Here is a 72089-nt window from a genome sequence, read left to right as displayed (position 1 = left end):
CCTTAAATTTCAATGGTGGCATGCCTTTGGTCAAAGGATCATCAATCATCAATTCAGTACTAATGTATTCGATAAGTAACTTCTTATCTTTAACACGTTCTTGTATGGCTAAATATTTAATGTCGATGTACTTGCTTCGATTACCACTTTTGGTATTTTTATCCATAAAAATAGCAGCTGAATTGTCACAATATATTCTTAATGGCCTAGATATAGAATCCATAATTCTAATCCTCGAAATGAAACTCTTCAACTATACACCCCGTGAGGTTGCCTCAAAACAAGCTACGAACTCAGCTTCCATAGTGAAAGTGACAGTCAATGTCTGCTTTGTACTTCTCCAAGATACAGCTCCACCAGCTAGCATAAAATATATCCTGGAGTGGATTTTCTTGAATCAATGCAGCTAGCGTAGTCTGAATCAGAGTAGCTAATTACTTTCAAATTCTCAGTTCGTCTGAACATAAGCATATAATCTTTGGTCCCTTGAAGGTACCTCATTACTTTATTTGCAGCTTTCCAGTGATCTAAACCTGGATTACTCTGATATCTTTCCAACATCCCAACAACAAATGCAATGTCAGGTCTAGTTCAAACCTAAGCATACATTAAGCTTCCGACAACAGAAGCATAAGGAATGTTTTTCATTTGTTCCCGCTCTAGACCATTCTTTGGGCATTGGCTCAAATTGAATTTATCGCTCACAACGGGAGCTATACTTAGTAAACAATCTTTCATCCGATATCTCTCTAAAACTTTGTTGATATATGTTTCTTGAGACAGACCTAGAATATCTCTGATTCAGTCTCTATGTATCTTAATGCCAATGACATTAGATGCATCGCCCATATCCTTCATATCAAAGTTTTTAGAGAGAAATTGTTTCACCTCATATAACAAACCCTTGTCATTGGTTGCAAGTAATATATCATCCACATATAGAATAACGAAACAAATCTTACTCCCACTGACTTTCTGGTATATACATTGATACATGGGGTTCTCAACAAATCCAAATGAAGAGATAACATAATTAAATTTTAAGTACCATTGACGGAAAGCTTGTTTCAATCCATATATAGATTTCTTAAGCTTACAAATCAATTGCTCACCATCACTAGAGAAGAATCCTTCGGGTTGTTTCATATGAACATCTTCCTCTATTTCTCTGTTGACAAAAGCTGTTCACATCCATTTGTTGCAAATCTAAGTCAAAATGTGCAACCAATGCTTGAATGATACGAAGAGAATCTTTTTTAGATACACGAGAAAAAGTCTCCTTATAATCGATTCCTTCCTGCTGAGTAAATCCTTTAGCAACAAGTCTTTTTTTATACTTCTCAATATTGCCTAATGAGTCTTTCTTTGTTTTGAAGACCCATTTACATCTAATGGCTTTTCAACCATCAGGCAACTGAACAAGATCTCAGACTCCATTAACTGCCATAGAATTCATCTCTTCTTTCATAGCATTAAACCATATTTTTGACTCATTACAACTCATGGCTTGTGAAAACGTTTTAGGATCATTTTCGGCTACAATGTTAAAATCTGATTCTTGTAAATACACAACATAATCACTAGATATTGTTGATCTTCTTATTCTAGTAGATCTCCTAAGGTTGTTTGGTTGATCAACAATTTCTTGTTGTTCTTCATTAACAACTTGATCTACTGGATTTTCATCAGCGATTTGTGGAACTTCAGTAATCAGTTGCCTAACACCCATTTGGTCTTGAGGGGTGTGAATAACGATCAATCTATCATTTGAATAAGAGGGTTGTGCATTAATGTGATCATTCTCAGAAAATATGTCATAATCACTCCCACTAATCAAGTCATTTTCAAGAAATTTTGCGTTTCTTGATTCCACAATTCTAGTGTTGTGAGATGGACAATAGAATCTATAAATTTTGGATTTTTCGGCATAGCCAATGAAATATCTACTTATAGTTCTTGGGTCCAGTTTCTTTTCATGTGGGTTGTAAACTCTTATTTCAGAAGGACAACCCCAAACGCGTATATGTTGCAGACTCGGTTTCCAACCTTTTAATAACTCAAATGGTGTCTTTCAGACAGCCTTTGTTGGAACTCGGTTTAATATATACACAGCTGTCTTAAGAGCTTCAGTCCACAAGGATTTAGGAAGTTTGGAGCTACTTAACATGCTCCACACCGTGTCCAATAATGTTCGATTTCTCCTTTCAGCTACGCCATTTTGGTCTGGAGAACCAAGCATAGTATATTGGGCAATAATCTCATGTTCCTGAAGAAACTTCGCAAACGGACCAGGTGCCTGTCCATTCTCAATGTATCTAGCATAATATTCTCCACTTCTATCAGTTCTCACAATCTTAATATGTTTTCCACATTGCTTCTCCACTTCTGCCCTAAAAACCTTAAGGCTTCAAGTGCTTCGTTTTTATTATGAAGCATGTAGATATATGCATATATCGTGAACAATCATCAATGAAATAATGAGGTATTTCGGACTTTTCATGTCCATATCTAGACAACCAATATATGAATGTAAGATTTCTAATATTTCTGTACTTTTCTTGGCACCTTTTTTAGACTTATTGGTCTACTTTCCCTTAATGCAGTCCACACAAGTCTCAAAATCAGTAAAATCTAAAGTACTGAGTACTCCATCATTTACTAATCTTTTAATTCTCTCTATGAATATGTGTCCCAATCTCCCGTGCCACAATATAGAGGAATCTTCATTTATAACACATCTTTTAATACCTTTCTGAACATACATAGTGGTGTTATTATTTTGTAAAGAAATAGAGAAAAGACCATTAATCATTGAATCATTTCCAATAAGATTTGATTTATAAAACAAATTTATTTATTTATCCAAAAACTGAAATGAATAATAAAGGGGTACAAGTTTTGAAACTGAAATTAAATTCCCAGAAAAACTAGGAACATAAAATGTCTTTTCCAATTTTAAAATCAAATCACTATCAAATATAAAGCAGCAAGTCCCAATAGCCTCCATATGCGAAGACATCTTGTTTCCTGAATAGATGTTCCGCTCATTTTCTATTGGTTTCCTTAGATTTTATATACCCTGCAAGGTATTTGTAATATGGATTGTAGAACCGGAATCAATCCACCATATGTTATAAATTATATCAACTATATTAGATTCATAACAGGCAAATGAAGTAGGAATATATTTCCTTTCAAGACAGTCCTTAAATTTAATGCAATACTACTTCATGTGTCCCGTCTTTTTACAGAAGAAACGCTTGGATTCTTTCTTGATGTGAGGTTGGGGTGGAATTATTTCTTTCCCTTTTCCCTTGACTTTGGCCTGCTTCTTATACTTTTCTTGTGTAGTCATAAAAACATTATCACTTGTTTCCATTAACAACATTCCTTCCTCTTGAACACACATGGTCATTAATTCATTGATTGACCATTTATCTTTATGTGTGTTGTAGAAAATTTTGAAGCATCAATATTGCTATAGAAGAGTGCATAAAATGTAGTACACAAGAAAAGTCTCAGACATTTCCACTTCAAGTGTCTTTAGACGAGCCGCTATGTCCCGCATCTTCATGATGTGCTCTCGCACACCTCTCACACTGGTGAGCCTTAATGAAGAGAATTCCATAATTAGGGTGCTTGCAAGTGCCTTATCTGAAGACTGAAATTGTTCATCAATAGCCTTCAGTAATTTTTGACATTATTATGCTGATTGACAGAAGCACGCATGCGAGCAGAGATTTTGGTCTTTATGAACATTACGCAGAGTCAATTAGATCGCTCTCATTTTTAATAAAGATCAACATCATCCAGAATGCTGTTTTCAGTAATAACAAATGGTTCGTCTTTCCGTATAGCATAATCAATATCCATCCAGCCCAACTGAAGAAGAATTCTTTCTTTCCATATATTATAGTTATCGCCCTTTAGATCAAGAATGTCACATTTCATATCAGAAAAACTCGCAGGTTGCATAACTGCATAAAATATCATATGCTTAAAATTTTGAGACAATATCATGTTTTATCAATGTAATTCATGTTTTAAAAATCTAGTGACATAAAATTTTCCCGTGGGCTAAAATTTTAATTCAATAAAAAATTTCTGTAAATTTATGACAAAACTATCAAAATGTATTTTCTTTAACTCCTGTGGGTAAATTAAGAAAAATATAATTTGATATTTTAACCTAATTAGTTACATAAATATAATAAAAATCCATGTGGGATAAAATTTATTATATTTATATAATTAATTACAATTGATGTCCATTATGTGATCCAAATCCACTTAATGCATAATTTTGATAATTAAGGATGTTGCGGCTATTCCTCAATTATTTAAAATTATACGGTTCACGGACAAAATTTTGGCTTTACTTTAATACTTTTTATAATAATTATTTGATAACATAATCAACATTTTCCAAGAGTGCTCCTAGGAAAGATAGGTAGTGCTAAGGCCTTTTAAATACCTAACTCCTAGTCAGAACAACATTCCTCAGGGAGACCAGTGACATGTCAAGACAGTTTATACCGATCTTATGAAGAACTCTCTCAGATCATGTTTTCTTACGTCACCTTATAATTATTATTCAACTTAATTATCCACATTTATGTGAATCTTTATAAGCCAAATTTTTTCATTAAATAACTTTATATTCACATTTTTACTTAATATGAAAAAATACGTTCCCCTCAGTTTTTCTATTCAATCAGAGTAGTGATAAAGTGATTATCACATTTAGGTGAAAATGTGAACTCCTCGTCAGTTTTTCTCTTTTATCAGAGTAGTGATAAAGTGAGGATTATTTGTTCATTTGTGAATATCTGAAATATTTTATTTTATAATATTATATTCACATCTTACTTGATATGTTCATTTCAAATTATAAACAACGCAATACAATTAATATGAACATATTGTGAATATTGATTTACCAAAATATTTTTCAATACAATTTGCGTTTAAAAACTTCAAAAATAAAAGCAAACATAATATTAAATTTTCTTATACACATCAAACATTTTTTCATAATATTTGACATTATATCTAACATGCAAAAATAATTTCTAAACATGTATTAGAAATTACGTCGAACTTGAAATTATTTTAATATGTACAAATTATTTAACCAAATGTTATATGTATACCGAATTATACATATAACTAAATGACACATTAAATACATTATTATTATAAAATTTATTATTAATATTATTATTTTTAAAAAATAAAATAATAATAATAAATTTGAACCGACACAATTATTTATTTGAAGAAAATTGCATTGCAATTGATTGAATTGCATGCGTAGGCTCCATACATACACGTTATTCATTTTAATGTGTAGACTCCATATAATTAATTTTATAAACATTATTGCACATTGATTGAATTAGAATGAATTGCAAGCACTTCATCTTCAAACCATTCTCTCGCAATTTGTGGGGACCCGGACGCTGATCTTTTTCTTAATCTTTTTTTGGGATTTAATTATCAATTAAGATAAAACAGGGTCTAAAAATTTTTCTTTTTAAAATGTAAATGCGGAAGGTAATGGAATCTAAATAATATACATCTCAGTATAAAATACATTTCAGTATAAAAGTACAATACTGTACAATCAAAGTCTAAGGTTCGGTTACTAAGTTCAAGTAATAAACCAAATCTACAGTAAGTCCGGAATCACCACGCTAAACTCGTATTCTCTCGTCATCTTCTCGACCCCGTTCATGCCCCACCTGTTGTCATGCACACATACAAAACAAGACAACATCCGGATAACTCCGGTGAGAATAAATCCCAGTATAAAACATGGTAAGCATGTATAGAAACAATCTAAATCTTAAAACATGCTATCATGATCATATTCAAAAGTAATAGATTTCATAATCTATGAAATCAAATCAAAATAAGCATGCAACTCCATTCAGATAAACATGCAATTTAAATCAAATCATATAAACATGCTGTCATAACTGAAAGCCATACACATTTCATAGTCTATGAAACCATATCCATAAACACATGAAGTTCTAGTCAAATCATGTCTAGACTCGACTCAACTATAACTCTAGGGATCCCGGTGTGAATAAGACGTCAATGGCTATCACCTACCATCCCAATCGGGGTGACTGTACGTCTTATTCCTAGACTTCGGTCTGAGCTGTATCGAGTAATCTACAATAGGAGGGTGTCTGCTCCTACGTAACGATACACCGAACGTCTAGAAGTCTGACTATCTGTCAAACTTTCCTATCTCAAATGCAATGTATAAAAATCTGTAAACAAAGCATGCTCATTTCCAAAAGATTTGAATATAAAGTCTATAAACAAATCATAATCATATCAGAAGATAAACAATAATCAAGTATGTGATTTTATTGGGAAACTCAAATGGGATCTGATTTGAGTTGTATCTTCCCAGATATCACATGAATTATACCTTTGTCGTCCCGGTCTGACGAAGACGAAGTCTCGAAGTCCAATCTGTCCATATCAATCTGATAATAACAAATTACACAAATACAATATCAGTATATTTCTCAGTTCAGAATCTGTTCTGATCAATACTCAACTCGGTATACAATCTGATCCAAGTCAACAATATAACAATGAATCTCAATCAATATCATATCTGATCAATCTAAATCAATACTGATGTTTCGACGGCATAACAATACAATCTGAATAACCCCGTCAATCTGAACGTTCCAGATATAATACCAAAACTCATAATCTCAATATCAGTATATTCAAAATCAATAATATACAATTCTGATATCAAGATCTCAGTCAATATCTTTCGAAAATCATAACAATTGCATAAACAGTCTGTTCTTCGATCTGATTTCAATTATACGATATCTACTGTATCAGAAACACCATATATGATTCTTATTCAATTCTGAAGATATCATAATTTCAAATCTTATCTAAACGTAACAAAACTTACTTCAAGTTGTAGCTGTCGTTGCTAGAAACACGGTACCGAAGTCAGATTCAAACTCTGACGAACGGATTTCTCGTACTTAATTTCCAAAACTCAAGAACGAAGCCTTTCCCCAACTTCTCGATTTCCTTCTGAATATTCTAAAGGATTTGCATGTGTGTATATATATATATATATATATATATATACATCCATGACATGCATGAAAGTAAGTGACGCACTTCATGATTTCCAGGTGGCGCTCGGGCGGTCAAGAATTACCGCTCGGGCGCCGAACCTTCTGCCCGGTTACTTATCTTACAATTCCCTGGCGTTCGAGCGGTCAATTTCTACCGCTCGGGCGCCACACGTTCTGTCCAAAGATCAATTTGCGATGCATTGGCGCTCGGGCGGTCCTTTTCTACCGCTTGAGCGCCGAAGGTTCTGTCCAAATTCTTGGCTAACCATGCCACGACGCCCGGCCTCGTTATTTGAGTTCTTATAACCTCAATCATGTCAATAATCAACGTGTGATTATAATGATTAAATTTCGGGCATTACATTTCTCACCCTCTTAGATCTGAGTTCGTCCTCGAACTCGCAAGTAATCAGTTCAAATATACTAGAAGAAATGTATCGTAAAGTTTAACTCAAAACTCAAATCTCTGATTCCAATTTGGAATAAGAATTTACTAAATATAACATCATAATACTTCTCCAAATTCTTTTGACAGAATCAATCTCGCAATACTGGCTATACAACATCCGTATATGTCCATCTACAGTTCATAGTAAATCAATACTATTGACGATTATTAATTCTGTTTATCCCGATCAAGGATATATTCAATCTTCCACTCTCAATACCAAGCATCATCATCCGATGTTGGTTTATCAAATCTGTCATTTCTGAGCTATCTTTATTCCTTTCTAAATCTTCTTTATAAGGACTCTGTAGTACTCACTGTACAATATGTCGTCTGTAACTATCTCAGTATTCTTTTGATAGCTATCACCACACAATTACCCATAAAGTAACAATACCTCATGTCAACTAGTGCTAGCATCCAGCACTACCGCTCTCTGGATATCTTCCATATCTGGATAGTACACTCTGGCTATCCGTCAATCGGTGAAAAATTTGCGAAATAACGTATGGTATACTCTTCCATATGTGCAAAATGAATCACAATCTGATACATTTTATTGCCACATTCTGTGTAATCTGATCATTTCTTTGACATCAATCTGTGTCATTTGCTCATGTTTGTACATCATCTTTCATTACGAAAGCCATAGAAATGCACTCCCCTTTCTATTCATAAACATACACATCTGTAATAATCTTCTGATTTTTGTCTTCATTTGTTGACAATTCGTACAATTCAGTACAATTTCTGCCCAAAATTTCAGTACAAATATGTCACAACCGACTTAATCTGTCTATATCAAAACTGTTTGTTCGAATATCATACATTCTCAGTCACAAACATGACAACTGAAGTCCCTACAGCGCATTTCTCACACTATCTGTGATTTCAACTTCGAACTATTCGGCATAACAATCAGTTAATAATAAAAATTAAAGAAGAAATACCTACCTGGTATTCGGTTCTGACTATCAATATCAATTCTGTTATACAATACTGAAACATTCTGATATCACAAGCTAGTCAAGTCATACAGAACACAAAATCATATATCTGTTATTCTGATCGATCCTCTATTCTGATTATCAATCAAGCTCTGAACATTCTGATCGCATTTTTGAATAGCTGTACCTCTCGAAAACAACTCTGATACAATTGAACTGTATAAATTCTCAACGGTTCACAACAATCTGTATGATATACGGATTCAAAACAATAGTAATATCAAATCAGATACAAAATATCAGTAACCTATACAGATCTAGTGAGTTCAGTGAACTCATAAAACAATTATTTCTGGTAAATATCTTCATGTCATTCTGATCAACTGCTATATCTTATCTGCAAATAAAATGTGCTCCCACATAATATAAGATATCACGAATACTGATTTAGAACAATGACAATACTCAGCAGATATAAAGCAACAATCGAATAAGATAATCTGTCAAATCAGACATAATAATTTCTGACATTTCTGATATTTCTGATCTCCATATCTTTCAGTCACTGATCATAACCGCAACTGTGTCAAACTCAATCTGTATACTAATTCCAGATATCACCTACTCTGAATACAATCTGTTTCAAGCGGAATTCTTATCTGAATAGTTTCTGTATACAATAATTCTAATTCTCAGAATATTCACTACCATCTCCAGATATTCAACTCTTTCAATTCGGTGTTTATTATTCTGTATATTCAATATCATTCTGTACTGAATCTAATATACCAACCATACCTAATCTCCCTTCAATTCAGAAGTCTATCTTTTTGAGATCACATAAATCTGAAATCTTATCTAGGCAAACATCAGCCAACTCATATATCACTGGCAAATCTGCCAATGCTAGGCTCGATTTCAGTAGATCTACTGAATACATAGGGATGCAATATGCTCCTTTCTGTATTAATCGAGTCATATACAATACAGATATCAAAGGAATTCTAAATCTAGAATCCTTATCGTGGTATCTCCACTGATCAGTCATCTCTGGTCTGACTCTTACCATTTATGGAAAAGTTCTACAATATGTCTGTACTTGTTCAGCATATACATATCAATAATGTGTTCAAATCAGAAAACACAAGTACATCATAATCTATCTCTATTTCATTCTCATCTTACTGTAGTATACAATATATGCAGAAATCTCTGATATCAATATTTCCTCCACAAGTAAGGACATCAATACTACAGTACATACAAACCCAACAGATACAACATATCTCCATGCAACTCAGTCAAAGATATTCTTAACAAATGCATTAGTATATATCAATACATATGCAATAGAATCATAAAGAATAGTACATGTTGTGAATTCTGGATCTGTGTTTTCAATTGAACTCTGTTCCCTACAATCTTCGGGAACGCTTCTGGGGACAGACTTTAGCAAAATGTCCCGGCTGTCCACAAATATTGCATCTACCAGTCACTCCCTGGCATTGCTCGGTGGGATGTCTCCCTCCGCAACTTCTGCAATACACTCCAATATGGCTTGGACCAGAAACGCTGGAGCTAGATGAACCGCTTTCTGGCTTCTTGAATGACTTCTTCCGAGCTTTCAGCAAATCTTGCTTCCCACTCGTACTGCCGTGATCATATCGGAGAGGGGATTGCTGTGTCTGGGTTGCTTCACACACAACCTCCCTAGCTGTCTAATCAGACTCGCCTCCGCTCTCTTCGCTCTACTCAGGATGTCAGCAAAATGGTAAGGTCGCTGCAGATTCATAAATGCAACTACCTCTGAATTCAACCCTCTGATGAACTGATTTACTATAGCTTCATCATTTCTAGCTATCTGAGGAGCAAAATGCAGTAGAGTAGAGAATTTGGTGGTATATTCATCAATATTCAACCGACCTTGGCTCAAATTCTCAAACTCTGCTTTCTTGTCCTCTCGGTACGAGACTGAGAAAAATCGTCGATAAAATTCAGTTCTGAATATTTCCCACGAAATCATTGTACGTCTCTGTTCCCACATTCTTCTACTGGTAATCCACCAACTCCTGACGGCTTCTCGTAACTGATAAGGTACCATTTTAACTCTCTGTTCATATGTACAATCAAGTAAATTGAACAGTATTTCTATATAATCAAACCAGTTCTGACAATCTTCTGATGTCTCGGAACCACTCAGAATCGGCGGCTGCAATAACTGAAATTCTTTCATCTTTATTTCTAGCTGAATTTCGGATGCATCTATCTGTTCAGACGAAGTACTGCCCTTTTCTGAAATTCTTAGAGGCGGTATATCTGATAATCAAACAGATTAGTACATAATCTATACAATTTGTCTCAGCCCTCCTCTGATCATATACCTCTGATCCAAACTCGGTTCTGATTCAGGCTTAACAATTACATGCTGCAATCAACTCAGATAACAAACAACATGTAATAGGGAAAGCAATAAATCATGCTAGCACACATCATGCCAGTCAACATTGACATAAATTTCATGCTAGCAATCACATGCAAGGAAGACAATTCAATCTACCCCGCTCATTCTCTACTATCCCATTCTAAAAGATCTATCAATTCTGACTATCTCAATCTAAAGGATCTATCGCTCTGATATCACCTGTTGTGGAGACCCGAACGCTGATCTTTTTTTTAATCTTCTTTTGGGATTTAATTATCAATTAAGATAAAACATGGTCTAAAAATTTTTCTTTTTAAAATGTAAATGCGGAAGGTAATGGAATCTAAATAATATACATCTCAGTATAAAATACATTTCAGTATAAAAGTACAATACTGTACAATCTAAGTCTAAGGTTCGGTTACTAAGTTCAAGTAATAAACCAAATCTACAGTAAGTCTGGAATCACCACGCTAAACTCGTCTTCTCTCGTCATCTTCTCGACCCCGTTCATGTCCCACCTGTTGTCATGCACACATACAAAACAAGACAACAGCCGGATAACTCCGGTGAGAATAAATCCCAGTATAAAACATGGTAAGCATGTATAGAAACAATCTAAATCTTAAAACATCCTATCATGATCATATTCAAAAGTAATAGATTTCATAACCTATGAAATCAAATCAAAATAAGCATGCAACTCCATTCAGATAAACATGCAATTTAAATCAAATCATATAAACATGTTGTCATAACTGAAAGCCATACACATGGGTTTCATAGTCTATGAAACCATATCCATAAACACATGAAGTTCTAGTCAAATCATGTCTAGACTCGACTCAACTATAACTCTAGGGATCCCGGTGTGAATAAGACGTCAATGGTTGTCACCTACCCTCCCAATCGAGGTGACTGTACGTCTTATTCCTAGACTTCGGTCTGAGCTGTATCGAGTAATCTACAATAGGAGGGTGTCTGCTCCTACGTAACTATACACCGAACGTCTAGAAGTCTGATTATCTGTCAAACTTTCCTATCTCAAATGCAATGTATAACAATCTGTAAACAAAGCATGCTCATTTCCAAAAGATTTGAATATAAAGTCTATAAACAAATCATAATCATATAAGAAGATAAACAATAATCAAGTATGTGATTTTATTGGGAAGCTCAAATGGGATCTGATTTGAGTTGTATCTTCCCAGATATCACATGAATTATACCTTTGTCGTCCCGGTCTGACGAAGACGAAGTCTCGAAGTCCAATCTGTCCATATCAATCTGATAATAACAAATCACACAAATACAATATCAGTATATTTCTCAGTTCAGAATCTGTTCTGATCAATACTCAACTCGGTATACAATCTGATCCAAGTCAACAATATAACAATGAATCTCAATCAATATCATATCTGATCAATCTAAATCAATACTGATGTTTCGACGGCATAACAATACAATCTGAATAACCCCGTCAATCTGAACGTTCCAGATATAATACCAAAACTCATAATCTCAATATCAGTATATTCAAAATCAATAATATACAATTCCGATATCAAGAACTCAGTCAATATCTTTCGAAAATCATAACAATTGCATAAACAGTCTGTTCTTCGATCTGATTTCAATTATACGATATCTACTGTATCAGAAACACCATATATGATTCCTATTCAATTCTGACGATATCATAATTTCAAATCTTATCTAAACGTAACAAAACTTACGTCCAGTTGTAGCTGTCGTTGCTAGAAACACGGTACCGAAGTCAGATTCAAAATCTGACGAACGGATTTCTCGTACTTAATTTCCAAAACTCAAGAACAAAGCCTTTCCCCAACTTCTCGATTTCCTTCTGAATATTCTGAAGGATTTGCATGTGTGTGTGTATATATATATATATACATCCATGACATGCATGAAAGCAAGTGGCGCACTTCATGATTTCCAGGTGGCGCTCGGGCGGTCAAGAATTACCGCCCGGGCGCCGAACCTTCTGCCCGGTTACTTATCTTACAATTCCCTGGCGCTCGAGCGGTCAATTTCTACCGCTCGGGCGCCACACGTTCTGTCCAAAGATCAATTTGCGATGCATTGGCGCTCGGGCGGTCCTTTTCTACCGCTCGAGCGCCGAAGGTTCTGTCCAAATTCTTGGCTAACCATGCCACGACGCCCGGCCTCGTCATTTGAGTTCTTATAACCTCAATCATGTCAATAATCAACTTCTGATTATAATGATTAAATTTCGGGCATTACACAATTTCTCCTGTATTATTTGTTCATCTCCTCCGAAAATTTCAGAAAACAAAATCTCCAATTTTTATTTAACATTTCCAGGATGAAGTTTAAGGTGCAATCGAGAACAAAAGTCTCAGGTAAGTTTCTTAATATCATTTTATCTGATTTTAAATTCAATTTTTTTACACAAAACTTTCCCGATATCCAATTTTCAGATAATGAAAACAATATTTTCAAGGCAGAGGTATCATGACTCTGATACCAAATGTTAGAATTTTTTCTAAAAATCATGTTTCTGCACGTATATAAACATGATATTCAATATGCGGAAATAAATCAAGTGTTACCTCCGGCCATTGAAAATTTTTAATTTCTCTGTTTTCCTTTCAGTTGAAGTCTTCTAAGCACTTCATGCTCTCTATAGATGGTGTATATTTCTTATGAGGTATGTGCTTAGGGACCTCGATCATTGCTATTTATAGGCATCTCATACCATTGATTAGTTATTGTCGGAGCCTTATTGTCAAAAGAAGAGGTGAGTGCACATCTCAATTTTCTAAAGTTGAGGTGGTGGTGTACGCATCTTTTGTCAAAAGTTATAGGCAATGGTCGTCGTTATTTCCTACATGTTTTTTTTCTTTCTGATATGAGCCATTTTTTCTTACACTTTGTCCCTTGGTATAGTTTGGGTCTTCACATCAATAATCTTCATATCTTGTTGGAATCTTTACAAATATAGTCGAGGTATAAATAAGTATAATATATACCTTGTTGCGTGAATGTACAACCCTGCTTCAACTCCTTCGCCTTGGGGAGGGGTTCTAATCTCACAATAAAATTCAATCGTTCATATCTTTTATTAAGCAATTGTATACTTAAATTTATTCTTATTGATATATGTCAAAGACTAAAAGGCTTCTAATTTCATGAAGAAGTTACTTATCAGAGATATACATACAAACTATTTAAATTTTTTACAAACAAAACCTATATACAAATGAAGTTTCATCTGGACGGCTGGATGAGAAGCAACTTCATCTGGACAGATAGACGAGAAGCGGAGAAGGATAAGGTTCTGACTTTAAAGTTTCACCTGGATGCCTGAGTGAAAAGCGGACAAAGGTATGTCTGGATGAGCTGAGAAACCGAGAAGGGTTATGACTTACGTTGTTATGCACATATTGTGAGAACGACTTAAGGGAATTTGATGCGTAAGAGAATTATTTGGTATTTGGGTTAGGCTTTAATTTAGTTTAGAAAGTAGAAACCCTATTGTGTAAAATATTTTAAAAAAAACAAGATGGATCGGGTAAGTTTGGGTTATTGGGTGACCTGATATTTTTTTCAGGTCAACCCAAACATTATTATTTTATATTGTTTTATGAATAATATTTATTTAAAATTAAAATTTTATTATAAATTTGAAATGAAGGAGTATACATATAAAAATAAATCATATTTACACAAAAATTTTAGAAAAAACATATAAATTAAATATAAAATGAAGCTGTAAAATATTAATTCAAGGATTGTTGTTGTATTTTGACAAAATATGTTCAACTAAGTCGGCACGAAGTTTGAGATGCACATGACTATCATGTATTTTGGAATTTGCCCGGAGATAATCATGAAATCCTCGATTTGAGTCGTGGAGTTGTGCTGGTTCATCACCTTCATCGTTGTACCAATTTGTCACTTGACTCCCCCCTCTCATCTTCAACAATCATGTGGTGCAAAATAATGCATGTTAACATAATATGTTTTTAACTTTTTTCTGTACCGAGAAAGATCTGGACCTCTGACAATTTCCCATCAAGCTTGGAGCACTCCAAATACTCGTTCAACATCTTTTCTTGCAGCCTCTTGTCTTTTATTAAACAACCTCCTCTTTGGATTCTCCGAGCAAGAAAAATCATTCACGAAAGTTTCCCATTTCGGATATATTTCATATGGTAGATAACACCCTTCGTATATTGAGTCTCGTTTACCGTGAAATTAATCTTTGTGGCATTTCTTTGCAAGATGTTATTGAATACAGGAGATTCGTACAACGCGTTAATATCATTACGTGAACCCGTGACACCAAAAAATGCATGTCATATTCACAAGTCTTGAGACTAGACTGTTTCAAGCACGATTTTTGGTGACCCATGGCCTCTTGTAAACTTGCCTTCCAAGCAACTGGGCAATTTTTTCATTCCCAGTGCATGCAATCAAGGCTGCCCAACATTCCAGAGAAGTCGTGCCTCTCATCATGCATTTGAAGAAGACTTTGAGCCTCATCAGCATTTGGCCTTCTCAATATCGATCACCAATTAGTTCAACCACATATCCACAGAACTTGGAAAGATAGTTTATGGCAGTTGATTAACTCATGCGCAGGTACTCATCAAGATGGTTAGCTGTGACTCCATAAGTGAATTGACGAATTGCAGTTGTGCATTTTGTAGTGTTGACAAGCCTTTTCTTCTCGCAGTATCGTCCCGCTGCTGAAAATACGATGAATGACTCTCAAGTGCATTTACCATGCGATAGAATAACTCTCTTTGCATGCCCAATCGTCTTCGAAATATCTAATCTGGATACACCGGGTTTGTGGAGAAATAATCATTGAAGAGTCTTGCATGCCCGAATTCACGGTTTCTTTGGATAAACCTTTTTTTCATCGTATCACGTTATTACTTTTATATGCTTCAACTATTTGTTGGCTTTGTTGAAGTATCAATGACATTAGCTCTTTTCGTGGATCATAATCTTCGTCATCATCTTCAACTCGGACTTCGTTTTTACATGTCAAGCTAAAGTTGTTGCTACTGCAATATTGAGACATTATGAAGGAAACAAATTCAAGTTTACGTGTTTGTCAAATGGTATGTTCTTATAATGAAGAATTTTATAGCACAAAGAGTATATATTTTTTTCCTCGCAATAGCTATATTCCACAGCTACTTTGCAACGACTATATTTGAAATGACTACTTTGCAACATCTATATTCTAACAACTACTTTGCAATGACTATATTAATTGACCGGATAGTTACATTAATTTAAATGAAAATTATATTAATTGGAAATTAAGTTAATTGAAAATTATAATAATTTAAAATTACATATTCCATCTCTTGACATAGACGTTCGTGGATGATAAATTGTTCATATGTCATTTGTGAAGTGTCTTTTGGAAGGATTGTGTATTCCTTAGTTGAACTTTGGCTATGACAGCTTTTTCTTTCATCTCCTCTACTTCGAGTTGTTTTTGTTTCATTTCAACTTCAACTTTTTTTCATTCTTGTATATTCAACTTTGCAAACAAATTGTCCAAGTTTATTATCATACACTCCATGTTCGATTTTGTTTTGCTTTTTTATTTTCTTTTTGCTGCCTTCGGACCTAATGGACGAGTTTCTTCTTCGTTTAGGTCTACAAATAGACTCGCATCTTGGTTCTATGAGGTGATGCTTGCTCCAGACTCCGCAATACTTGCCTTTTTCTTGCCAACAAAGTAAGGTGATCAACGGAATGTGGAATAAATATTGGACGGTTTTTTACGATTCTCTAAACATGCTCGAGATTAAATGTGATGTCGTTACTTTCCTCGCGATATTTTTCATACGCAAGCCACAGTATAACCTCATTAGTGTGGCGCTACGATACGCACTATAAATGCTATTGTAATTTGCATTGAAGCAATATATTAAAGGAACGAGTGTGCTAGTGCCTTTGAAGGCATTTTCAAACACTATAATCTCCAGTATGCTAATGTTAACGCCGATGAATTAAATCGAGTTTGGTTTAAACCCAAGTAGAAGAAACTAAAAGTAATTATTCATTTTAATTCATGTAAACTGAATAACCGAAAAAGGGTAAATTAATTTTTGCCTTCATCAGTTCAGGTATGGTGACAAATGAACTGACGGATACTCTAACTGATCCAAAAAGTTTGAAAACATCAGTTAAATACACAAGATATGTTTATAGTGAAAGGGATCGAATAAGGTGACCGAAAAACACAACGGAAGCTACAAAATTTTCGAAAATCACATTTTCTTGCAAGGAAATTTTCGGCCACCATGTGTACTAGTGTAGCATATACAAAAACTCAACTTTCAAGCATAGGGTGTTGAGAAAATTACCTATCAATCACAAGGATTGATTTTATGGCTCCAACTAAAGTATAAACACTTTAGCTCTTGATGGATGAAGATCTACAAGCTCCTCCTTTCTTTTGGACTCCTTTCTTCCAATCAAGCCCACCACCAACTTAAAAGATCCACCTTACACTTGCACTAGAAAATGTAGGGCATTTTTCTTTGAGAAGTGAGTTGTTGCTTCAACAAATTGAAGAACAAAATTGGAGGAGAAAGGGGGAAGAAATTTCGGCCATGGTGAGGGGAGGAGAGAGGGAAGAGCATTTTCTTGGTTGAGGAAAAAGTGTGTTCTAGCATGTGCAAGACATGCCTAGTTTCTTGCAAAAGTTGTCTCCCAACCTTTCACCTCCCCATGAATATAATATATGGTTTTAACAAATTAAAAACCATGGACTAAATTTAATTATCTCAAACATATTTGAGACTAATTAAACATTACTTGAATTTACCCAAGTCACACTAGTTAAATAATTATTTTAATTGAGCTCTACAAGACTCAATATAATTTAATTAATCCAACACTTGAATTAATTTAATTATTTGGACTCTACTAGGTCCCCTAGTGTTTAATTAATTCAACACTTGAATTAATTTAATTTAGTCCACAATAATGTTTATGAAAATCACAATTTTCAAATACAATATTTACTTGGCCAAATTTTAATTTAGGAACACTTCCATAAATTAAAATTTACATTTCTCTCATAGAAGTCATACTTCTATTTCATTTACACTTATAAACTTATTTATAAGTCGTTCAACACATTGAACTAATTTCTCCTTTATAGAAGTCTTACTTCTAATTTTCCTCACACTTATAAACTCCTTTATAAGCCGTTCAACACATTGAACTATTTTTACTTCTCAACGGGATCTAGAAAGCTAGTACTTGTGTGGCCCTCAATGGTTCATTGATACAACTAGCCGTGGGTTCACATCTCTATGTGATTCGGACTAAACATGTCCTTATATGAGCATACCCCAATTGCTCCAATCTTATTTATCAACACCTTGATAATAAGAACGTCAGAACTCAAGTCTGATAGTACCCAACCAATCACGTTAAACGCCTAGCAGCATCGCTTACGTGATTCCCTAGGTATCACATGATAGTGCCTGCAAGAACCATTCAATTATGGTTAGCGTACAGTACGGTCCCTTCAACTCATATATCCCGATCGATTCGACAAGCATTGGTTTATCGAGAGTTGTCAATGAATCGATACTATGTGTCATGTCGTAGTTGCATCGATGGTGTAATCTATGAAACCCTTTCATAATTACCACCATACTCTGGCCAGAGATTTCGATCTACATACACATGATAACACATAGGATATCCATACCCGAAGGTAAGCGGTGAATCCCCGACTACAATGCATCGACTCCTATGTGTTTCGACAGAACACCCAACCTTGCCACCTAATGACCCCATGAGAGTCGGTAAACAAGTCAAAGTGTAATTCTAGCACATAGAGTCTCAATGTTGTCCCGGGTCATAAGGACTAATTCTGTACAACCATAAACTAGGACATTTCCACTCGATAAGTGAGAACCACTTGGAAAGTCCTTTTATGGAGGGTTGTTCAGTGCACTCTACAAGGAGCACCTATCTGCATGCTCGGACATCACAATGTCCCCTACCAATGAAACATGGTACTCACATCGCAGATACTAGTCTCTAACTCGAGCGGCCTATATCCTTCTTAGTGGCGGCTGAATCGACTAGGAACCGTTTAGAATATACAGTATTACAAATATGAGTTTCATGATACTCATTATATGAGCATCTCATATTCTTTCTACTATTTGTATATTCAAGGGCTTTATCTATGCAACTAGCATGGGTATACAGATAAAGATGTGCCAAAGTAATAATTTCAAATATTATTAAAATAAAGATTGCTTATACATAGAGTTTCATTGTGAACACTCGGCCAACACTTGGCTCGACGGGCACCTACTCTAACAATCTCCCACTTGCACTAGAGCCAACTACCCATATGCTTTAAACCCATTGATTCGCGATGCTTGTCGAATAATGGTCTAGGTAAAGGCTTAGCTAGTGGATCAATCAACATTATCGGCGGAGCCGACTGTGTCAAAAGACACTTCTCCTCTTTCCACAATCTCTCCGAGGATGTGGTACTTTCTCAATACTAGTTTGGATTTCTGATGAGACCTAGGCTCCTTTGCTTGAGCTATAGCTCCCGTGTTGTCACACAACACCGGGATAGGAGCAACTCCATTAGGAATGACGCCCAACTCTTGGACGAAATTCCTTATCCAAACAGCCTCCCTTGCTGCATCTGATGCAGCAATGTATTCGGCCTCTGTGCTGGAATCCGTAATATTGTCTTGCTTGGAACTCTTCCAAGAGACTGCAGCACCATTGAGCATGAATACAAAACCAGAGGTTGACTTCGAGTCATCGATATCGCTTTGGAAGCTAGAGTCGGTATAGCCTTCCAATTTTAGTTCTCCACCCCATAGACCAAGAACACATTATTGATCCTTCTCAACTACTTGAGGATGTCTTCCACAGCTTTCCAGTGTGGAAGACCAGGGTTCGATTGATATCTACTCACTACACTTAGTGCGAAAGCCACGTCAAGACGTGTAGATATCATCACATACATGATGCTACCAATTGCCGAAGCATACGGAATGCGTGTCATCGCCACTATCTCTGCATCAGTCTTGGGAGACAGACTTGGATAGGGACACGCCATGACACATTGGTAGGTGTCCTCCCTTGGACTCATCCATCGAGAACGGCTTCACGACGGTATCAATGTATGTGGACTGGGTGAGACCAAGCAATCTTCTCGATCTATCTCTATAGATCTGTATTTCCAATACAAAAGATGCTTCACCCAAGTCCTGCATCGAGAACTTACTCGCTAACCATATCTTAGTTGATTGCAACATTCCTACATCATTCCCAATGAGTAGAATGTCATCAACATATAACACCAGGAATGTCACAACACTCCCACTGACCTTCTTATACACATAGGGTTCCTCAGGACTCTTAGTAAATCAAACTATTTGATTGTACTGTCGAATCTGAAGTTCCAACTCCTAGATGCCTGCTTTAGATCATAAATAGATCTCTGAAGTTTGCATACCATATGCTCACTTCCGATAGATGTTAAACCTTCAGGTTAAGACATGTAAATAACTTTCTTAAAATCTCCATTAAGAAAGTCTGTCTTGACATCCATCTGCCATATCTCATAGTCATACCATGCAGCTATGGCTAGCAAAATCCTTATGGACTTGAACATTGCGACTGGGGAAAAAGGTTTCCTCAAAGTCAACTCCTTGTCTTTGAGTATATCCTTTTGCCACCAATCGCACCTTGAAGGTCAATACCTTCCCATCCGTCCCAAGTCCCTATGGGAACAATTCCCTCAGGTGGATCCACAAGATCCTACACTTGGTTTGAATGCATGGAATTCAACTCAGATTCCATTACTTCAAGTCACTTGGATGAATCGGCATCAGATAACGCTTCCTTGAAGGTCCTTGGATCACATCCATGGTTAGGCTCATCATGGCCCTCTTCAAGAAGCAGACCATACCTCATAGGTGGTCTCGAGACTCTCTCGGATCTTCTAGGAGCTTGTATCTCCTCTCTTGGCTCTTCGGGTGTGGGTTCTACAATTGTGGGTGTCTCTCGAACCTCTTCGAGTTCTATCATCTCCCTTTTTCTATCCAATAGAAATTCCCTTTCAAAAAGGTCGCATTCCTAGAAACAAACACTTTTGTTTCTTGGAGATGATAGAAGTAGTATCCAATCGAATTCATTGGATATCCCACAAATTAGCATAAAATGGATCAACTATCCAATTTATCTCCCACTACCTGCTTCATAAGCAGGGCACCCTCATATTCTAAGATAAGAATACTTAGGAGGCTTACCCATCCATATCTCATATGGTGTATGCCTTTGAATGGACATTTAGTGGAATATCTTTCAATTTTAAGTTATAGAGATCGTTTTCAAGTTCACCAGTACCAATCAAACATTCATTCATGTAAATGTTGCAAACACATTTGCAAAATAAACAAGAATATCCATTTTTATCAGCATAGAAATGGAAACAATGTTTTACAAAATTAGGTACAAACAAAACATCTCATTAAATTAACTTAAACTATTGTTCAATAATAAGTAAACATCTTCAATAGCCTTGGCAGCAACTCTTGCTCCATTGTTCATCCTCTAGAAGGTCACGCCTTCCTTAAGCATTCTACTTCTTCCCATCACCTATAACTCATTATAGAGATGTGAGTCACAACCGGTATCTAATACCCAAGAAGTAGAGTTAATTGAAACATTTACTTAAATTTAGAACATACCGTTTCCAGAACACTTCTGGGCCAGATATTCCTTGCAATTTCGCCTCCAATGTCCAGGCTTCTTGCAGTGATTACATTCATCAGCAGTCTTGTCAGCCTTAACTGGTGTGGCTGCCTCAACGGGATTCGGAGATTGCCTCAACAAAGGCATGTTCTTCTTGGGACGTTGGAAAGAACGCTTCTTTCCATTCCCATGTGGATCAATCTTCGTACCAGATGAAGAACCCACATAAAGAACCAACTTCTCTTTCTTGATGGTGGATTCAAACGTAACAAGCATATTCACCAACTCCTCAAGGGTCGGTTCAATCTTGTGTATGTTGAAGTTCACCACAAAAGGATCAAATGAGCTAGGCAGCGATAAGAGCAACACGTCGGTGGTCAACTCCGAAGGCAAGATCAGATCCATGCCAACGAGCTTGTCCACGAGCCCGATCACCTTTAGGCCATGCTCATGGACCGAGGCCCCATCTTGCATGCGTAAAGTGATCAGCTCCTTGACGGTAGCATGCCTAAGAGGACGTGTTTGCTCTCCAAAGAGCTCCTTGAGGTGCAAATGAATGTCAGCAGCACTCTTTGCACCCTCAAAACGCCTCTGCAGCTCATCATTCATAGAAGTCAGCATATAACACCTGGCTATCAAGTCATGGTCACACCATTCCTTGTAAGCCTGCAATTCCTCAGGATTGCAGTGAGTCGGAGCCTCAACAGGGGGCGACTCAGTCAGTGTATATGCTACCCTTTCCGAATTCAAGACGATTTTTAGGTTTCTTAGCCAAGTGAGGTAATTAGGTTCAGTTAATATGTTTTTGTCGAGTATTACGGATATTGGATTGCGAAGCGATGACATTGTCAATTTGTACTGAAAAGTAAAAACAGATAAATGTTGATGACTATTTTAAAATATTTAGTAAGATATGAAGTTTGGACTTTTACTTCATAAATATTGGCTCCCACTGTTTTGACATCTTTCACTACCCTCTAGTGAAAGCGGGAAACTCCTTTCCTCAGTAGGTACGTAAGGTCCAATTAGCGAATTATGATCCCGAATAATATCAGCCAATCACAATTCCTAAAAGGTAGTTTCCAATTGCATCACAATGCAACCCCCTACGTAAACTTTTGTCTCACGTTTGATTAGGACCCAATAATATGACGTCGTTCATCTTCACGTGTCAAGCCTTACCCATCGATGTCGAACCTTAATGGACGGTCGCCATGAGTTCCCCCAATAATATGAGCCGAAATCATGGGAGTTCCACGTAGTTCACATCACTATGTCAATGGATGTCACAGCTTTCCGGTACCCAGGGCCCCCCCAATAATATGAGCCGAGCCTCGAGTACGGGTAGCGTTCATCATGCACCCATTGTCGATGGAAGACAAGGAAATTATAAACAAATTTATAATTCCCCTTTTCGGGCTTGATATTAATTTTGAATCTTATTCAAAATGAGGGTTTTTAATTTTGAAAGGTCTCATCATTAATTTTTTATTTAAAAGCTCGCCATGTTTGATCGTATGTTTGCCGGATTCATGCAACTTTGTTATTATCATAATAATAACGCACATACTCATTATTTATAACATATCATGCATATATTATAAACAGTAAACAAACAAGGATGATCAATCGCCCCAATACTAACGGTCCGTGTGAGCTAAACACGGACCTAGGTCCAATCCTAGGGTAAATGCACGGGATGCAAATGCAACTACATTATTACATTAGCATCCAATATTACATGTTTTCGATCTTCATAATCACCAAGGCCACCATCTTCCAATCTTGATCTTCCACTATTCTAATATTTACAATTAAATATCCATGGCACATAGGGATACATCTCATGGGGGGTGGGAACGGGCCATAAACCAAGCCCACTTTAAATTGATAATTATTACAATCATACAACACAAATATCCTAGCATACACCTAGCAAATTGGGCTTGGGCTTTTGATCATCCTTCATGCATAATATCACATATCATACACCATCAATTAATTATCACAATAATTAATTGATTCAATATTATATATCTTGAACCAATCACTAACCGCCACGATTATAAACTAAATTAACAAAGTATACAAACACCTTTGTCTACTTTCAAATTAATTTATTCATAACCGAATTTCTCGTAAATCACCATTTACTATAAATAATTAAAGTCCAACTTCAATTATTTATTTCATGAGAAAATATTTGCAACTTTTGTAATTTTAAACTTAAGGGCCCAAAACTTTATTTTTTACTAAAAACATTTTGGCCCATTTAAAATTCACAAATATGTTGACCATCAAATGGCACAACAACATCAAGGCCCATGACACTTGGATAGTCCAAAACACTTTTGGAAACCCTAGTCGTCATCGCCGTCGCCGGAGCTCCGTCGCCGGATTCCGGCCAACCAAAAAAAATTTTTTTTTATTAAAAGATAGGCCGTTCGGGCAGCCCCTCGGGCTGCCCTTGCTGCCCGAAATGGGCAGCCCACGGGCAGCCCGAGCTGCCCGGAATGGGCACCAACAAGCTGCCCAAATTTTCCCCTCAAGACCTTGATTTTATGTTGCAAATTTTCATCCTCAATCGGTTAGAAATCGCCCTCAATATAATATTATGTATATGCTACAAAAAACTAGTAACCTTAGCTCATGATACCACTTGAAAGGAATCGAATAAGGTGACCGAAAAACACAACGGAAGCTACAAAATTTTCGAAAATCACATTTTCTTGCAAGGAAATTTTCGGCCACCATGTGTACTAGTGTAGCATATACAAAAACTCAACTTTCAAGCATAGGGTGTTGAGAAAATTACCTATCAATCACAAGGATTGATTTTATGGCTCCAACTAAAGTATAAACACTTTAGCTCTTGATGGATGAAGATCTACAAGCTCCTCCTTTCTTTTGGACTCCTTTCTTCCAATCAAGCCCACCACCAACTTAAAAGATCCACCTTACACTTGCACTAGAAAATGTAGGGCATTTTTCTTTGAGAAGTGAGTTGTTGCTTCAACAAATTGAAGAACAAAATTGGAGGAGAAAGGGGGAAGAAATTTCGGCCATGGTGAGGGGAGGAGAGAGGGAAGAGCATTTTCTTGGTTGAGGAAAAAGTGTGTTCTAGCATGTGCAAGACATGCCTAATTTCTTGCAAAAGTTGTCTCCCAACCTTTCACCTCCCCATGCATATAATATATGGTTTTAACAAAATAAAAACCATGGACTAAATTTAATTATCTCAAACATATTTGAGACTAATTAAACATTACTTGAATTTACCCAAGTCACACTAGTTAAATAATTATTTTAATTGAGCTCTACAAGACTCAATATAATTTAATTAATCCAACACTTGAATTAATTTAATTATTTGGACTCTACTAGGTCCCCTAGTGTTTAATTAATTCAACACTTGAATTAATTTAATTTAGTCCACAATAATATTTATGAAAATCACAATTTTCAAATACATTATTTACTTGGTCAAATTTTAATTTAGGAACACTTCCATAAATTAAAATTTACATTTCTCTCATAGAAGTCATACTTCTATTTCATTTACACTTATAAACTCATTTATAAGTCGTTCAACACATTGAACTAATTTCTCCTTTATAGAAGTCATACTTCTAATTTTCCTCACGCTTATAAACTCCTTTATAAGCCGTTCAACACATTGAACTATTTTTACTTCTCAACGGGATCTAGAAAGCTAGTACTTGTGTGGCCCTCAATGGTTCATTGATACAACTAGCCGTGGGTTCACATCTCTATGTGATTCGGACTAAACATGTCCTTATATGAGCATACCCCAATTGCTCCATTCTTATTTATCAACACCTTGATAATAAGAACGTCAGAACTCAAGTCTGATAGTACCCAACCAATCACGTTAAACGCCTAGCAGCATCGCTTACGTGATTCCTTAGGTATCATATGATAGTGCCTGCAAGAACCATTCAATTATGGTTAGCGTACAGTACGGTCCCTTCAACTCATATATCCCGATCGATTCGACAACCATTGGTTTATCGAGAGTTGTCAATGAATCGATACTATGTGTAATGTCGTAGTTGCATCGATGGTGTAATCTATGAAACCCTTTCATAATTACCACCATACTCTGGCCAGAGATTTCGATCTACATACACATGATAACACATAGGATATCCATACCCGAAGGTAAGCGGTGAATCCCCGACTACAATGCATCGACTCCTATGTGTTTCGACAGAACACCCAACCTTGCCACCTAATGACCCCATGAGAGTCAGTAAACAAGTCAAAGTGTAATTCTAGCACATAGAGTCTCAATGTTGTCCCGGGTCATAAGGACTAATTCTGTACAACCATAAACTAGGACATTTCCACTCGATAAGTGAGAACCACTTGGAAAGTCCTTTTATGGAGGGTTGTTCAGTGCACTCTACAAGGAGCACCTATCTGCATGCTCGGACATCACAATGTCCCCTACCAGTGAAACATGGTACTCACATCGCAGATACTAGTCTCTAACTCGAGCGGCCTATATCCTTCTTAGTGGCGGCTGAATCGACTAGGAACCGTTTAGAATATACAGTATTACAAATATGAGTTTCATGATACTCATCATATGAGCATCTCATATTCTTTCTACTATTTGTATATTCAAGGGCTTTATCTATGCAACTAGCATGGGTATACAGATAAAGATGTGTCAAAGTAATAATTTCAAATATTATTAAAATAAAGATTGCTTATACATAGAGTTTCATTGTGAACACTCGGCCAACACTTGGCTCGACGGGCACCTACTCTAACATATAGATGTCCGGAGACTTCAACTGCTCCTACGTCACCTCTTCTACTACCTCGGGTGGGATCCATTAGAAGACTTTGATTTATACAACACTTTGTACAAACCCACTCAGCTAGGACTTACACTACTGCCTAAACTGAACTCCTAGTTACGACTGAAAAAAGCACCTTCCAGCCAACACTTCTTTAATGTCTATGTGTCAAAGACTACATACACTAGTTTAACGTCTTTGTGCAAGACTGTATTTGAATGGTTGAGAGTGTTAGTGTGTGAGAACTGAACAAGTATGTTCTCACACATTGAGGGAAATAAGCTTCTAAACTAAGAAGATAACACGTTAAAGTGTTCCTCTGGGCTGATTGCTTCTGAAAGCTGATGTGCAATGTGCGTACCCTTTCTTTTCTCTCTTGTTTGCATAGATTTTCTTTTTATATATTGTTCTTCTTGTTGAGTCTTCACTGATCTTCTCTTTATATAGGCGGGAAAACTGAACGTACAGTGAGACTCATTTATTGTATTTGTTGTATCTTGAATTCGTTTCTTGGATTTGTGTCTCGACTTTCCGACTGCCCTTCTGAAACGTTTTGTCTTTAATGCTCTGATGCAACGTCCATTATTGTCTTTTGACTGCACAATGGCTTTGTACTTTCACGCACAGGCGGAATCCATTAAAAGAGTTTGTCTTCATCTACAACTGAAAGATTCTGACTGATGCTTCGAACTGGTCAGTTGAACTGATCTTCAGTTGGGCTGGTGAAATCAGTTGACTCGTCAGTTGAACTGATTTCACTCTCGTTCATTTGAACTGATCAGCTGGGTTTCTTCATCAGTTGAACACTCCTTCGGCTGGCCGGGCTTCTGAGGTTCTCCTGCTGAACCACCTATCAACTGGACAATCAGCTGGACTGCTCAATTGACGTAACAGTTAGACTGATTCAGTTTTTGCGATCATTTGGGTCTTCAGCTTGCGATGTAAACAGCTCGTGAATGTTCCTAGCTTCTGCACACTAAGGTAGATTATTAGTAACACAAATTAACAAGTTTTTTTAACATCAAAATCAAGATTGAGAACTTGAAAAGTTCCAACAATCTCCCCTTTTTTGATAATTACAAAAACTTGAGCAGTTAAGCGCAATATATTCAGTTAAAGGGTTAGTACATTCAAACATCGTTAAAAGCTTCCCCTTTATAACTGAATTTAAAGAAGTTTTGAAAACCAAAAAAAAAAAAAAAAAAACTCCCCCTCCAAAACTGAAGTGAAAACCTTTTAAGAGAGATAAACAGAATTAGGAAAATACTTTTCAGTTGATAAAAAGGAAGAATTTTTCTCAACAACTGAATTTTAAAACTGATTGAAAATAATTTCAGTTTGAGAGTACAAGGAAAAACTCCCCCTTAGAGACTGAATAAAGACCCGTATTTGAAAGATATTTATTTAATCATACATTCAGAGGTTATAATCATTCAAGCAATGTAGACAAGAAATCTGGAAATATCTATTCAGTCACAACGAAACACTTCTGAACAAACATGATGTTTATTTAAATAAATTTCCTTGTATTTGCATCTGAGTACATACATCAGTTGAACAAGAAAAATTGCTACAACAGTAGCATATTTTAAACAACATCAGATATCAGTTGGTTTATGCGACAGAACTGGATATACCATCAACTGGTTGCTTGACTGCTTGAAATGCTGCATCGCTTGTGAGTTCAATTTGCTAGAGAAACGAGTTAAACTGCTTGAACTTGATTTCTTCCAGACTAACCGGTCGAGCAGAATCTGACTAGGCTGAATTGGAATACAACTTGTGATTTAATCAAGTAACGTCCCAGCATGGATGAGTTTTGTCTGAAGAACAGCTAACCTGGTAGGCTTGCAACTGAAAACTTGTTCAACGAGCAATTTAGCTGTGCATCTTTGCAGATGATTCTCAATCCCCTGCAGGATGATTAAAACCCCAAATCTAAGAATCTAGAGAAGTGGCTACAACATTAGTTGCGGAACCAATCCTCTGAACTCTTTGCTAAAGAGAGACATATAAATATTTTCAAATAGTTTTGAAAATAGTATGAAATACTTTTAAATAGCTTCTAACACTATTTTAAAGTAGTAAATTTTAAAAACACAGTTTTATTCAAATGTTCTTCTTAGAATAGCCTGCTCTGATACCAATTGAAAGAACGAGTGTGCTAGTGCCTTTGAAGGCATTTCAAACACTATATTCTCCAATGAGCTGCAATAGCTCGTGTTCTAAAAATGTTAACACCGATGAATTAAATCAAATTTGGTTTAAAACCCAAGCGGAAGAAACTCGAAATAATTCTTCGTGAAGAAGACTGTTATATTAGAAAATATTTTAACTCATGTAAACTGAATAACTGGAAAAGATTAGATTAGTTTTTGCATTCATCAGTTCAGTTGTGGTGACAACTGAACTGACAGATACCATAACTGATCCAAACAGTTTGAAAACATCATTTAATCAGTTAAATACACAAGATATATTTATGGATGTTCGAAGACTTCAACTGCTCCTACGTCACCCTTTCTACCGCCTCGGATAGGATCCACTAGAAGACTTTGATTTATACAATATTTTGTACAAACCTACTCAGCTAGGACTTACACTAATGCCTAAACTGAACTCCTAGCTACGACTGAAGGAAGCACCTTCCATCCAACACTTCTTTAACGTCTATGTGTCAAAGACTACATACACAAGTTTAACATGTTTGTGCAAGACTGTATTTGAGTGGTTAAGAGTTGTTAGTGTGTGAGAACTGAACAAGGATGTTCTCACACACTAAGGAAAATAAGTTTCTTAACTAAGCATATAACACGTTAAAGTGTCCCTCTGGGCTGATTGCTTCTGAAAGCTGATGTGCAATGTGTGTGCCCTTTCTTTTCTCTCTTGTTTTAGTTAAAGCTTTTTGTTTCTGTATATCGTTCTTCTTGTTGAGTCTTCACTGATCTTTTCTTTATATAGGTGGGAAAACTAAATGTACAGTGAGACTCGTTTATTGTATCTGTTGCATATTGAATTCGTTTCTTGGACTTTTTGTCTCGACTTTCCGACTGCCCTTCTGAAACGTTTTGTCTTGAATGCTTTGATGCAACGTCCATTATTGTCCTTTGATTGGACAATGGCTTTGTACCTTCACGCACAGCTGGAATCCACTGAAAGAGTTTGTCTTCATCTACAACTGAAAGATTCTGACCAATGCTCCGAACTGGTCAGCTGAACTGATCATCAGTTGGGATGGTGAAATCAGTTGACTCGTCAGTTGAACTGATTTCACTCTCATTTAGTTGAACTGATCAGCTGGGTTTCTTCATCAGTTGAACACTCCTTCGGCAGGCCGGGCTTCTGAGGTTCTCCTGCTGAACCACCTATCAACTGGACAATCAGCTGGACTGCTCAATTGACGTAACAGTTAGACTGATTTAGTTTGTGCGATCAGTTGGGTCTTCAGCTTGCGATGTAAATAGCTCGTGAATGATCCTAGATTCTGCACACTAAGGTAGATTATTAGTAACAAAAATTAAGAAGTTTTGTTAAAATCAAAATCAAGATTGTGAACTTGAAAAGTTCCAATACTTATTTTTGGATGATATTTTTCCAATGTGATCGCATGACACTGGCACTTTTGTTGGGTTTACCTACGAGACGTTTGTCATTGTAGTGATTTGCAACACGTCCCCAGAAAGCTTCCGTTTTTGATCATTTCCGATGATTGGGTCATCGTTTATAGTGACAAACGATCTCGCTAAGACCTCGTCTTTAACTTTTCTCCAGGTTGACCGTTTATCTTACGCTCAGTGCCAGAGTCTACCTTCTCCAAATTTGATCGTTCAATTGAGGATTTACGGTCGGATGATTGAGTCTCCGGGGTGAAATTTTGAGTGGTTGGTTCATTTTCTGTTGGAGATGTAAAAGGCATACCAGTTGCATATGGATTATATGGATAATTTGGTGGTGGATATGTGTTATGTGGATAATTTGGTGGGTATGGAAAATATGGATAATATGGTGGAATTTGTGAATTTTGACAAGAAATATTTTCTTCTGACATTTTTAGATAATTCACGAAATTTCTAAAAAAAAACTCTATCATTTTCATCTATTTGGAATAAAATAGGATTTTAGAAATAAAATTTAAAATAAAAATGAGATGATGAAAATAGTAGAGAGAATATTTTTGGAATGATTTATGATATAAAATAATATGTTTTGACGATTGAAATAATACGTGGAATATGTGAATATTTATAATTGAATATCTGATTTTTTATTAAAATAATCGTTGAAAGTTCTAACAATTTTAATTTTTTTTATAAAAACCAACCATTAAAAGTTTTATTTTAAAAATAAATATTAACATCTGAACTATTAAAAAAATTAAAAACTAAATAAAACGCCTTTTTCTCCACGCACTAGCCATTAATATTTTTTTAAAAAAAATAATTTGGAGTCTGGGTGTTTAACGCCTAGGCTGATGTGGCTAAATGGGTGGATGACTAACACTCATATTGGTTTGAACACCAATATTGGTGGGTGTTTGAACACAAATGAAGTGTTCATATCAATGTGGATGGGTGACACCCACCCACTTGTGCCACATTATATGGGAGTTCAATTCTTTTAGCGTCCCACATCATTTCATTTTTTTTTTTAAGTATTTTATTATTATTTTTTTAAATTTCAACGAAAGAGTGATCCCCATTAATTATTACATGTATTTATATATTTAATATATATATTTATTTATTTAATAATTTATTTAAATTGTTAAAATAAAGATTATTTGTTTGTAAAAATATTAAAATTGTAACGGTTAGTTTTATTAAAAAATATTAAAAAATTATTTTAACGACTAATTTAATAAAAAAAATTAAATATTCATCTGTGTCAAGATATTAAGTGGAGATGTAATATTTAATTTTCTGTTACTGTAATTTTCGATTATTGTAATTTTCATTTGTTATAATTTTCATTCAATGTAATTTTCATTTATGCAACTCTCCGGTCAATTAATGTAGTTGTTGTAAAGTAGTCGTTGGAATATAGTCATTGCAAATATGGTCGTTAGAAAGTAGCCGTTGGAATATAGGCGTTGCAATATAGCTGTTGAAAATTAAAAAATATATAGACACCTTGTGCTATACATTTCTCTATTCTACAAACATATCATTTGGCAAACACGTAGACTTGAATTTGTTTATTCGAAAATGTTTCAATATTCCAGTAGTTGCAGCTCTAGCTCGACAAGTGAAAACGAAGTTCAAGTTGAAGTTGATGATGAAGATTATGATCCGGGAGAAGAGCAAATGTCATTGATACTTCAACAAAGCCGACAAATAGTTGAAGCATATCAAAGTAATAACGTGATGCGGCGAAGAAGAAAGTTCATCCAAAGAAATCGTGAAGCCGGACATGCGAGGCTATTCAATTATTATTTCTCCACAAACCCGGTGTATCCAGATCAAATATTTCGAAGACGGTTTCACATGCGAAGAGAATTATTCTTTCGAATAGTGAATGCACTTGAGAATCGTTCACCATATTTTCAGCAAATGGACGATGCTGCGAGAATAAAAGGCTTGTCACCACTGCAAAAATGTCCGGCTGCAATTTGTCAATTGGCGTATGGAGTCCCGGCCGACCATCTTGACGAGTACCTATCCATGAGTGAATCAATTGCCATCAAGTGTCTTTTCAAGTTCTGCGGATATGTGGTTGAACTATTTAGTGATCGATATTTGAGAAGGTCAAATGCTGATGATGTTCAACGTCTTCTTCAAATCATGATGAGAGGCACGGGTTCCCTGGAATGTTGGGCAACGTTGATTGCATGCACTGGGAATGAAAAAATTGTCCAGTTGCTTGGAAAGGCCAGTTTACAAGAGGCCATGGGTCACCAACAATCGTGCTTGAAGCGGTCGCGACTCAAGACTTGTGGATATGACATGCATTCTTTGGTTTCGCCGGTTCACGTAATGATCTTAACGTGTTGTACGAATATCCATATTCAATAACGTCTTGCAAAGAAGTGCCCCAGAGATTAATTTCATGGTCAACGAGACTCAATATACGAAGGGGTATTATTTAACATATGGAATATATCCGGAATGAGCTACTTTCGTTAAGGCTTTTCCTTGCCTGGAGGATCCAAAGAGGAGGCTTTTTAAGGAAAGACAAGAGTCTGCAAGAAAAGATGTTGAACGAGCATTTGGGGTGCTCCAAGCTCGATGGGCAATTGTCAGAGGTCCAGCTCGTTATTGGTACAGAAAAAGTTAAAACTTGTTATGTTAGCATGCATTATTTTACATAACACTATTGTTGAAGATGAGGGGGTTCACGTGACAAATTGGTACAACGATGAAGGTGACAAACCTGCACAACCCATCCAGGGCTCAAACCGAGGATTTCATGAATATCTCCGAAAAAATTCCGAAATACATGATACTCATGTGCATCACCAACTTCGTACCGACTTATTTGAACATATTTGATCACAATACAACAACAACCCTTGAATTAGTATTTTACAATTTCTCTTACATTTAATTTATATGTTTTTTTTTTATTTTATGCCAGTGTTATTTATTTTTATATGTTGTCATGTTTCATTTTAAATTTATAATAAAATTTAATTTTAAATATATTACAGTTAGAAAATAAGATAAAATTACGTACGAAATATATAAAAACATATTATTATTTATATAGCATAATAATATTTTAAATTTTGTAAATAATTTTAAATTGAATATATTTTTTAAAAAATTAAAATAAGATGAATGAGTGGACAGTGAGACTTACAAATAATGAGTTTTAATATTAAAATGAATGTGTGAGAATAGATGTGTTAATATAATGTGTATGTGGCATGTGGACCCTAAGTTTTTTTATGAAGTGGTGGGTGATATAATGATAACGAATGCGCATGTCCTAAAGCATAGAGAAAGCAACTCCTTCTCCAAATGCCTCGGCTGGCGGAGTTCATGGAACAAGAGAACCTGGAAGCAGAAACCCTAGGGGAAAGTGCAGAACCGAAGCTTAATTGGACAACTCCTTGATCGCCTCCATCGATTGGATCGATAAGAGATCCAATGCGTTTGAATATTGTGGATTTATGGCTTTCAAATAGGGGGAGGGAATCGGGACTTTAGATTAGGTGCGTTCAAAAAATAAAATTGAAAGAATCAAAAATTCAAATCTGAAAAACCAAACACCTAGCCGAATCGAAAGTCAGATTTTGTAAATCGAAATTTATTTGGTTCATTCAGATTATATATATCAAAATCGAACCGATCAAAAAAATCAAGATTTCATTAAATTAATAATTTTATTTTCATTTATTATTTTCTAGATGATATTTATTAATGAAGAATCATTTTAATAATTTTTAGTAGATTGTTGTATATTTAATTCATTTAAATTTTATATTTAAATATTCTACAAAGAAATAATGTAAAAATATTATATTTTATAATATATTTATCTTATTAATTTTTAAATAACCGAACCAAAACGGAATTAACCGATCCAAAAAATATCGATATGTTTTAGTAGAAAACTGAATAGAAGAAAAATAGGCAAAAACTTGTGTGAGACGGTCTCACGGGTCGTATTTGTGAGACGGATCTCTTATTTGGATCACTCATGAAAAAGTATTACTTTTTATGCTAAAAGTATTATTTTTATTGTGAATATGGGTAGGATTGACCCGTCTCACAGATTATGATCCGTGAGACGGTCTCACATGAGATTCACTTTGAAAAATAACTCAGATACCGACTGATAAATACTCTTACTTGAGATGATAAATAAAAGAGAGCAGAAGATAAAATGAAAGTGAATTGATAATATTTAATAAATGGGTTCGCGTATTTACTTCAGCACTATAAAATTAAAATGAGGTCAATTTTTTTAACTGACGAAAACTAAAATAGTATCCCTTCATCAGTTCTGAAATCGAAGTAGCTTGGTATAATATCAAAGTTGAAGTAAGAAAAGTGGATGATACGGTGGCAAAACGGCTGATCTTGGAGTACCATCTATACATGGGAGAGTGACTAGTAATTTGTGCAAACAGGTGCTGGATACAGTAAATTTGACGCTGGAAAGATGGAAAACTCGGATAGAGTAAATTTGAGGCTGGAAAGATTGGAAACCAAGTACTAGCAGCTACTTGAGTTTTGCAAGACGTAAGGCATTAGTGCGATCAGTGCTTAATGTAATAACCCCCCTTTACTCTTGCAAACCAGCCTTTTACCCCTGAGAATCTACTTTGAAATCGAGAAAAAACAATCCGGAATTTCTCGTGGAGTGGGAAAAACGTGGGAATCCAATGCTTGCTTCTAAATTACTTCCAAAGTTGCTGTCTGGTTCTATTGGATCGTGATCTTCACGTACGTTCGAATCATGTTACATGATTATAAAATTAATATTTTATTTTCTAATAATTTTGACTACTTCGTTCAATTTTTTTTTTTTATCAAATTAAAGAAGAGAAGAATTAGAACCCTCACCAGCAATGCCGATGAATGAAATGCAGAAATATCTATTCAAAAACGCCATGCATGGCAACTGGGAAGAAGTCATCAAAATATACGAGCAAAACCGTGAGGCTCACACCGCCAAAATCACCAGATCAGGAGATACGGCAATACACATTGCCATTTCTGACGGCCAAGAACTCATCTTGCATCAGCTCGTAAAACAGCTCGTTTCGAATTCGGAAAATCCCTCCGAGGCCTTGGGAATCCGCAACGAGCAAGGTAAAACTCCGCTTCATCTTGCAGCGTCCTCAGGAAATGTCGCCATGTGCAAATGCATCGCGGAACAGGATCCAAAACTCATGGGTGTACGTGATAAAGAGGACGAAACGCCTTTCTTTCTTGCCGTTCGTCATGGAAGGAAGGAGATTTTTCTATGTCTGCATAATTTATGCAATAACGGAGACGGGTTTCAGTATTGTAGAAGGAAAGATGGGGAGACGATCCTTCATTCTGCCATTGCTGGTGAATATTTTGGTGAGCACATTTTATATTTTATTCTTGGTGTGTGTCAGTCGTACTTTTCTGTTTTTGATTAATATTGCATCGCGTATTTTCGGCAACGCAGATTTGGCGTTTCAGATTATATATTTATACGAGAAGCTTGTGAATTCTGTGAATGAAGCGGGACTTTCTCCGCTTCATCTTCTGGCGAGCAAGCCCTCTGCTTTTAGAAGTGGAAGCCATATTAGAGGATTCCGTCAAATTATTTATCACTGTGAGTCTTTTTTTTCATACTGAAATTTGCAAGCTCTGCACCTTTAAACCGTATCATGCTAAGTCGTGACTCTCTTCAATAAAATCTTGGATTCACCTTGTATCTAAACAGATGAATTATTATCCATATCCCAGTGCTGGATTTCTTCAATAACATGTGCTGTTTTACAAGGCATAATTGTGGACAAACTCGAGCAAGAATCAAACAACGATACTCTGTCAGAAGGCCTTCAATACAACGAAGCCAGTGCTAAGTACCCAGAGAACTATCAAACCTGCGTTGGATTCGCTCTTTTCTTGAGAAATTTAACTCGAATGCTGTGTAAGTATATGAGCTGAAAATCAAAACACTTCACTTACTCATGATTCTCAAGTTCTTTAATTTTTATTTTTTTTTCTCTTTTTTTTTTCAGTGGGTTACGGTAATCATCGTGAAAGTAACAATCAGATATCAGATGCAGAGAATCCGAAGATGCAGAAAGCTCGGGGAAATCAATTCTTTCCTTCCAATTATCTCACATGCTTTCTTGGCCTCAAACTGATATCCAAATCAATGCTTGTTATCCTTGGCTTAGGTATGCTGCTGCATTCCCTATTCGATTCTATTGAGTTAATCTGTTAATGTTGTTGTTCTTAATCTGTGATACAAGGATCAAGAGAAATAGTAAGGGTCCGAGGAAGGAAGGAGAAGCATACGTGGTCGGTACAGGTCATGGAAGAACTTCTTGTTAGAACTTCCATGTACGAATACGAAGCTGATGGTAGAAGTCCCCATCATCTGACATCGATCGAGAGAGATCATGGAGAAACGACCCCTTATTTGATTGTTGATGGCAACATCGTGAATTTCAGGGACGATAGCTTCATCAAGCCGATTGTTCATGATGACCATGATCCAACATCAAAACCACGTGACAGTCCTTCCAAAGTTGGCTTTCACGAAAATGGGGTAAGAAGCGATGGAAAAGGTAAGTGCATAATTTTTTCATGCTATACTATCATATCACAAGTTCTTGGTTTGAATTGGTTGTTGTAGCATATTCTTGATCATGGATGGCTATTTGGAAGTGGCTTTATCATATTCCTAAGCAAGTCGCTAGTCGCGAGTTATACATGGACGTGGCAGATTCTGATGTTATTTGATTTATATTCTAAAACTGATGTTTTCAGGGAAAAGGGAGGGGGTTACGGAGATGGAGAAGAAGGAGACCCCTATACTTATCGCTGCAAAGAAGGGCGTGGTAGAGATGGTGGAAAGAACGCTGGAGCTACTTCCAATAGCCATTCACGATACCAACACGGAGAAGAAGAACGTGGTTCTGTTGGCGGTGGAGCACAGGCAGCCTCACGTCTACAGCTTTTTGCTGGGATTGAAAATCATGAAAGAAACCATCTTCCGCCAAACGGACATGGATGGAAACAGTGCGCTGCATCTTGCAGCGAAGCTTGGTGATCATCGGGCATGGCTTATCCCGGGCGCTGCCTTGCAGATGCAATGGGAGATTAAGTGGTATGAGGTACGCGAAACCATTAACTATGCTGTTACACTAGTCAGTTTGGTGCGGTGTTAGTGTATGTCTTAGGAGTTTTGTACTCGCCAATATTTAAACGTTTTGTACCATAAAGTTGTCGAAATTGCTTTGAGGCTATGTTGTATCTTTTAGGTAGTTAAAATTATATATTTATTCCATAAGTTTATTTTTTAGTAACTCAAAAATTATAGAATTTATTTCAAATATTGTTGAAGGATTAATAAGAATAAAAGGAAAAAAGAAAAGAAAAATTAATTTTATAGGATGAAAGCCCAATGTAAACTATTAAGAGGACCAAACATAAATTACAAAACAATTTTCCCAAAACATGGATGTCGTGATGATATATTTGTTTGTTCCATGAATTGTAGTTTGTGAAGAACTCGATGCCGCCGCACTTTTTCGTGCGCTACAACAAACACAACCAGTCTCCGATAGAACTATTCAGCCACAGCCACCAAAACCTGGTTGAAGAGGGCGGCCGATGGCTCACCAAAACCTCAGAATCCTGCTCCGTCGTGGCAGCCCTCATCGCTACAGTTGCTTTCGCCACATCTGCCACCGTCCCTGGGGGTGTCAAGCAAGAGAGTGGCATCCCGACATTGGAAGGCCAAACTGCTTTTAGCATATTCGCCATTTCATCACTCGTCGCACTCAGCTTCTCTGTCACCTCCGTCGTGATGTTTCTCTCCATTCTCACCTCAAGGCAAATGGACAAATTCGTGAATTATTCTTTTCAGTTGTCTTGAAAATGAAGCGAAACTTATTCTTCGTATGAAAATCTCGATCGCAGGTATCAAGAAAAAGATTTCGGCAAGGATCTTCCGAGGAAGCTTCTGTTGGGACTCACATCCCTCTTCATGTCCATTGCTTCCATGCTATTATCATTCTGTGCAGGGCACTTTTTTGTGTTGAAAGATAAGCTGAAATACGCCGCGTTTCCGGTTTATGCCGTTAGTTGCTTACCGGTGACTCTATTCGCCATGGCACAGTTTCCGCTGTATTTTGATCTTGTGCAGGCTACGTTCAAGAAGGTGCCACACAGGAGTTCTACGTGATTTTCGTGCTTTAATTTCTTTTCCTTTCCACCTTAAATCTGGTGTGTGTTCTGTTCAACTATGTAGAGTGTGTTTGGTTGCTGTATAGAATAAGTAAATAATTAATAACGAGAGTGATTAAAAAATGAGATATATAGATTATTAGTACGATGAGATAAATAACACGATATTTGGTATGATTTTAAAATGATAGATTAATTTTGTAAATTTTATTGCAATGACTAAAATACCTTAAATGCTAATTAAATATATATTTTTAAACTAATTGGATATCTAATTAAATATTTGTAATTATAATTTAAATTTATTAAAATTAATTTAAATATATTTATTAGAAATAAATATGTGAATATGCAATTACTTTAATAATTAAAATAGTAATAATATTTTGAATATTAATGTTAAATAAAATTTATTAATAATTATTATATTATTGTTTTTTTAAAATAATTATAAATATTTTTAAAATAATTTGATAGCTAATGAGATATTTATAATTATAATTTACATTTGTTAAAATTAATTTAAATCAACAAAATAAATTAGAATTTAATAAATATTTATTTTCATAAAAAAATTAATTAAGAAGATTACAAATTTATAAAAATTTAATTTAAGATAGATTTGCATTACAATTTATTTTCTTTAAAATATCCAAGAAACTTTAGTTGGTTATTATTGAGTATACGATTCTTATTTTTGTTAAAAATCATATCGACTCGTCTCATAAATATAAATCTGTGAAACCGTATCACAAAATACATACTCAAAAACTAATATCATTTGTTGATCATTGTGATTCACGTTAAGAAGAATAATTACGAAGCAATTATTCTAACAATGTATCAATAAATAACTTAAATATACTCCAATATGTTCGGGAGAAATCATGCTCGCAACTTAAAACTTAAAATTACAGAAAACAAATATAATATCAAGTTCTGATCCAAAAAAATTACAGGCTCGAAAGCCAAAGAGAGCATAATAATACGAAGATGTAAAAAAATTAGGCACCAAGCATGATACTAGAGTAAACCGTATATCAAATTTGAATAAAGGAAAATGAATGTGCGGAGCTTCTATTTCAAAGTCGATTAGAATCATATGATCAACTTATCATCAACATAACCAACAATATTCTTATGGGCCTTCTAAAATTCGACGATGTCTTAACTGCGGTTCTCGGAGAAGAAAGTCGGCGAAGTAATAAGGAAGATATATTGGTAACTTCGAAGCAGGCATATGCTTTGCAAATGATAATAGGAATATTATGGAACATGACTCCAGTGAGAGCCAAAGACGAGGTAGATCAAAGTCGAGAAGTAAGAATAAAAACATTTACTGCTTTTAATGTAGCGGTAAATAGTATTTCAAGAAAGAGTGTACGAGTATCGAGAAGAGTTTTCAAGGAAATATGACCAATACTTCAGGCAGTGGTGATATTATTCAGCGAAGCAGCAATAGTTACAGAAGGCAGACACAAATTTTGTGACACATGAATTATAGATTCAGGAACGATGTGGCACATGACGTCTCAGATCATTATGAACCAGTCTCAGGAGGATCTGTATTCAGGGAAATGATCAAGCTTTGGAAATATCTGGGATCGGAACTATCAAAATAAAAATGTTAGATGACACCATTCACACCATATAGGAGGTACGACATGTGAAGGGACTGACGAAAAATCTTTTGTCCTTGAGGTAATTGGTTGATATCGAGTGCAAAACCCATATCGAGAACGAGATTATAAAAATTATGAAAGGTGCGCTTGTGGTTATGAAGGTGGAAAAAGTTACTGCAAATCTGTATGTACTTTTGGGAGAAACACACAAAGACGCGGAACTAGTTGTTGCATCAATTGGTTCAACATAAGAATTAACAGTGTTATGGTATAGAAAACTCGGGCATGTGTTAGAACAAGGGTTGAAAATTATCTCAGAACGGAAGCTACTGCCGGGACTCACAAAAATGTCACAACTTTTTTGTGAGCATTGTGTTACCAGTAAACAAAAAAAAAAATTTAAAGTTTGATACTTCTATTGCTAGAAGCAAAAGCATACTGGAGCTAATTTATTCGGATGTTTGGCAAACACCAATTGTATCCCTAGGAGGATCGATATATTTTGTCTCGTTTATTGTTGATTTCTCTAGGAGATGTTGGATGTATCCAATCAAGAAGAAATCAAATGTTTTCTATATCTTCAAAGATTTCAAATCGCAAGTTGAACTTGATTTGGAAAAAAAAAAGCAAGTGTTCGAGGACTGACAATGGATGAGAGTATACCAGTGACGAATTTGATGCATATTGTCAACATGAGGGCATCAAAAGACAGTTTACGCGGCTTACACACCTCAATAGGATGGAGTGGCAGAGCGGATAAAAAGAACATTGTTGGAGAAAACAAGAGTTATGTTGAGGACTCCGAGTCTAAACAAGTCGTATTGGGTGAAAGCAGCCAAAATCACTTGTTATATTATCAATCGTTCTCCTTCAGTGACGATTGATCTGAAGACTCCGATGGAGATGTGAACTAGGAAGCCGAATGATTATTCTCATTTGCATACATTTTGAAGTCATGTGCACGTTTTGTACAATGACCTAGAAAAATTGAAGTTGAATTCAAAATCCAGAAAATCTATCATCTTGGGTTATGCTGATAGAGTAAAAAGGTTTCGCTTATGAGATCTTACTGTCCACAAGCTTGTTCATCAACAGAGATGTTACTTTCGAGGGAGATAAAGTAAAGGGAGACAAATGCATAATGAATTTAGAAACTACTATATTTCAGGTGAAAAATAAGACAAACGAAAGTCAAATTTTTTGTGAAACAGTACCAGAGCACGAAGAAGAAGAATATGTTGAGTCTGAAGTTTTCAGTTTGAGGCAGTCAACTCGGGACAGAAGACCATCAGGTTTGCTTTCAGATTATGTCACTGAAAGCAATATTGCATATTCTCTATTATCAGATGATGATGAGCCATCGAGTTTCCACAAAGGTACTTAAAGCTATGATGTATTAAAAACTATGAAAAAAATCTCAAGAAAATAATTATAGAAATATTAAAAATTAATGATATTTTTATTTCAAAAATGAAATGGTTTTTTATTTATTTATTATATATACAATTTAATGGACACTATTATCCATGGATAAAAACAACTAAGTTTGATAAAATTTATCGAATATTAAAAATATCTATTTAATCTAAAAAAATAGGAAAAATTCTCAAGAAAATAATTATGGAAATATTTAAAATTATAATTTGTACAAGTAATATTAATTAATAAATGATAAATATGGAATGTTGTGTCAAACATAATTAAACCAAAATATTTTAACAAAAAATGTAAAAAATTAAACTTTTTATATATAAAAAAAATTAGCAAAAAATTGCCAAAATAAAACTAAACCGACCGAAGATTATGAATTGGTGGCAAATGTAATTTGTTTACTTCAATTACGTGGCGGCTTGGGGTTGTACTTCGCCTCCCCCATTCCCCTAATTCTTTTTTGCTGCGACTCCCGGGGACCCGCTACCCACATACACTGTAATTTATTCCCTTCCTGCCACAATTTGACCATCGGAATCGGACCCCCAAGCTCCCGATCTTACTTATACTCAACCTCAATTGATGGAATTAGTGCCGGAATCTGTCACCTCGCCTCAAGAAGAAGCTGCCTCCGGCAATTCTTCTCTCAACAAATCGCTTCTCGATAAGCCGCTTCAGCAGCTCACTGAAGATGACATTGCTCAGCTCACTCGGGAGGACTGCCGCCGTTATCTGAAAGATAAAGGTTGCGAAGTTGTTGGCTTAAAACATTAGACTCCGGAGAAAAAAAGAAGGCGATCTCTGTCAAACAAGTTCCTTTGTTTCTTCAGTGTTTTTTTTTTTTGGGTGCAGGGATGAGGAGGCCTTCGTGGAACAAGTCGCAAGCGATTCAGCAAGTGATAATGCTCAAGGCTCTACTTGAAACAACGGAGGATTCCGACTCCAATTATCGCAAGAAGCTTCGCATTCTCCGCCCTAATAAATTTCATGACAACAATATTGTTCCAGAAAATGTGCGTAATTTTGTCCATGGACATTGTTTTATCGTTAGTATCATTTGCTTGTGTGGAAAACTGGGAAAACAATGGAGAATAAGAGTTGGAAAGATTCTACGCGTTTTCTGCCTTAATTTCAGGGATGCTGCTAAGAAAATTTCTTTTGTTAGTAAAGTTTGTAAATTAATTGTCTAAATGTAGGTTCCTCGAGGAATGTACGGGGATGCGAATACCTCTGTACTGGCAGAAGATACGGCGTCACACGGTAGAAAGGATCTGGATGAACTCGAGAATTCCCGTGGGTTATCTGCGAGTCTTGTTTCAACCAATGATGGCTCTTCTCTTCCTAGGTCATTTATAAAGTCTCGCTTTCAAACATTAATTAGTTTCATTTCATGGGTTTGCTCCTTAGGTTGTAATGTACTGCAGCTGTCCGAAACTCTCGTCTGTTGATGTATTTTATTTTCAGCAGTGTCAAATTCAAAAAGGATTTGGACGAACTTCAGTTATATCATGTTTCTGGCTTGAGTTCCCTTAAATTATCAACTAACTGCAGCTTACATTAGCTGATGCACTCTTGAATTTAAATATATTATTTTGTTTCTACAAAATAGTCAGATTGAGCGATTAAGAAGTTAATATCATGATATGTGGCGCCTAATGTTTTCTCAGTTTTATGTAGTTGAGATTTTAAAACCGTAACTGACACAAATAAATGGACAATCTCATTTCACGTTACTTTTTCTGAAATGCTTATGTTGGCATTCCTTGGATCTTACATATCTTCTGAAGAGGATTCTCTGTTATATCCAGATCCGCTGTTTCAACGATTATGCCAGTGGGACAGATGACAATATTTTATTCTGGCATAGTGAATGTGTATGATGATGTGCCAGGAGATAAGGTATTGAAGCTTCATTTGTTTTGTTTGTATTATTATTTTTCACCTAATGACTGAAAATGCATTAAGACCAGTATATTGTTTGAATTTATTCTTTTATATCTTAATTAATGATTTTACCAACTTATTTAAATTTCCCAGTTTTTCATGTCTCGCTTACCCTGCTAGTTTCTACCTCTGAACTCACCTTTTGTACATTGCCAAATTTCTTAGGCACGGGCAATAATGCACATTGCTACACATCCGCTGGAGTTTCCGCAAGATCAAGCAGATGATGGCACTGTTTTAGTGCAATCTTTGTCCTGCCGATCAAAATCTGTTGACAACAAAACATGTCCAGATACTACTGTTATTCATTTGCAAACTACACAAACAGGTGATTAGAAGTTTGTGGCACAAGATCATGATTATAGCCGTCTCTCACAAAAGCCAATTTAAATACCTAATGAGTCTCTCTGTGTATATATATATCTACACATATATCTTAGAGTGCACGTGCGCATGTGTGTAAGTGGGCCCCCGCATGTGTGTGTGAGCTGGTAGATTATCAAATGTCTATTGTGCTGATTTGCTCTTGCACCAACTTCCGATACACATTGAGATTGATAACTGCTTTTGAAATAATTCCTTGTTTACACTTTTTGGAAATTTTTGTACAGTAAAAGTAAGCGACGATTGTCAAGATTGTGATGAAGAAAGCAACACACGTCATGTAGAGAACCCTGGTAAACATGCCTTCATATATCACTTCTAAAAAGTGGATCAAATGACTGTATCAATAATGTGCCACTGTAGCAATAGTCATCACTGGGAGTAGGGATGGCAATGGGGGGTAGGATATGGGTCGGATTTCATACATCCATCTCCATACTCATTTATTAAATTAATCTCCATACTCATTTATTAAATTAATCCCCATACACATTTATTAAATTAATCCCCATACCCATTTATTAAATTAATCCCAATACCATCCCCATACCCATCGGGTATTGAATTTCATCCTTATCCCCATACCCATCGGATTATGTGATACACATACCCTACCCAAATACCCTATTATCATATACAATTGAAGTTTATCAAATTTAAATTGTTTCAATGAAGTTATGAATATTTAAAAAATTATTTAAATGAAAAATAAGAAAAATTATTAATGATAAAAATTTGCAAAATAAACTTTATAGAAAAAATAACAAAATATTAAAAATAGTTTATATTAGTTGAACAAAAGTACGCAATTCAACAAAAATATAGTAGAATTTACATCATATCCAAAAATTCATAATTCAATTGATTAATTATCGATGAGCTACCTCTAGTTTAATCATATGTAAACATTATCAATTCAAAATCAAACTAGATCGGTTTATCTCCGAACTAATCGTACATGTCTTCATCACTTGACATTGTGGTGTCCTGCAAAATGATGAAGAACTACATAAATAATTGACCCAACATTTTATTTTCAATGTAAAATATAACAAAATTAAATTGTATTAAAAACTTACAACATCAACATCAATAGTGTCCTCATCATATTCAACTGAAGAGTAATATGCTTCTGTTTCTTGTGAACTTGTAGCTAAAATTCAAAAAAAATAATCATTATTATATATTGTAAATTAATAATATTTTTGTTCAAAACAAATTAGTCAATAAACTTGGTAAACATACAATTATTGAAATAAACAAAATCCAAAACCTAGAAAACTATAATTTTAAATTATAGTTATATCATAATATATTTTGCTATTATCTTCTTTTGGCATTTGAAATGACAAGTGGTTTCGCTTTCTACTTCCATCTCTCAATCATATCTAACCTTAACGAAGAAATCTTGAGAAAAATAGCTCAAGTTAAAAAAAAAAAACAAAACCAAAACCAATAAAAAAACAAAGTTTCGTACATTCCAAACTCCCAAAAACAAAGTTTCGTACATTCCAAACTCCCAAAATTAATTGGTTAAAAAAACCCTAAAATGAATTGGGAAATATGCAAACAAAAAAGGAATACAATGAATCATAATCAAGAAATAAAGTATTTTTCAATTTTTGAAGTCGAACATGGAATAAACTTACCAGTGGAGAAGATGAGAAATTGAATAAAAAATAAAAAAACGGTAAAACCTTGAAACATAAAAGTGAAAGTGAATGGGAAAAAAAAGAAAAAGTATCGATTTACTTGGATTTGAGAAGATGAATCTTTAATATAAATAAATATAATTATTATATATATACATATATACGTACACACACACACACACACATATATATATATTTATATATATTAATTTTAACGGGTATTTGGGTAAGGTGTGGGTCAGATTATATCAAACTCGTCTCCATATTCGAATCCGAAAATCCCCATACCCGATTACCCAATTGTTTAATCGGGTCTAAAAATCCCTACATACCCTCTTCTATTCGAGTCGGGTATCGGATTCTCCAACGGGTTCGGAGGAAATTGCCATCCCTAACTGGGAGTTGAAACTTTATGCTATTATTACTACCACCATCATAAACTCATCAGTGTTCATGCTTCAATGACGTTTGGATTGAAGTTGGAGGCAGCAAAGTTCTCATGAAACTAAAGGCTTTGCCATGCCTTATAAAAAAAAAGTATTTTCATTTGTTTTCATCTCTTCCTTATTTGTGTATATGGGGCCTTATGAATTTATGGTTACTTTTTCTTTGAAAATGATAATTACGGTGTGATGGATGTTCCCATCTTCAATCTTTAAGAGTATGTCGGTTTGGTGAAAACAGCAAAGTGGATGGTAACATGAAATGGATGGAAATCATAGCAGCATATGATCAAAGTTTTGTCCATTGTTTTATGTGTTACCGAGGTAACATATTTAATGATTGATTAAACTGCTTCACTGGATATCAAATTCAATCATATTGTTACCTAATCATTGATGAGTCTCTTAGATTAAAAGTTTTCTATGTGAAACATTGCTGGGACAATGTGTGCTTGTTGTCATCGTAGACATAAATCTGTTCAGTTTTTAAATTATAATGTTAAATTATTTCTATGTAAAATTGGAGCATGATGGCTTGAATGTGCTAGGACAATGCTGACTCCAAATTTTCATCTTTACTTTCAACGAGAGACTCCGAATGTGAACCTGCAGTAGACAGTATTAATAACAGGACCTGTCATGTTTCTTTATTATTCCTCTGTCTGATGTAACTTATCTTCAAAACAGTGGACGGTCCATCAAATAGAAAAGCATGTGTGCGAAGATATCTTGAGAAAAGAAAAGAGAGGTATCTTAAATAATTGAGTTGCTATCTGCATAACTGGAAAGACAATTGCTTCTGGCTCTTGTTGGTTGCGCATATCTCTGTTAGGTGAAGGTTTAAGAGCAAGAGGAGGGCAGGAATAACCTCATTCACAAGCTTGGACGTATGCTTTAACCATCAAATGGGCAATCAAATACCGAATGATCCCCTGGTTGATAGTGACACATACTCACCGCCCCAAATAAGGCCACATTCTAGACCACACAGTTTGGTGAATTATGAGTTCGTAAAGAATGTTTATACTTCTTCTGGTCTGGATAATTAAGGTTAGATCTTTGACTTTGTGGTATTCTTTTTTTACGACAATGAAATTAGGATGCCATTTTTCCAAAGCTTTTGCTACATCGTTAATGGTTATCTATGTATAATATATACCAGTGAATAACTTGTGAACTTAATATGAAGAGGAAATCAAAATAATACTATTAATAAGTAACAGAACTGAAAAAAAAACTTTAACAAGAATGGAAAACATAAATTGCTTGCTTAATGGGAAAGGTGTCGCAAGGGGAAAGGTGTCACAAAGACATTATAATGAAGGGTCCGTTACCATGTCTGAAGATGTTGATATTGTTGGCCTTTGTTCGGTTGCATCGTTCCCCAATAGGATACCAAGTAAACAAAATCAAGAAACCAAGTAAACAAAATCAAGAAACCAAGTAAATTCAATAAGCACTGTTTTTAGAAGTTCCTCCTTTGTTTGCCAAAATTGTTCGTGAATGGCTAGGCCTATGGAGGCAAACTTGAGAAAGTTTTGCTCTTCTAAAGGCACTTGAACGAAATTCAATTTGTATCCCATACTTTCCATGTTGGTGGCAATATTGAAACAACTCATAGTCTTTCACTGCCCTGAAAGGGGAGGGAGAAATGACCAGGGAATGCCATTCGCAAAAACTGATGAGAAACTGTTGCTTTTCAGGTTTATAGAACTCAAAATGACTCAAGTTGGAATATAAAGCTGTTTTTGTTCTTAGAAGGTATGACGTGCTATTGGCACTTTGTTCCACAGTGTAGGCCACTGTCATTTTCCTGTCAAATATGTCGTACGAGTATGTTTAGAATAGGTCTTTCTTCCCTTGAAGCAGAGCTCCATGAGTTTCTTTTTCTTCTTTAGTTGAATCTGGGTGGAGGGGGAATACCCTTTAGTCGGGAAACATCTCGAGCAGAAGCCGTAATCTTGAGGAATACGGCAGTGTAAAACACCCTGTATTGTTTTGAATATGTTATCGTTTAGGCACATTCTTTGTGTATGTTCAATCCATTATCACCCGTATCTCGCCTGGTTAAGTTTTTTCGACTATAGTAAAAGTATCCTAACAAAACCGTTTTCCCTTTGTTTGCCTTGTCGACTCAAGACCAGGGCTTGGATATGAATTTTGAGAATCCATTTTGGCAAAGGTCTTGGGAATGGGCTGGTCACACTTGCTACTGTTAAATACCAAAAAATAGTTCTATTGGCTTTACTTATCGAGTCTAAATTCTAGAAATAGTATGTCGATTTCAAATTTAACCAATACTGTAATTAAGTTGAATTAAAGGCATCACCCCCCCCCCCCCCCCCCCCACCCCCCGCCTATATTCCATCATTTTGAAAATTTGACTAGTGATGTTATTCAATTGACGGACTTAATTATATTTGGTTTCCTTTTCCTTTCATTACTTGCTCTGCTCCCTTTTCCTTTTATTACTTGCTCTGCTGTTGCATTTTCAAAACTTCATCGTTGCCAAAAAAAAAAATACACGAAGACATTAAATAAAGCAGACGTTGGATTTTGTGTGCTCATAAAATTTTGTTGTTTTACTTTTTATTATCATATCATTCAAACGTGGAGTTGCTTTAACGGTGCATAATCTCGCAATGATGAAATCGAGTTTTACTTCATTACAATATTATTCGATTAAGTTTTAACTTGAATGGATCGATATTTACTTGAATTTGATTTGCACTCAAGTTAAAAATGGCAACTGTTTTGGAGTTGGTTTTTATTTTAATGATCAATTAATTATCCGATTTCAGATTCAAAATTGATTTGTTAGTGTATCGAAAAAATCTGCTTCTTGTAAAATCAGGCATCAATTCATACACATACATATATACATGTACATATACATATACATGTACATATGTGGAAATGCGTATTTTAAATTACCATTCTAATTATAAGTATCGTATATTTAATAACTCCATCACCAACGCTTTAAATACATTTAAACCTCTGAAATAAATTACGAAACAATAAAAATAATAATGAGCTAATCATCTCTTGTTGACCTAGTTGAGAGGTGAGATCTCGGAAACCAAAAGCTTGTTTAGTTAGTAAAAAATAGATTATATAATGATTATGGGCCTTCTTTATTAATGGGCCGCAGTTAGGATTGGGCCGTCAAGGCCAGGCCTATATATTTTCTGGTCCAACCCACCTTCACACCGTTGTTCAATACTTCAATCCCTGTTACCAATTACCAAGAACGAAGGCCTGACCTCGAATGGAGGTATGGATTCTTTCTATTTTATTCATCTTTGTCTGATTCATTTATTCTTTTTATTTGTTTTGTTATTTTTAAGAATTCTGAGCTTTCGTTCATTAACGGTGTCAGATAATCCTTTCCTTGTTTTAGGAGTTTTGGGTTTGGTTTTTATTTTATATATCGACGAGGAAATGACGTACGAGGAGTTATCATCTGTGAGGACTCTGGTAAATAGATTTGAGGGTTATTTATAAACCGGTAAATTGGTGAATTATGCGAATTTCCATTTAAGTACGTAAAGATATTCTGGCAAATATTATTCTGCACGCTGTATGGCTGTTGCTGACAAAAACCAACCTGTTCTTCTTGGAAGACGAGTGACGCTGCTCGCACTGTTTGTAGGTGTTTGGATGCTTTTTTTAATTACAAACTTCATAATGAAAGCCAAAGGGCTTGCGAATATAGCATGCTTAGGCGTATTGCTCGGCACTATTCCATTTATTGCTCATGGGGTTTCAGTGTCATGTATGATGGCATATGAAGAAGGTGGTGCCCCGGCTGTTTTTAATTCGCCCGAGTGTCCTCAATGGTTTCTTTCTGCAGAATCTTCTCAGAATTCAACAAAGAATTGCCAATTTGCAACTCTTCAAGGTCATAGAGAGTATCAAGAAGACCGTATTACATGTGATCTTGATATGAAATTGCCTTTTTCAGGTGACATTGGTATCATATGAAATTGCCATGTAGGTTTATTCCCTTCCCGGTACATCGTTTATAAAGTACACAAGTATTTTTTCCAATGTTTGCCATTCGGCTTGATTGCAAGTTGGACAAGTGAGAGTGACTATATAAAATCTCAAGATGCTTCCCATAAATCCAGGTAAAGATGTGGTCGAGGAGGTTACTGTAGGTGTTGCAGCAATATTTGATGGCCATGGAGGCAAGGAAGCAAGTGAGCTGGCTTCACGAAAGATTTTGGATTACCTTTTCATGCATGTTGTGTTCCTTGAGTACAATCGAGTGCGTTTGATCTCCAAAAACGATAGCGACTCACAAACATTTGATATGTAAGCAAGAGGTTTGGGTTTTGAAATCAGTAAATTTATTGTGGCAATCTTTGTTTCAACTTTGTGAAATGATGAATTCTGAATGGTTTGGACAAAAATCGAACCAGAAGTTCGATGCTTGATGTTGTAGTTTGATGTACCGAGAGTGTGATAAATTTTGTTATTAGGATTAAATTACTTTCTGTATTATAGGGATAGGTTGGTAGACTAGAACTTGTTTATTTTCTGCTTTGGTCTACCAACCTATCCCTATAATGCAAAAAGTAATTTAATCCTAATAAAAATTTAAATGCAAATAAATAATATCTTTGTCAACTAGATAAATATTTAGACATTCAACACCCTCCGTCAAGCTGGGAAATATATGTGAAGTATATGTGGACTTCAAATATTCAAAATTGGGTTGATAGAGGATTTTGTCAGGATGTCAGCAATCTGCAAATGTGAAGGGGCAACTATTCTCTTCTCAATAATTTCACTTATGAATTGTTGGTCAATTTCCACATGCTCGGTTCGATCATGGTGAACTGGAATTCCGGCTATCCTTGTAGCTGTATGTTTGTCACACATCAGTTATGGTGAATGGCTGTCTTCCTGTTTCAATTCGTTGAGTAGGCCTTTAAGCCACATACCTTGAAAAATTCCATTGGAATTTGGATAAAGCCCGAAACCCTGCTTCAGCACTACTGCGAGCTACAAATGATTGCTTCTTGCTTTGCCAAGTAACTAGATTACCCCATACAATAGTACAATACCTAGAAGTAGCTCTTCTATCAATAAGAGAGCCAACCCAACCGGCATTAGTATATACTTTGATATTTTTGGTTGTGGACTGTCGAAATAGCGGCCCTTTCCAGGTGTTACCTTTAGATATCTCAATATTCGGTTGACTGTTTCCATGTGTTCTATAGTGGGTTTATTCACGAATTAACTGACGATACTCTCAAAAAATCCAATATTAGATCAAGTGTGTGATAAGTATATCAATTTACCAACCAATCTTTGGTATCTTCCCTTATCAACTGGAGCACAATCTCTTTTGGTTTTTATCTTGACATTTGGGCCCATTGGAGTATCAGTTGGTTTACATCCTAGCAACCCAGTCTCTTTCAGTAAATCCAAGACATACTTTCGTTGTGAGATTTAGATTCCATGTGAGGATCGGGCCACTTCCATTCCCAGAAAGTACTTAAGGTGTCCTAGATCCTTCATTTCAAACTCTTTTGAGAGCATGTTCTTCGCACAGGCCATTTCTTCTTCATGATTTCCTGTGAGTACGATGTCATCGACATAAACATCGAGGAGTGTGATCTTCTCTTCAGAGTGCTTCACAAATAGAGTATGATCGGACGGGCACTGTAGGTAATCTTCTTTCGTTAACACATTAGTAAATCGATGAAACTAGGCATGAGGTGATTGTTTAAGGCCATACAAGGATTTTTTTAACTTGCATACTTTGCTGTTTATAGCCTCCGACATGAATCTTGATAGATTGTCCATGTAGATTTCCGCTTCTAGGTCCACATTAAGAAATGCATTTCTTACGTCCAGTTGGAATAAAGGCTAGTCAAGATTTGTAGCAACTAATAGAAGTACTCAGACATTGTTTAGTGGGTGCAAATTTCTCTTGATAGTCAATTCCATACGACTGAGTGTATCCTTTTGCAACTAGACGTACTTTATAGCGTTCAATATTCTCGTCAGCCTTGTGTTTAATGGTGAAGATCTATTTGCATCCAACTCTATTCTTTCCCAGAGGAAGCTCGGCAATCTGCCAGGTATTGTTCTTTTCGAGTGCCTTGATTTAATCAAAAGCATCTGATTTCCAATGTGGATCTTGAAGGGCTTCTTTGATAATGGATGGTACCTGATCATGATCTAAACTGGACACAAATGCATGCAATGTTCTAAAACTCGGGCTAGGCGCGGCCCCACCGCTCTGAAAAAGTGTTAGGCGGCGAGGGCTCCTAGGCATTTAGAGTTCTATTGGGAAATTGTTTTTGGGCTTTTAATTTTTGAAAGCCCAATTATACCAAAACATGACATAAAAGAAAGAATTAAAGGTTTCTGCCTTTAATTTTTTAGGATGGAAAATTCAATTAAAACCGCGATTTGTTGGTTTGCGCTTTCCCTGACACATCATTCTCATCTTCTTTTTCTGCTTACTTCCGCACACATAAGAAAATCGAACTACGCCCTAAAGGTAATTTTTTTCTTTATTTTGATTTCTCTTGCATTGCCTGTTATCCTGACTCGTCTTAAGCAGAAGAATCAGGAGGAGTGAACAAGGTGTCAATTGGATTTTAAAAATGTTTGGGCTGAAATTTATTCTAAGAACCATTACAAGCCTCTTGATACCGTGAAATCCGCCTAGTGGTGCCGGCGGCCTAGGATCTAGGCATTGGTCTAGCGCCGATTAGCGCTTAGCAAGTTTTAGAACCTTAAATGCACGATATGTAGGAGATAAATGTTTAAAAGCGACAAAGTTACATGTAGGATGTTGGGTGCATGATCTAACGCCTTTTCTAAGTGCAATGGATCTATTATCAGTGTCATATTGTTCAAATATGGGAGAGTTGCAGTTTAGATCAGTAGTACCTTTGTCGTTTTCATTGGAGAAGTATCAATGGTTGTTTGATCTTGATTCTTGCACTGGTTCCTGTTGACTTTCCACGTGAATGACCTTTCTCCGAGGATAGACCTTGAGTGGCGTGTTTGAAGTAGTAGACTCATGCAAACGTGACATCCGTTGAATTGTAGAACTTTCTCACTAGTGGAGAATAGCATTTATATCCCTTTGTAGTTGATAGCAGATGATCTAGTTTGCCTCGCTGCTAGGGAGTGGATATGGACAAATGCTGAACACAAAAAGAGCTTTGAGAGAAATTAAATGAAAGAGATGTGTTTTGGGAAAGGTCTTGAGGAGAGTGTCAATTGGTGTTGAGTAGTTAAGGACTCGGAAGACATCCGATTGATGAGATAGGTAGCAGTGAGTACTGCCTCACCCCAAAACTGCTGAGGGACTTGTAAGTAAAAAGTAAGGAACGCGCAAACTCAAGCAGGTGACGGTTCTTGAGTTCAGAGACCCTGTTTTGTTGAGGGGTGTCGACACAAGAACTTTGGTGGACAAATCCATGGGATGTTAGATAATCCCCTAGCACAAAATTGAAGTAATCTCGAGCTCGATCAGTGCGTAGAACATATATAGAGGAAGAAAATTGTGTTTGTATCATAGTATGGAATTGTTCGAAGAGATCCTCTGTTTCAGACTTTTCTATCGTTAAGAAGACCCATGACAGTCTTGTATGATCATCTACAGATAAGAAGAATCTGCTGGTACCGGTGACGTTGTTTATTTTGGATGGTCCTTAAATATCACTATGAATTAGTGAGAAAGAGAAACATGGTTTGTAAGGTAGTGATCTAATGGAGGTATGTGTGTGCTTTGAAAGTTGACAGATATCACAATTAACAAAATTGGACTTTTTATTTCTAAAAAGTTGAGGAAACAACTTTGACATATACAAAAAATTAGGATGGCCTAATCTATAGTGCCAAAGCAACAATGCACTATCCTTATTCGAACTAGATGAAAAATCAGAGAAGGAAAAGATGGAGATACTCGTCAGTCCATTATTGGAGGAGGCATTCATCATGAAAAGATAATGTCCAGCACACAGATCAACACTGCCAATCATCTTCCCTGAAGCCAGGTCCTGAAAAGTACAAGAATCCACAGAGAAATTAATGCAACACTGGAGATCATTGTTAAGTTGACTGATGGATAAAACATTGCAATTAAGGTCGGGCACAAATAACACAGATTGTAGACAAATATCCATTGATAAAGTGATCGAACCAACTCCAACAACTTTGAAGCAAGAGCCATTTGCGATGCGGATAGAGCGTGAGGCCCTACTCGGGCTGTAGGAGTTGAATAAGGAGAAATTGCCGGTCATGTGATCCGAGACCCCGGAATAAATAATCCAAAAAGTGTTTAAATCCTTTCTTGACAGTAAAGCGAGAGGGAACTCACCTTGAAGTGCTGCATTACCAGACCCAATCAGGGAGTTTGTGGTGGCAGAGGGCTGTCCGAACAGAAGCTGAAGAGCCTTCAATTGTTCTTTTGTGAAAGGCTGTAGGGCAGAGACGCACCGTCTGAAGAGGCAACATGGGCACGACGCTCTCCGGATGGTTTCCAATCAGGCGATTTCCCGTGAATTTTCCAGGAAGTGTCGATGGCATGATTAGGTTTATAATTTCTTGCAGGCATCACACCACAGATGACCGTTGCGCATAGACTGTCCAGCAATTGTAGTAGAGCGTGGAGAATTGCGAGCAGGCGGGTCCTCATTGCGATGGGACGATGGCTTGTGTGAAACAAGAGCCGATCCATCAATAGTCGCTGAGGAGGATGGGGTTCCAAACATCAATTTGCGACGACTCTCTTCGTGTCGTACCTCAGAGAAGAAAACCCAAAGGCTGGGCAGTGGTTTGGTACCCAATATGCAGCCCTTGACTTCATCGAGAGTCTTATTGAGGCCCTATGAAACTTGAAGATTCGTTTATTTTCCATTATGGCTTTAAAGCACGCTTCGTCATCTGGGCAGTTCCATTCATAGACTTCAAACAAGTCCAGCTTCTGCCAAAGATGGGTGAGGGCACTGAAGTCCGTAGTGACACTACTGTCACCCTGATCAGATCGTGGAGTAATCTCCTTCAACCTCGAACAATTCAGAGGTATTGTCACAACAAGAATAAGTATTGCGGACGGCATTCCAGATCTCACTAGCAGAATTGTAAATCAAAAAATTCTCCCTGATGTCAGGCATCATCGGGTTAACGGGCCAAGACATCACCAAGTTGTTTTCGGCATTCCATGCTTTAAGTTGGGAGTCGCTGGAATCTGGTCGCATGGAAACCCTTAATAAAAAATCATCATTTATCTTGCCACATATGAACATCACGACGGACTGAGACCATGGGAGATAATTCTACCCATTTAATTTTTGACATGTGATCGAAATAGTGAGTGACGAGTCTCAGAGGGAGGACGCAGGTGGTGAGATCTGCGATGAGGCGTCAGAAGAGGATGAAGACGCCGTGTTGCCATATTTAGTCATAGGCTAGGATTTTCCTGGTTCTGCTGATACCATGCAGTTTGATGTACTGTGAGTGGGAGAAAAAAGTTCTTTCTTTTTTATTGATTAATCTGAATGTACAAAGCATAATATAAGTAAGTCCTAGTCTACCAACCTATCCGTATAATACTGAAATTAATCTTATTCAAAGTTTAAATACAAATAAATAATATCCTTATCAACTAGATAAATATTTCGTTATTAGACAGATGTTAAATCCCTTAAATTTGGCTTTGATTCCAGAATATACGTTTAACTCTACCCTAGCGAAAACTAGAAGATTTCACTGTTAAATAATCTACAAAGTCGTATTGCAATTGAAAACTTGGTTGCATCATATCATGTGTTATAATTGCCATTAACTTGAAAATTATTCTATCTGGTTGGTGAATTAGGACCATCGAGTTGTCCTTTCTCAGGGTCCTTCAAGTCTTGAGTGTAATATTTATGATTAAAAAAATATTCATTCTGTCTTCTTGCTTGTCTCAATATGCAGTTCTCAGGGTACATCATTAGGGAGTGGCCATAACTCAGTAAGACATGAAATTCTACAGGAAGCGTTATTGAGGACAATCCAAGATATTGATTTAGAATTTAATCAAGTAAAGTACGCCTGTTGATTAAGTGCAGTTATGCATTAATGTTACACTTGCTGAAAACCTGTTCGGCTTTATATTCATGTCACCAGGAAGCTCGTGAAAAAGGATACGTTTCTGGGTCTACTGCCATCATTGTTCTTTTAGTAGATGGCCAGTTTTTTATTGCGAATATCGGTGATTCAAAGGCACTGCTGTGCTCTGGACAAAATCAAGCCCACCAATATACAGGAAGTCTGTAACCTTTTCTAACTGTTTAGAAATTTGTGTATACCTTGTTTGTTTATAATTTTGATGATCATTCTCATTGATCATCAGTGAATTTTGTTGCAGGCACCTTGGTGAAAGACCTTGTCGTTGAGGAACTGACTAGAGACCACCATCCAGATAGAGAAGATGAAAAGGCACGAATTATTGCAGCTGGTGGCATTGTAAGTTGGTGGGGCGTGCCTCGAGTCAATGGTATATTGGCTGTATCTCGTGCTATTGGTGATGTGCAATTAAAAAGGTAAACGCACATCCTCCATTTAAAGACAGCACACACAAGTTGAAGTTGTAGATCTTCTCTATTATGCTCCATTCCGTTCTTAAAAATTTATTGCACTTGACGTGTTTGATTTTGCAACTGTAAGAATATTCCTTATCTATAGAAACTGGTGAAAATTTTCTCTGTCATGCCTAGATATGGTGTTATTGCTGACCCTGATGTTGTGGGTTGGAGACGTTTCAAACCTGAAAATAGATATTTGGTGTTAGCGTCTGATGGGATATTTGAGGTATTCACACCAAATGATGTATGCGACCTCTTACATGGAAAGACGCATGAATCCTCATCTGAAGTCAGGTCACCGTCCTCGTTAGCAGATAGGATCAGTCGCAGTGCATTCAAGGCTGGTAGCACAGACAACTTATCTGTTATTGTTATTGGTATATTGAACAACACGGTGAGTTGATAGGCCTGGTAATTTCAGTATTAAACGCCACTCTCAAGCAATTGCTTATGTAATATGCAATCATTTAGGAGTCTTGATTTATTGGAGTTACTAATTCCTTGACAATTTGACAGATAATTAGTTTTAATAGTTTAGTAGAATATGTCATTGTAATCTTGTATATTTGCCTGAAATTTAGTGGGAAAACATTTCAGACGACACATTCTCACTCTCTAGTCTCTACTCTGACAATGGAAGAGAATATGAAGCTCTGAAAAACTTTCTTGCTAAGTCGTGGCATTTCACATCTTACCACCCGGTACACAACAGATGATTGAATGACATCGGAGACACACGGTTGATACTAATCTCTGGCTCCTTCGGCATGCATCTCTCCCGTTGTCGTACTAGAATTATGCATTTGCTATTGCTATCTTTTCTACTAATCTTACACCCACTCCCACCTCACAATTCTCTTCCTCCTATGTGTATACTTTTCCAGTCGCCTCCCAAATACATAAAACTTTTCCGTATCTTTGGTTGCTTATGTTGATCTTGAGAAAGGTAACTCTTAAGATTGTGTACTTTTAGCAATTATTTAGGAGTCTTGATTCGTTGAGCTTAACGTTTGATAGTCGAGTAGAATATGTCATGGCAAATCTTGTACACGTGCCAATTAACAAAACCTTGGAAAATAACAGGTCCCTTTGTTTGCGTAGAGTCATCCTATCTTCGTCTAAATTAGTAAAAGATCCATATACGAATGTGTTATTATTATTTTTATTTTAATCAAATAATACTAAAAAATTGACACAAAATTATTTTCAGTTTAGAAGAGTTGTTCGATTTAAATAGAAAGTTTTTTTTAGTTTTTTTTTATGTAAAATATGGAGTGATTTAAAGAGATTTTTAGTAAGGTAAGAAGGGTAATTATTGAATTAAATATTGACAAAAACATGTATGAGACGGTTTCACAGGTCGTATTAGTGAGACTGATCTCTTATTTGGGTCATCTATGAAAAAGTATTACTTTTTATGCTAAAAGTACTATTTTTATTGTGAATATGGGTAGGATGACCCATCTCACAGATTCAAATCTGTGAGACGGTCTCACATGAGACACACTCTTAAATATTTTGGTGTATTCTAAAATAGTTACTTTAAGAATATCATACTTAATAATATAGTATAAATATATATTGATAAATTATATAAAACTTCATGTCAAATGTACCATCATTTTCCTTTTCTATCATATGTCTGTAATTCTTAAAAATATATTGTAGAAATATGCTATGTTCTTCTTCTTCTACTTATTTGAATTGTCCACCGCACGGTCAATAAAAATTAGATAAATCAATCGAAGTTATAATATAAGTAATATTATGAAAAAGTAAAAATTTATGGTAAAAAAATAAAAATATCAAACTCTCAAAGTTATCAAACTACTCATTTTATAATATTTTTTTCTCAACTCAATTGTGAATTTCTTTATAAAATTTTTTTGGTAATAATCCAAAAAATAAATTACATCATTACCTTCATCATCACACAAATTTATGATTTTTATAACTCTTATTTTCAACATTCAAATATTCAAATATTCAATATACTTATTTTGAATATTAATTTTCAGCGCTCCCCCTTGTGATGATGATCATAATGATTGTCTTCATTACGTGTTTTTATATTGTCTCATTAAAAACCTTACTAGGAAAAACCCATAGAGATAAAAACCATAGTAAGAGAAAAAGAGTGCAGTCACGTAAATTCCCCCTCATGTTGACATAAACAATTCTTCACAAATTTCGTATATTGCGCATCCCAATATTATATATGTGCTTTTTGAATATTGTCGTAGGAAGTGCCTTTGTGAAGAGATCTGATGAGTTTTCATTTGATTGAATATGATGAACATCAACATATTTATTCTTCTCAAGCTCCTTGGTGAATGCGAAGAACTTAGGAGGAATATGTTTAGTTTTGTCGCTTTTTATGTATCCTTCTTTCATTTGAGCAACACATGCAGCATTATCTTCATATAGTATCACAGGCTTCTCGTCAAATGATAATCCGCATGAGATTTGGATATGTTGAGTCATTGATTTTAACCACACACATTCATGGCTTGCTTCATGTAGTGCTATATTCTCGGCATGATTTGATAAAGTTTATTTCGAGTTTGTTTCTGTGAACTCGAAGAAATTGGAGTGCCTCCACGAGTAAATGCATATCCAGTTTGGGAACGTGCCTTGTGTGGATCAGATAAGTATCCAACATCGGCATCACCAATTATACTTGGATTAGCATCTTTTGAATACAAAAGTCCTAAGTCTGTCGTTCTTCGTAGATAACGGAATATATGTTTAATTTCGTTCCAGTGTCTCTTTATTGGATATGTGCTAAATCTTGCCAATAAATTTACGGCAAAAGATATATCAGGCCTTGTACAATTGGTAAGATACATAAGGGCACCGATAGCACTTAGATATGATACTTCTGGACTAAGAATATCTTCATCATCTTCACATGGACGGAATGGATCATTTTCTATGTTTAATTATCTAACAACCATTGGAATACTTAAAGGATTTGGTTTATCCATATTAAAACGTTTAAGGATCTTTTTCTGTATAATTTGTCTGGTGAAAAAACATTCCACATTCTTTTTGTTCAATTTGTAAACCCAGACAATACTTAGTTTTTCCAAGATCCTTCATTTCAATTTCTTCCTTCAAGTATGACACAACTTCTTGAATTTCCTTATTCGTTCCAATTATGTTTAAATCATCAACATATACAACAATAATTACGCATCCGGATGTTTTTTTATTAATGAAAACACAAGGGCATATTGAATTATTTACATATCCATTTTTCATCAAGTGATCACTTAGCCTATTATGCCACATTCGGCTGGATTGCTTTAACCCATGTAATGATCTTTGTAATTTCACATAATAACATTCTCTGGGTTTTGAACTGTGCTTCAGGCATCTTAAATCCTTCAAGGATTTTCACACACACACACACATACATATATATATATATATATATATATATATATATATATATATATATATATATATATATATATATATATATATATTTCAGATACTGCCAAGCTAATCAAATATCGAAACGTAATTGCATCCATCCTTGGAGAATACATTTGTTCATAATCAATTCACAGGCATTTGAGAAAAACCTTGTGCAAGAAGTCGATCGTTATATATTACTATTTCATTTTTCTCATTTCGCTTTCGAATAAAAATCCATTTGTATCCAACAGGTTTTTACACCTTCAGGTGTAAGGACTATAGGTCCAAAAACATTACGTTTACTTATCAAATCCAATTCAACCTGGATGACATCTTTCCATTTTATCCAATCATGCCAATTTTTACATTCACCAAAAGATTTTGGTTCATGATCTTCATTATCATTTATGATGTCGATTGCCACATTCTAAGAAGATATATCATCAATTTCTTATATATATTTCGGTTCCATATTTTTCCAGTATCAATATAATTAAGAAATTTCACGATCCGCATCAGTTTGTGGTTCTGACAAAACATTTTCATCATAATATGTTTCTTCAGGAACATCATTCTCTATTTTGTGATCATCATGTTTCTCTATGAATTTTCTTTTTCGAGGATTTTTATCCTGGGAACCGACTGGCCTTCCACGCTTCAGGTGTTTTATGACATCATGAGTTTTTTTGTAGTGACCTGTTCCAGAATCACCTACTAATCAAGAACTAAGCATGCGATTAACTTAATTAAAAACAATCAGAAATAAAGGCGGAAAACTGTCACCAAAAGATAGTTATACAACCCAATCGAAAATCCAGGACAACTCAACTAAAATGAAATATACGGTACAACCATATCGAATCAAAAAGATACCGAAGAACTAAACCAACCAGCTACTCAACGTCCTCCTCCTCCTCCTCCTGAGCTGTCCAACCTGAGGCCTGCCCCGAGGGAATGGGGTGTCCAAGATAAACAAAACCGAGGACATGAGCGATAAGAACGCCCAATACAAAATCATGAGTATACAAACCTATATGAAATGCACATGCTATGATATGATACCAGGGTAGTCAAGAAACAGGAGTAACAAAGGATCTCAATATGCTCAGTCTAGAGGCGCCAAGTGGATAGTGCCGCGCGGTACTCCTCTGGGTCACTGCATCCACTACAAGAACAGACGTGGACCTAAAATGTCCCGGATCACCGAAGCCCTCCGCACCCGTCGGCCACTGTGTACTCTCGGTGTCCATGCGTCCACAACACAAGACAGGGCTGAGCGGCCCCACAAGATATAGCTTATCTCGAAAGAGATACAGCTCAACAGTAAAGGCTATCTCGAAGGAGATACGGCTCAACATGAAATGCAACATGCATCATACAGCGTGACATAATAGCATGCATCATATGACATATATCAATGCACCACATAATCATGCAACACATATAAGAATGTATACTCGACCAGGATATCTCGGATAGTACTTTCGTACCTCTATCACTGCAATCCTAATCCACTGGAAAACCAGACAAACAGGTCTATTCCAAGCCTATTCATCAAGTGAAAACCATCACTAAAACTTATCTACCAGACTTAACTTAGATAATCCTGAAATAATAATGATACAATTCCAAACCTTCGTCCGTCGCTAGCCCGCTGTTGCCGCTAGCTCCCAACTAGAGCACAGCTCCGCTACAAAGCCAGTAGCTCCCTGCTAGTGCCTGAACCTCGGGAAAGACTAGAAACCTCTCAGAAACGACTAAAACGCTCTGGAACGCTCTGAAATGGCGAGTAAGAAATGAAGCCTCGCGCCTCTATTTATAGCCAATGTTCGGACGATCCGATCCACTTCGGAAGCTCCGATCCGGTACACTTCGGACGATCCGAACCCACTTCGGACGATCCGAACCTTGCATGCGTTCTACGTGTCCAGCCACCTGTCTCGGACGATCCGAACCCTTGCTCGGACGATCCGAATTCTGCATGTCTGCCACGGGTCCAGCCACCTGGCTCGGACGATCCGACATCTGGCTCGGACGATCCGAACCATGATCGGACGATCCGAACCCGGTTCGGTCCTTCCGATCCCACCGAAAATAATTAATCCAATAATTAACTCAAATTAGGAATCGGGATACTACATTTTTCAATTTGTTTCTTTGGAATTTCAATTCGAGCAGGAGCATTTACAACATGTATATATGATTTAGTTACCCTTTTGCATCTGTAAATGCACCTGTTATTGATTTGATATTCTTTGCAAGTGCACAATTTGTTGTACATCTTTTTCACATGTTTTGTTCTTGGATCCAGATGTAAAATTGATGATAGATACCATGTAATTTCATTTTCGGTATGTTTTCTTTCTCCCCCTAACATTGAGAAGATTTCCTGATTAAAATGAAAATTAGCAAAATGTGCTGTGAACACATCGCCTATCTGAGGTTGAAGATATCGAATGATTGATGGACTATTATAACCGATATAAATACCAATCTTTATTTGAGGTCTCATTTTATTTTGTTAAGGTGGTGCAATAGGCACATACACCATACATCCAAAAATTCTCAGATGAGAAATGTCTGGTTATTTACCAAATACAAGCTGCAATGGGGAGTATTTATGATATGCACTTGGTCTGAAGAGAATTAATGCAGCGGCATGTAAAATTGCATGTTCCGATATGGAAATAGGTAGTTTTGTTTTCATTCATTGGTTTAGCAATCAGTTACAGACGTTTAATCAATGATTCAGCCAATCCATTCTGTGTATGCACATGAGCAACATGATGCTCAATAGTGATTCCCATAGACATACAATAATCATTGAAAGTCTGAGAAATGAATTCACCAGCATTATCAAGTCTAATTTTCTTGATTGTATAATCAGGAAATTGATTCCTCAATTTTATTATTTGAGCAAATAATCTTGCAAATGCAACATTTCGAGTTGACAATAAACATACACGTGATCATCTGCTGGAGACATAATTCAATACCATAAAATATCTAACTGGTCCACATGGTGGATGAATTGGTCCACAAATATCACCCTGGATACGTTCAAGAAACATTGGTGATTCAGTTTGGATTTTGGCTGGTGATGGTCTTATAATAAGTTTTCCAAGAGAACATGCTTTACATTGAAACATATTATTCTGAATGATCTTATGGTCTTTCAGCGGATGACCATGTATATTTTCTATAATTCTTCGCATAATTGTTGAACCAGGATGTCCTAATCGATCATGCCAGTTGTTTAATATTGAAGATTTATCAACTATCATGTTTGATTCAGTGAAACTTATATGTGTATAATGCAATCCAGTAGGGAGCATTGATAGTTTTTCAATCAAATATTTCTTTCCTTATTTATATGTGGTAAAACACATATATTTCTCATTCACTTCATTCATTGTTTGAGTATCATACCCATGAGAATATATATCATTAAAACTCAACAATTTTTTTTTCAATTGTGGTGAATACAAAGCATCATTGATCAAAAATTTTGTACCATTAGGTAACAAAAATTGTGCTTTACCACAACTTTTAATCAAGTCTACAGGACCTGATATTATATTCACCGTTGTTTTTTTTTGTTTTAGTTCCAAAAAATATCTTCTATCTCGGAGGATAGTGTGCGTTGTACTACTATCAGGTATGCAAACTTCAGCTTTGTTCATAGCATTTTCCATATTTGAACTTAAAAAAAAAATGCAATGAAATAAAATTACTGACAATACATTTATAAAAATAAAATACAATACAATACATATGTAAAAATATAACACACGATAAAATATTATCATACGAGTATATGGTAAAATAAAATATTTTACATATCTATTCTACCAGCAAATTGATCATTGTCTGATAAATCAATCAGAAAATATCTAGCATCAAAATGTTTGAATCACTCAAAGGTTCACTGTGTTCAGTGAAGTTGGTCTCTTTTCATTTCCCTTTTATTGATTCTTTATAAAGTTTACAAAGGTGCTCAGGGACTCGACAAATACGGGACCAATGTCTTGGAGTACCACATCTAAGAACTTTCAAATCTTTTTGAGTGATTCTCATTAACACTCATATTCTCATGATGTCTTTTCAGTTGATGGTTTGAGACGCTCTTTTGAGATGAGTTATAGAAGTAACTATCTTGACTATTTTCAAAACCACGACCGCGTCCACGTCCACGTCCACGACCACGACCTCGATTTCGTCCTCGACCAAAATCTTGTCTATAACTTTGATTTTGGTTTTCAAATTTAAATTTATTTTTGCTTACGACATTTACTTCAGGAAATGCCGTTGAACCAGTGGATCGTGCCTGATGATTTCTCATTAACAGCTCGTAATTCTTTTCCGCCACAAGGAGATATGCGATAAGTTTGGAATATGTCGAAAATCCACGCACTTTATATTGTTTTTGTAAAGTTACATTCGATGCGCGAAAAGTGGAAAATGTTTTTTCAAGAATTTCCAATTCAGTAATCTTGTGCACACAAAATTTCAATTGTGAGATTATTCGATACATCGCCGAGTTGTAATCACTTACTCTCTTAAAATCTTGGAATCTCAACGTATTCCATTCATCTCGGGTGGTCGGAAGTTTAACTTCTCTTATATGTTCGAATCTTTCTTTTAATCTCTTCCACAAAGCCATGAGATCTTTTTCAATTAGATATTCACATTTTAATCCCTCGTCGAGATGTTGACGCAAAAATATCATGGCTTTTGCCTTTTCTTGTGATGTGGATATGCCATTTTATTTTATGGTTTCATTTAGACCCAATGACTCAAGACACATTTCTACATCGAGAGTCCATGACATATAGTTTTTCCCCGTAATATCAAGAGCAATGAACTCGAGCTTTGCCAAGTTTGACATGGTGGTACTAAAAAAAAACTTATGATGTATTTTATTAGTTAATGAATATTGCAGTACAAAGTAATGAATAAACAACAAGTACAAACATTTGTAAAAATAAACAAAACACACGAGGTGGATATTCTCCGATAAATACAAGATTCGTGAGTATTTTAACCAAAATAATTAAAAATAACCTTGAGAAAGTCATCTTCTTTTTTATTCAAAAATTTGATGAAGAATAATTTTTAAAGAAGAAGAGAAATTTGGATTGATTGAATGTATTTGTTAGATTATATTTATAGGGCAAAAACTAACTTTTTTTACTATTTATGACCGTTAGTGTACAAAAAAATAAATGTATGTATTTGTATATTTTTATGGTAATAATATGGTGTATATAATATTAGTCGTGTTTAAATAATTATGTATATCATTCACATTATTATAATGAGGTGTCATAAGGTATTTTGTTTAAAAACCTTATAGGCTTTTATACTTGTCGTATCCCTTACTGGGAGTGGGATGCTGTGGGATAATGTCTTAACATCCTCCCAGGATTTATAACAAGTTTTTTGAAAAATTTATTTTTATTATTTCTGATCATTATTATATAATAACATTATATTATATATTAAATATATACACAATAAATACATAAATAGTAAAATAAATATTGTTACTTTTATGACCTTTTTCTTCTGTTTTGGAGCTTGGAAAAATATGGAGGACTTTTAGAGCTTCATGCTGATAACGTGTTATGAAAAAGTAAAAATTTATGGTAAAAAATATGGAGGATTTTTAGAGCTTCGTGCTGATAACGTATTATGATTGAGATTTGGAATTTGATAGCGCTTTGTCAACGCTATCATACGATTATTCCTTATGGCCGGTGTTCCAGCTCGAGCGTTGATTTGATAGTGATTTGATTGATTCCGATATATGCTCAATATATGAGCATATGACCTGATAACTCCACGACATGCATGCATTGTATTTGGATATCATATATCATTGTGTAGATATCTGTTGTATATATATTGTGGTTGTTCCATACAAAGCTTTGCTCACCCCCAGGGGGTTGTTATTGTCTTTGTGCGTAGACAATGGTAGGTACTTCAGGTTATCAGGAGACCAGATATGGTACTTCTGGAAGGAGTCACGGTTGATTTGAGGTTTAGTTGTCTATCCCAGAATATATGTATCTATATACCAGGGTATGTCCCGATGATACGAGTTGTTCGTATGTAGTTGGTTTTAATTATGTATGGGCATATTATATCATGTGAGATGAATTACTGTTTTTAATATTCAAATGATATATTTTAGGTTTATTGTAAAGAAAATTTAAACTCGTTTTCTGCTGTAATTAATTAACCCTAATAAAATTACAGTGTAATAACAATTAAGAGTTAATGTAGTGACCCGTTCCAGAATCACCTACTAATCAGAACTTAAGCATGCAATTAACTTAATAAAACTGAATCAGATAAACAGCGGAAAAACAACATATACAGCCCGATCGAATCAGTAAGTACGAATACTAAAACAACCAAATCAAACTAAATCCCAAGAATAAAATACCAGCAACTACAGGTCAACCCCTGCTAGCTCCCTGTCCTCTCCCTCCTGGACCGTCCAACCTGAGACCTGCCCCATCGAATAGGGTGTCCAAAACAGAGATAAACCGAGGACGTGAGCATAAAACGCTCAGTACCGAAAGAATGAGTATACAAGACTATGACATGCATGTATGCAAAATGTACTGGATACCAGGGTCTGGGTATAACGAAAAACTGCTCAGGCAAATGACGTCAAGGTATGTAGCACTCTGCGCCGTCGCACCAGGAGGTGGCTCCCATACCATAAACCTGTGGATATACCGGTATCCTGACCACCGTCGGCCAACGGGGTCCAACCATCCACAACAACCGAGGGCTGAGCACCCTCTGAACAGGCTATCTCAAAAGATAAACAGGCCCAACATGATTATGCAAATGCCGCATAATAAACCATGCATCATATGTCAGATAATAATGCAACACATAAACATGCAACACATAGTAAAGCATACTCAACCAGGATATCTCGGATAGTACTTCCGTACCTCAAACCAGTAGATCCTAGTAATCAGCCCTAGAATCAAGCCTACAATCCAAGTGATACCATATCACTAAACCACATCTAAAAGCCTTAACTAGACTAATAGATACTTCCAAATCTCAAGGGAACCTAGAACCATACCTGCGTCCGTAGTCAGCCCACTGATGCCGCTAGCTCCCAACTAGAGCACAGCTCCGCTACAAAGCCAGTAGCTCCCTGCTAGTGCCCGAACCTCGGGAAAAGCTAGAAACCCATCAGAAACGACTAAAACGCTCTGGAACTCTCGGAATTGGTAATTGAAAAGTGAAGCCTCGCGCCTCTATTTATAGACGACGATCGGACGATCCGATCCACTTCGGAAGATCCGATCCTGTGCACTTCGGACGATCCGATCCACTTCGGACGTTCCGAACTCTGCATGTCTTCCACGTGTCCAGCCACCTGTCTTCGGACGATCCGAACCTCTTCGGACGATCCGAACCCTGACACGGTCTACTGTTGACAAGACTCGGTCTGACACCGAACCGAACGGTCCATCCGAACCCACTTCGGACGATCCGAACCTCTTCGGACGGTCCGATCCTGGTTCGTTCCTTCCGAACTCGCAGAATATAATTAATCCAATAATTACTCAATTTAGGCATCGGGATACTACATTCTCCCCCTCTAAAAAGGATTTCGTCCGCGAAATCGAGTCTGAAGAATAACAATTCTGAACAATCAATACATTCATCTCAAGAATGAATTACAAATTGAAAGCCCAACTGAAATTACAATCATAACTGAAAATGCTACAACTAGAACAACTCAGGATGCTCTGACCGCATGCGACTCTCTAGTTCCCAAGTAGCTTCTTCAGTACCTCGGCGCTGCCACTGCACTAAGACAAGAGGAATAGTCTTATTCCGCAGTACCTTATCCTTCCGGTCTAAGATCGAAACCGGTCTTTCTACAAAAGACAAATCCGGATTCAACTGAACTTCTGTCGGATGCAAAACATGGGACTCATCCGCTACGTATCGTCTCAACAAGGACACATGAAACACATTGTGAACACTAGACAGATACGGTGGCAAGGCTAATCTGTAGGCCAAATCTCCCACACATTCCAAGATCTCAAAAGGACCAATGAATCTCGGAGATAGCTTACCCTTGAATCCAAATCTCAGAATCCTCCGAAAAGGTGATACCTTGAGAAACACTTTCTCGCCTGCATCAAAATGAAGAGGCCTGCGCTTGGTGTTCGCATAACTCGCTTGTCGATCCTGAGCAGTCTTAATCCGCTGCTTGATCACAAGAACTTTATCCTTGGCCTGCTGAATCAATTCTGGACCCTCGACCTGTCGTTCTCCGACTTCCTCCCAGAACAGAGGAGTACGACAACGTCGACCATACAACGCTTCAAACGGAGACATACCAATACTCCTATGAAAGCTGTTGTTGTATGCAAACTCTATCAGTGGCAAATGATCCTGCCAAGCTGGCCCGAAATCCATCACACAAGACCTCAACATATCCTCAAGCGTACGAATAGTCCTCTCTGACTGTCCGTCAGTCTCTGGGTGATACGCAGTACTCAAACTCAAAGTAGTGCCCAAAGCTTGCTGAAAGCTACCCCAAAATCTAGACGTAAATCGAGGATCTCTGTCACTAACGATACTCACAGGCACACCATGAAACCGTACAATCTCCTGAATGTACAACCGTGCCATCCGATCGAAAGTGAAATCTCTGTTATACGGAAGAAAATGGGCAGACTTGGTAAGCCGATCTACTACAACCCAGATAGCATCTCTATTCCCCACAGACATAGGCAAGTGAGTCACGAAGTCCATCGTGATATGCTCCCACTTCCACTCCGGAATAGGAAGATTCTGCAACAAACCTCCAGGTCGTCGATACTCTGCCTTTACCTGCTGACAGACCAGGCACTTGGAGACATACTGATAAATATTGCGTTTCATACCTTTCCACCAAAATCGAGTCCTTAAATCTTTATACATCTTGTTGCTCCCCGGATGAACACTCAACTTGCTACGATGAGCCTGGGACAAAATCTCCTCCCTCAAAGTGTCATCCTCCGGTACAACAACACGACCAGATAAGCACAAAAGACCCTGAGACTGATAGTGGAAACCAGAAGTATTATCTCCATCAGCCAACCGAGCTAATTTCTGAACCTTAGAATCAGACATCTGAGCATCTCTAATCCGAGAGTACAACACTGGTTCAGACAAAATAGTAGCCACACGGATACTCTCTGATCCCTTCCGATGCTTATAATTGAATCCCATCGAACAGAAATCCTGAATAATCCCAGATACAGCACAAGTCTGAAGAGCAGACAATCTCACCTTGCGACTAAGAGCATCAGCCGTGAGATTCGCAGATCCTGGATGATACTTGATCTCACAATCATAATCCTTGAGTAGATCCATCCAGCGACGCTGACGCATGTTCAACTCTGCCTGAGTGAACAGATACTTCAAACTCTTATGATCGGTGAAAATCTCAAATCGCTCACCATACAGATAATGGCGCCAGATTTTCAAAGCAAAAACGATCGCTGCTAATTCCAGATCATGAACAGGATAGTTCTCCTCATGAGGCTTCAACTGCCTCGACGCATAAGCAATCACATGCTCATTCTGCATCAAAACACACCCTAGACCCTGCAAAGAGGCGTCGGTGTAAACACTAAAACCACCAGATCCAGCCGGTAAGGCCAAAACAGGCGCAGATGTCAACCGTCTGCGAAGCTCCAAGAAACTCTCTTCGCACTCTGATGTCCACTCAAATGAAACATCTTTCCGAGTGAGCTGAGTAAGTGGCTTAGCAATCTGAGAGAAGTTGACAATGAAGCGGCGATAATACTCAGCCAATCCCAGAAAACTGCGGATCTCGGCTACTGTCGTCGGACGCGACCAGTTCAATACCGCCTCCACCTTGCTCGGGTCAACTGAAACTCCCTCGCTAGAAATAACATGACCAAGGAATACAACCCTGTCAATCCAAAACTCGCATTTACTCAACTTCGCATAAAGCTGATTCTCGCGAAGTATCTGTAAAATAATTCTCAAGTGTTGTACGTGTTCTCGCTGATCACGCGAATAGATTAAGATATCATCTATGAACACCACAACAAATTTATCCAAGAAGTCTCGAAATACCCGATTCATCAGATCCATAAAAACTGCTGGTGCATTCGTCACCCCAAAAGGCATAACCAGAAACTCATAATGCCCATACCGGGTCCTGAATGCAGTCTTTGATATATCTCCCTGATGAACTCGAAGTTGATGATAACCAGACCTTAAATCGATCTTGGAATACACAGAGGTACCTTGCAGTTGATCAAATAAATCATCAATCCGTGGCAACGGATACTTATTCTTTATCGTAGCACGATTCAACTGCCGATAATCTATGCAGAGCCGCATAGAACCATCCTTCTTTTTGACAAAAAGAACTGGTGCTCCCCACGGGGACACACTGGGTCGAATATACCCCTTGTCAAGAAGATCCTGCAACTGCTGTTTCAATTCTTGCATCTCCGATGGAGCTAAACGATAAGGAGCTCTAGAGATTGGTGCCGTGCCTGGCACTAAATCAATGCCGAAATCCACTTCCCGAACTGGAGGAAAACCAGGAATCTCCTCGGGAAAAACATCCGGAAAATCGCAAACCACTGGAATGTCACTGACCCTGACACTGTCTGCGGACGAATCAATAGCATAGATAAGGTAGCCTTCTCCGCCCGACTCTAAGGCACGACAGGCTTTCAGAGCAGAAACCACAGGCATCGGGGGTCGCGCTCCCTCTCCATAGAAAAACCAACTGTCGCCCTCCACTGGACGAAACTGCACGAACTTCTGGTAACAGTCCACAGTAGCTCTATACACAGTCAGCACATCTATTCCCAGAATGCAATCAAAATCCTCCATCGCAAGAATCATCAAATTAGCAGTTAAGATATTACCCTCAATCTCTAGAGGACAACCCATCACTAGACGTTTAGCTAACACCGAATGACCCATCGGTGTGGAAACAGATACCACAATGTCCAAAGAAGTGAAAGGTAAAGCATGACGCTTAGCAAACCTCGCAGATATAAATGAATGCGATGCACCAGTATCAATGAGAACGTAAGCAGGTAATCCACATAAATTACAAATACCTGCAATAACTCTCTCGTTCTCCTCAGCAGCCTGATCCTGGTTAAGAGCAAAGACCTGCCCTTGAGTACGCGGTCGGAGGTTAGAGCCCTGAGTAGACTGTCCCTGCTGTGGCCTCTGATGAACTGAAGCCTGAGAACCAGATCCTGATCCTCCACCCATCTGTGGACAATCTCTCTTCATGTGGCCCATCTCACCGCACCTGAAACAAGCACCCGCAACTCTGCGACAACGCTCTGTCGGATGGTCCTTCCCGCAATGCTGACACGGGCCCTTCTTCTTCCCAAAATGGTGAACTCCTCCAGATCCAGAGGAAGAAGAAGTAGATCCAGCCTTCTTAAATGATTGGGCACGGGGACCCAAAGAACTAGTAGGACGAGCAGACTGCATGGCTCGACCCCTCAGCAAACTGCCCTCTGCCTGGCGACAACGGTTCACAAGGCCCTCATACGACGTCGGATCATCACAGACCACGACCCGATCATAAATCTCCTGATTGAGGCCCTGAAGAAAATGATTATACTTGGCCACCGCATTGTCACTGACGTGCGGAACATATGGGAGCAACTCAAAGAACTTCTGCTGATACTCATCAACAGACAAACTCCCCTGCTTCAGATTGATCAACTCAATCGCCTTGGTCTGCAGAAGAGCTGGCGGAAAGTAAAGCAGCATGAAAGCAGCTCGGAAATCGGCCCAAAGAACTCGGCCCTGTCGCTGAACTATCGGTGCAGAGGTAGACCTCCACCACTTACGTGCACCGCCCTCCAGCAAGAAATCAAGGGTATCCATCTGCTGCTCCGCCGAGCACTGGAAAGACTTGAAACAGCTCTCCATCCTCTCAAGCCAGTTCTCCGCAACATCCGGAGTCTCGCCGCCCGAAAGAGGTTTCGGCCCCATCTGCAAGAACCTATGCATACTGAAACTCCGAGGCTCATCTCGTCGGTGTGGACGACGTTCCCGATGCTCTCGACGTCGCTCCCGATCGTCGCGGTCTCCCCAGCGTCCCACGCTGCCATGACTACTAGCATCGTCGTCAAAAC

At 36.6% G+C, this 72089-nt stretch overlaps 4 protein-coding genes across 10 annotated transcripts; all 4 read left to right on the top strand.

Moving 5' to 3' along the window:
- Window positions 1-31753: 31753 nt before the first annotated feature.
- Window positions 31754-32822, top strand: LOC140833670 (uncharacterized). Its single transcript, XM_073197995.1, has 2 exons — window positions 31754-32518; window positions 32673-32822. The coding sequence occupies exons 1-2, from the start codon at window positions 31754-31756 to the stop codon at window positions 32820-32822; spliced, it is 915 nt and encodes a 304-aa protein (XP_073054096.1).
- A 2211-nt stretch (window positions 32823-35033) lies between these two features.
- Window positions 35034-38471, top strand: LOC140833289 (uncharacterized). Its single transcript, XM_073197665.1, has 8 exons — window positions 35034-35563; window positions 35655-35804; window positions 35976-36125; window positions 36217-36378; window positions 36454-36771; window positions 36974-37320; window positions 37707-38041; window positions 38129-38471. Exons 1-8 carry the CDS (start codon window positions 35065-35067, stop codon window positions 38391-38393), a joined length of 2226 nt encoding a protein of 741 aa, XP_073053766.1. The 5' UTR covers window positions 35034-35064; the 3' UTR covers window positions 38394-38471.
- A 3369-nt stretch (window positions 38472-41840) lies between these two features.
- LOC140833722 (protein TIFY 4B-like) lies at window positions 41841-48181 on the top strand. Of its 4 annotated transcripts, XR_012118548.1 has the most exons (10): window positions 41841-42193; window positions 42301-42461; window positions 42645-42793; window positions 43257-43347; window positions 43558-43720; window positions 44004-44069; window positions 46559-46619; window positions 46710-46921; window positions 47575-47632; window positions 47770-48181. XR_012118548.1 is itself a non-coding variant. In XM_073198068.1 (9 exons), exons 1-8 carry the CDS (start codon window positions 42031-42033, stop codon window positions 46918-46920), a joined length of 1065 nt encoding a protein of 354 aa, XP_073054169.1. In that variant the 5' UTR covers window positions 41841-42030; the 3' UTR covers window position 46921; window positions 47575-48179. The 4 variants fall into 4 exon arrangements, 3 of the variants coding, with proteins under 3 accessions (XP_073054169.1, XP_073054170.1, XP_073054171.1); XM_073198068.1 differs by having other exon boundaries at window positions 47575-48179; XM_073198069.1 differs by lacking the exons at window positions 47575-47632; window positions 47770-48181 and having other exon boundaries at window positions 46704-46921.
- An 845-nt stretch (window positions 48182-49026) lies between these two features.
- LOC140833721 (probable protein phosphatase 2C 51) lies at window positions 49027-57076 on the top strand. 4 transcript variants are annotated; one of them, XM_073198067.1, is made up of 7 exons: window positions 49027-49148; window positions 49527-49838; window positions 50005-50191; window positions 55829-55934; window positions 56021-56162; window positions 56262-56436; window positions 56611-57076. In XM_073198067.1, the coding sequence occupies exons 2-7, from the start codon at window positions 49535-49537 to the stop codon at window positions 56879-56881; spliced, it is 1185 nt and encodes a 394-aa protein (XP_073054168.1). In that variant the 5' UTR covers window positions 49027-49148; window positions 49527-49534; the 3' UTR covers window positions 56882-57076. The 4 variants fall into 4 exon arrangements, with proteins under 4 accessions (XP_073054168.1, XP_073054165.1, XP_073054167.1 ...); XM_073198066.1 differs by lacking the exon at window positions 49027-49148 and adding an exon at window positions 49169-49382; XM_073198065.1 differs by lacking the exon at window positions 49027-49148 and adding an exon at window positions 49169-49382 and having other exon boundaries at window positions 49498-49838.
- The last annotated feature ends 15013 nt before the right edge of the window (window positions 57077-72089 follow it).

Source organism: Primulina eburnea, chromosome 6 (genome assembly GCF_022965805.1).
Source record: "Primulina eburnea isolate SZY01 chromosome 6, ASM2296580v1, whole genome shotgun sequence".
NCBI classification, from domain to species: domain Eukaryota; kingdom Viridiplantae; phylum Streptophyta; class Magnoliopsida; order Lamiales; family Gesneriaceae; genus Primulina; species Primulina eburnea.
The sequence above is the reverse complement of the archived record's forward strand: the minus strand, read 5'-3'. Positions and strand labels throughout refer to the sequence as shown.

Excerpts from the sequence above, each read along its gene's own strand:
- LOC140833670 (XM_073197995.1), top strand. The coding sequence starts at position 31,754 with ATGTTTCAATATTCCAGTAGTTGCAGCTCTAGCTCGACAAGTGAAAAC. Across the intron at positions 32,519-32,672 it reads CTTTGGTTTCGCCGGTTCAC|GCTTTTCCTTGCCTGGAGGA; the intron begins GTAATGATCTTA and ends ACTTTCGTTAAG.
- LOC140833289 (XM_073197665.1), top strand. The coding sequence starts at position 35,065 with ATGCCGATGAATGAAATGCAGAAATATCTATTCAAAAACGCCATGCAT. Across the intron at positions 36,126-36,216 it reads AAATTTAACTCGAATGCTGT|TGGGTTACGGTAATCATCGT; the intron begins GTAAGTATATGA and ends TTTTTTTTTCAG. Across the intron at positions 36,379-36,453 it reads GCTTGTTATCCTTGGCTTAG|GATCAAGAGAAATAGTAAGG; the intron begins GTATGCTGCTGC and ends CTGTGATACAAG.
- LOC140833722 (XM_073198068.1), top strand. The coding sequence starts at position 42,031 with ATGGAATTAGTGCCGGAATCTGTCACCTCGCCTCAAGAAGAAGCTGCC. Across the intron at positions 42,794-43,256 it reads GATGGCTCTTCTCTTCCTAG|ATCCGCTGTTTCAACGATTA; the intron begins GTCATTTATAAA and ends TGTTATATCCAG. Across the intron at positions 43,721-44,003 it reads TTTGCAAACTACACAAACAG|TAAAAGTAAGCGACGATTGT; the intron begins GTGATTAGAAGT and ends ATTTTTGTACAG.
- LOC140833721 (XM_073198064.1), top strand. The coding sequence starts at position 49,457 with ATGGCTGTTGCTGACAAAAACCAACCTGTTCTTCTTGGAAGACGAGTG. Across the intron at positions 55,935-56,020 it reads TTGATTTAGAATTTAATCAA|GAAGCTCGTGAAAAAGGATA; the intron begins GTAAAGTACGCC and ends TCATGTCACCAG. Across the intron at positions 56,437-56,610 it reads GGTGATGTGCAATTAAAAAG|ATATGGTGTTATTGCTGACC; the intron begins GTAAACGCACAT and ends TGTCATGCCTAG.